Source organism: Brienomyrus brachyistius, chromosome 11 (assembly GCF_023856365.1).
Source record: "Brienomyrus brachyistius isolate T26 chromosome 11, BBRACH_0.4, whole genome shotgun sequence".
Taxonomy (NCBI): Eukaryota; Metazoa; Chordata; class Actinopteri; order Osteoglossiformes; family Mormyridae; genus Brienomyrus; species Brienomyrus brachyistius.
In genome coordinates, this window is record NC_064543.1 from 13,406,369 (window position 1) to 13,477,967 (window position 71,599).

Here is a 71,599-nt window from a genome sequence, read left to right on the forward strand (position 1 = left end):
AAAGCATCACATTTTCAAGATCCTGGTTGTTTCTGTTTGCATATTATGTATATTGTGTTTCAGAGTTGTGTGAAATGCAAAAGAAACAGGGACATTGCGGTTTGTCTCACTACTGCAGCCGCTTTATGTTGCTTAACATTATAATTCTATCAGCAAGTCCCACGATAAATTCCTTAAAAATGCAACCATTCAACAAAATGTTTTGCACTAAATTAAAACAGATAACATCAATATACGTTTCTGGTAATTAAGCTCACGATGCATCTCTAAAAAAGACATCAAAAACAGCGCCCCCTAACCGCTAAGGTATGGCACTGCATGTGGCACAACTGCAGAGGGAGAAGGTTTGCAGGGATGACCTTTGACCCGATTTGCTGCCAGATCCAATCAACCCTCCAGACCCCATACTGCTTGCATCGATCCCCTGTAGTCAGCTGGTCACATGAGAATAAACGTCACTCTGGCTAATGATGATGAGAAACAACAGAGGAGATGCTGCGTACTTCAAGGGTCACAGCAGGTGCTCGCTACGTAGGGGGCATGTGATTCCCAGGACCAGCCCAGTGTGACCCATCAGGCTTCTCAGGGTGAATCAGTAAGGGAGCCTCCGCCCAAAAGGCCCAGGACAGCGGGATGCCAGTTCAATGTGAACCATCCGCGTGACACACCCATACCACTGTATTTTCAATGGTGTTTAGCTGGGAGCCGTGTACAAAGTCAGTTATAATACTGAGACTCCGTCTGGATCCCGCGAGCTGCAGCCCAGCTGAGCCTAATTTCCTCTTTGGGTCTCCGCAGTAACCTGTGATATCGCCACATTATTTATTTACCTAACAGCCGCTCTGGCTCACAGCGTGCAGCTCTCAGCTTTCACAGGTGGACGTTTGCCGATGTGACTCGGCAATCTGAGCCCTGCCAACAGCCCCCCCCCCCCCCTCCCCCCCACAGGGGACTCGAACCCGCAAGTTCTTGGCCACAGGTTCTGCAATGTTAGGACCAGATACATAAACAAGGCTCGTTACTTTCTGTGCTGCCAATGCTGACTGGCAGTCAGCATCTGCATGTGAAAAGCGGAAGGGGACTCAGGCTTTCACATGGCTGATCTCACACATACATGCCTGCGCACTCTGGAAAGCTGTATTTTTGCCAGTGAATGGAGGTCAATGATCAGACGTAGGATGGAACTGGGCCAGCAGGCAACCGTCACTCAGCACGGGCGGGGAGTGGGGCAGCATGGCTTATCACTGTCATCACTGTCACATGACCCCTTCCAGGCAACTTCTGTTTTAGTCCCCCCCCCCCCCCAAAAAAAAAAAAACACAAACACACACGCAAAGAAAAATATCCATCGCTCGTTAGAATATTTTTATTATCACAAAAAAACCTCCCTGCCTTTCAGTTCTAAAAGATGCATTTGTTTGTTTCCCTGAGCGTTGACAGTTAAGCGGAAACTGCCGAAACAGATAATAGGAAAATGAAAATGGGGAGAGCAAAAACAGGAGCGCTCGCTACTGCTGAAAATTCATGTGCATTTGCAAGTTTCTGCGAGCGCACGATTGCATAACACCCTTTTTTCATACCGAGCTTTCCTTTCCCCGTCTCAGCGGGCTATTTCCCGTTTCCCGGATATGGAATAAAAAATAAAACATCACAAGAGCGCTGAAACACGGGACATTTCACGGAACACTTGTAACATCAAATCTTTCTCATTTTGAGTGATCTAAACTGCAAAGAGCACGTCAATCTACGCAGCAATACAGAAACAGCAAGATATTACCGAAATAGATGACATGGAAACATTACACAATACTTAAAGCTGATCTATTGAACTAATGATCTTGACAAACCGGTTATTAATATAGTTACTATTATTATGCACAAATTTAAAGTAGCCCTATTCAAAGACCGGACACATTTAGGAATTTCGAGAAACTCATCCCACCTTTCCAAAAATAGCTACATTAACCTACCCCAGTGTTGTCCAGGGTCTGTTTCCAACAGTAATGCAATTAACAATATTATTGTTACTTAAAATATAACACCACCGTACTTTAGACGTTATAGATCAAGTATCCTTGTCCCTCCGAGAAACCAGAAAACGAGAATATTTAATAGAAAGACATGTAAAAACATATATATAAGTACATTGAATAAGAACACTGCAAGAACATTTATGAACAATATTAACGCACGCGCATATACGTATACTCAAGCCATACTGCAAACGCCGTAATAAATGTCAAAGGACACAGCAGATTATATAACCAAACCATGACCGTTAAAACTATCACATAATATACTTTACGCAAGGGTCGCGTTACTCCTTAAAATACACTGTATTTCAGTTAGGCCTATAACAGGATACATTGGCATTTAGGCAGTTTTTTTTTCAGTAGTATCTCGTTCGTACTATAGACCCAATATAAGTCCTACTACACCAGACCGTCGTCTGGGATAAAATCAGTTAAAGCTTTTTTTGTCACACTGTCGTTGCTTATTTGCGTTTCTTATGTACCCTGACTGCACCGACGGATACATGGAGGGTTCGGCTCACCTGTTGCTATGAGCTTTTCGGTGGTTGTTGTATAGCCTAGAATAATAACATTACATTTATATTACTGTTAAACGTTCAATAAGTAATATATGCGCATGTTATTTCTTAAACAAGCCCTGAGAAGTTTCGTCAAAAAACCTGTTGCTTGGAGCGGTAGCCTACCTATAAAAAACACGATGCTGCAAACTACAAAGTTCACTCGCTCCCAGATAATACGAGGCAAATGTTCGTCGGCATATTTAAAGAGGTAAATGTAAACGCCGGTATGTGAACTGCAAACATCTTGAAGCCTCCGCGATACACCGTGGTTGAAAGCAGCAACAACGCGAATGGAAGTTTTTTTTTTTTTTTTTTGTTAAAAAAAAAAAAAAACTCCCGTATGGACGGTCAGTCTCATTATGCATACATTTTGACAGTATACTACCCTTATTATTCTATTCTATGAGATTGTAGTCTACTTTTCTGCGTAGGTGCCTTATAGATGCATTTTTTTAAACGTGACTTTAAGAATAAAACTATATTGATTCTTCTGTATGCCATATATAGGCTATTTTATATAGACCTATTGTGTGAGAGAGAGTTAAATATATTATAATTAAATGTGCTATGGGCCCTGCCAAAAAAGACATCAGTCAACGTCAGAAAAGTAATACGGGGAGTGAAGAATTTTTTTTGTATGTGCGGTGTGCTTTTGATATCAACATCAACCCACAACCCGTACCCCCATTCTTTTCAATTATCCTGTCCTAGTTGCGTAAAGGTGATGGAATATTCGGGTCTACTACGTTGGAAGCAATCATGACAAAGTTAAATAGGAAGATTAAGTATTTCACGGAATAAAGTATAACAGGTGTCATCGTGACAAGGGCACCCATAAAGCGGGGGCAGCCCGGGACTTTAATTAACCATTTCTGCATTGTTCTTAGTATATTGAATAACTCTCATAATGATGCAATCTATTGCGACACGTGACACGCCGTCCGTTGCGCAGGACTCCAAATTCAGCGCCGGGGCGTGAGGTACGGACCGCCCGCACGACCCTCGGCGCTGTGCGTCGCAGACTAGCATGGCCCATTAAATGTGAATTGGATACTTGCGCTCCGCAGATCGCACAGGGCTAGCTCAGAACTCTACCTGTGTTATCTGATTAAAAATACTTTTCTAAACATATAATAGTAGGCCTATAATATTGTTGCTGTTATGTGTAGGTAGTGTATGTAATATACATTGTATGCAATGTATATGTAATATATAATACCATATATTATGTATATACATGCTCTCGAAAGAATGCAGGTTTATGAAATAGATGGCGATGTTCCGAAAGTCCAGAACATTCACTTTGCTAAACATATTTTCTTTGTTTATTTGTTTCAATTGTTTCATTGCACATTTCACGTATTATTTTTTATATTTATCTGAATTTACACAATGTATGTATAAGCAGTAGTTTTATCTTTACTAATGGTCATGTTATCGCGACTACAGTAGGATATAGCAACAACAATAATAACATTTTTTTGCGGGGGTTGTGCTTTATTAAAATGAATACTCGCGTCTTATTCCGAAAAAATGTACTACGTTTAGCTACTGAATAAAAGCAATGTTCGTACTTTGTGTTAGACATTGTGATCCCGGTTTTAATTATTAATCTTTTACTTAATTAGTGTAACGTAGCCTTACAGAAAATATATCGTATAGCATCGATATAACACTCACAACAACAATGTCACACATTCCATTATAGTAAGCACTCACTTAATAAATATTTATAGCTTACTTATTGAAAAGTGGACTAAAAATGTTGTCTTTGCGCAATTATTCCTCCTACATGAGTATATATTACTATATATTTTAAGTCGATAAACGATTCTCTATCTCCGGTTTTAATTTATCGTAAAACAACTGTAAATATCACGAAATAGCTTTGTTGACACGTTTACTATTGTTACTGTCGACGCGTGAATTAAGGCTTTTGTATAATATTTAGGTGATCGACGCCGGAGTAGGGAGGTGTGACAGCTCGGGGAAGAAAAAAAAGTGTAATTTCAGTAGCGAACCGATTAGTATAGGAGGCATTTAAATCATTCCGAAAAGGCTGCCACTGGGAACTTCATCCACATCCATTTCTGTAAAGGTCAAAAGTGAGAGCAAATTCTCTCCATGTCAAGGTATGAACCTGTGTAAATTTCAGGAGACAGAAAAAATAGTGGTGCGTTTTGCAAAGACGTGATTGAAAGAAACTCGACGTTCTGTATCATATCCGTGTACAAATCGGTTTGCTGTAAATACGACGGCAAAGGGTTGCATTTCTCTCACTCATTTTAAATTGTTGTTTATCGTGTTCTAACGAGTACTGCACGTCTAATTCCCCCTATATGTGCATGCATGCACTAATACATTATAGTGCAGATAAAAACTAAATTTTTGCGACATGGGAGTTTCAATACAATAAACGTACATTAATTTCGTATTTTCATAATAATAATATAATACTTATAATTACTATCAATGCTATTGTGCCTTTTCTGTTGACACTGCAAATTTTAGCTTTTCATCGGGTTTGCTAAAGCGTTAACAGCCAGCGTAAAATATACCTCAACGAGAACTAATGCACGCCAAGGAACTTTAAGCTGGTCTCCGCACTTTGCCCGACATTTTTACCTAAGGAAGTGGGCGGCATGGGTAAAATGCACGTTTATTTTAAGACCCCTTCTAAAGAAGGTTCCCTGCTGATGCTTTGGGATATACTTTCTAGAGTCATATTTAGTTGTCCCGGTTTTTGTTATTCGTCGATGCCGATTCTCCCGCTGAACGCTGGAAACACAATGGCTGTGCCCGACGTAAACACACACACGCACACACACGAACCCGTTTTACCCCGTAGTATTCACGTGGACTCGAGTCTGACACACCACAGAAACGCCCACCCCCCACACCCTCCACCCCATTCAAACAGCAAGAGTCTCTCCACTGTCTCTAAATTAATTTCATTTTTAAATAACCGAGATTGCATGGCAGGGGGGCTTCCCCTCGCCCAAACCTTGGGAAAAAAACGGATCACTTTTTATGCTCTACCGAAGTGGTGACGAATCGGTGGCGCTATGGCTAGAGATTGCTCAAAAACAATGATACGACAACAAAACCGACCTTTATGCATTCCTGTAAACCTGTCTTTCAGCACGGTGAGTTCGTATATCTTCCCGAATTCCTCAAACAGGGGTTTAAGGTCTTTCTCCTCCAGGTTTCTCGGTATTTGCCCGATAAACAACTTGATGGCGTCATGGTCTTTCATGGGAATGGTGTTCTGTACTATGCTAAGTCCGTTCATCCTGCTGGCGCTGTTCGTGGTGCTGAATCCATTCTCTTGCTGCACTCCGTTCGCAGTGACTGTAGCCATCTTTCTTCAATGGACCGACTGCTTTCTCTCTCTCTCCCCCCCTCTCTCTCTCTCACTCTCTCTCTCTCTCGCTTGCACCCTCTCTCCCTCTCTCGTCCCTTCTCTCTCCCTCTATCTCAAACACACACTCCCCCTTCTATATCTTCCTTTCTCACTCGTCCCTTTACTCTTCTCTCTCGCTCCCCTCTCTCCGCGTCTCACTCCCTCCCGCACTATGCCCTATTGTTTTGATTGCGCCTTATTTATCTTCATATACTGTCATCCTTCTTCTCGTTCTCAATCTGTTTCTTTCTCCCCGTGTCAGCTGCCACTCTGCTTGTGACGTCAGTCCGTGGGTTCCTGACTAGACCCCCTGCCAATTTGCATAATAAACCCGTCTCAGCCAATGGGAGGGCAGGACGTGCGGAGGCCTACGGGGTGCAGCGTGCTTCCAAACGTTTATTCTAGAGAGAGACTGGGACGTTTAAGATCCGGCGAGAAAATCCGCTTGTGTACACATCCAGATTCAACCTAATTTAATACAAATATTGTCACTGAGCACACTAGCCTGTCTCTGAAACTTTTATTAGGAATAATTTTCTATAAAGCGGCCAAATGCGACGGCTTTATTAGCTCTGTACTAAAATCGCTGACGATTAATTAGCCCACTTCAGACACCACGCTACCATTTATATTTGTCACAATAATTTAAATTAACGTAATGTCATCGTTGGCGAAAAATGCACAGTATTGTATCATATATTGAAAAGTATTTACATATTTATCATTTTCGCGTAGTAATTTTTTCGTGCATCTTCCAGTATTAACACAGACCTAGGGCGACTAGTCATAGTCTCATTTCAAAATGATAGTCAGCTTTTAGTATTTTTAAATATTTTCAAGTATTTTTTTTTTTTTTTGATATATCACACGCAAGGACACTTTTAGAATATGTCTCTTGGTTCAGTCTGTTGGATCGAACGACTACATTATAAGAACCGGGACCCTGCCAACTTGTTGCTGACCGTGGTGCTGGTGACTGCGCCCGCAGGCATGCACGCGCCGAGAGGGAGCCTCCGAAGTCGTCAGTTTTAAATTCACAATTCACCTTGCCGACAGTGAAAGGTAATAACTTCGTTTTTTTTTTTACACGAAAAGTATGTGGAGGAAATACTATTATCTGACTGGAATTATTTACGTGGAAGGCAGGGCTATTTTTCATACAAATATCCGGTGTATACATTATGCTCATAAAGGTGCAAATACAAAAAAAAAGAAGGAAAAGAAACCGAAAATGTTAGCTTTGGCTTTCCAGTACAAAGTCACAGTAGTAAACAAATTACTTCACTATTCAGTATTGCACATTTATTCCACCATTTACTGTTCTGCATAGAATAATATATAATATAATATAATATAATATAATATAATATAATATAATATAATATAATATAATATAATATAATATAATATAATACAATATGGTGGCACAGGGGCAGGTGTAGTGTTGGCGGGCCTGCATTTGGATTGTGTGGCTCTGACATGTTTTCTCCGTGTTGATGCTGGATCTCTCTCGGTCCGCTGCTTTCTCGCTGCAATCTAAAGACAGGCTGTTTAGGTGAAGGGGGTGACGCTAAACTGTCAGCAGAAATAGTGTAATAGTGTTCGCGTATGTGTGTGTGTATCCTGAAATGGACTAACATTGTATGAGATCTGACAGATGCATGGCATAATTTGTATGTTAGTCTCTGAATCTCCAGCTTGTGCCATTTCTCATCTAGATGTATAAAATCAGTCTATCAGTCTGTCTGTCTGTCTGTGTCTGTCTGTCTGTCTGTCTGTCTGTGTTTGTCTGTCTGTCTGTCTTTCTCTGCACTGTATGGATTTACATGTTTGGCTCTTATTATTAATCTGTATTTGTTTGTTCTGCACATCATCTCAGGTTGCATGCCTGCTTTAGGGCATGAAGGTACAACAGGTTTCCCTGTGGTATCCCCGTCAGGAGACACAGCGAAGGAGCAGCCTGCAGGACAGCTAGCAGGTCACACGCCGGCCTTTTTTAAATGCACAGTGTCTGCTGCAAAGGGCACCGTCTGGCCGCGAGGCCCCACGTCAAGGAGCTGAGCACTGCCACTGCGTGCCTCACGGGCGGCATCCTCCCCTTTCCTGGCTCTGTGGCGGGCAGGGAGGCCGGCGACGTACTGAAGATGCCTCGCACAGTTACGGCTCTGCGCTGGGCTGGCTGAACTGTACCAGGGACACAGAGTTCTGGGGGACTGACTGAGCTCATGCACATTATTTCTGGAATTATTTATGGTTTAAATCCGCAACTTAAAAGAATGAAAACCTTTATCGTGAAATAAATGTACTCTTTATTTGCCATTTGCACAAGCATGAGTATGGGTACTTTGGAACCCTATGCAGTTATTGCATGCCCCACCTTGCAGTCCTTTGAGGCACATGCACATACAGTTGAGAGCGGAACTTGGAGGTGGAGCCCAGGGTCAGTCATTTATTCGGCATTTATTCCGTACCCCCAGGTACAGAACTTAGTCTGCAAGGCGCAGCACATAAACATCTACACACGGGCTATGGGTTTAATAAGAGATTGGTCACTGATGGCCATTTTCTATTTAAAACGACCAATCAGATTCTCATATTCATATCTATATGGGCAACCACAGAGGTATCAGATATTTAAAAACATTCCCAAAAGTGTGTAAAATGTTACATGGATGCAGAGTTAATTGTAGAATCTACCATCTGTATTCTATAACATACAACCACACAATAGTGAAACCACTATACTGTTCCATCCGTTGGCCCTAAAATTATATTAAGTGACAGGAATATTTAAATATTTTAGGTTGCTTGTTTTCCAAAGCATGTACTACTAATTACACTTAACAGGCTACTTAGTAAACAAACGTCTTATTGACGAGGGGTCCTTTTTTTAATTCCTTGCCGTTCCCTCGCACAGATCCCGCCCGGAGACGCAGCACAGAGCTGCCGCCTCCTCCATGTGCGGGGTCGTGAATAATTGAGAGGGAAAGAGACACGCGGTCGCAGGGACCTCCACGCGGCCTCCAAGCCAGCCTGTCTCATGCTCTGTTATCGTGACACCTTTTTATTATTATTTTTATCCCACTTGTCCCTCCCCTTACAGCCCCCTCCATAGTACCCAGGCAGTTTTATATGACTTTTTTTCCCTCCAATGTCATTTAAATATGAATTATACCCCATTATTGCGAACATGATTAATAATCTATTATGAATGGAACTCATTAAAGGAGGAATGGATATATAAATTTCTCTCTGCTTTATTATTCAACTTCTTGCTGCTTTACAAGGTCTGATATGTGTGTGCATGCTAAAGTGCTTGTTTATGCAGATTGTGATACACATTTACCTTCCTGAACAAACTAATGACGGCAATTACTCAAATGAAACAACAGGTATGGTGTGGGACACACGCCGGCCCGCGCTGATGTATGTGGCAGTGACAGAGCGAGCCTCGCGAAAGAGAAACGGGAGACTATCAAACCTCCCAGAATCCCACCTCTGGGAGGGGCAGGCTGGGGGATCGCAGATAATGCGTTGACAAGAATCGGGGAAATATTTTTGAGATCGGCTTGCAGATGCTATTCTTCTCTCCGCCCACGTCGAAGTGCGAGCGTGCTTTTTTAATGTCAGACTCATAATCTTCTTTTTTTAATGCAAGTCATTGTCATTCCCATGTAAGCAGTAAGGATTGTGTGCTTGTTATATATACATACATACATATGTATATATATATATATAGATATGGAGGTCACATGACCCAGGATCGAATCCCACTCTCCCAGGGTCTCTGTGTGGCTTCCAAGTGACATGTGACTCCGTTGTCATCGTTCTCACTCATACGTTGTTAGCCTCTAACTTTTCAGGTCTGGTCAAGGGGGTCATACAAGTGACTGGCTCATCATCAAAATACACGTTGAGTCCATCTCCGCCATTTAGACTGAAAATCGATGCAGATCACTGTGTGGTTTTTTGTACAGATTCACCTTACAGAAGTAAGTAGACCAAACTGTTCTGTAGTGGCAGGGAACCGCAGCAGAGCGATGTCTGTTTACGGCGGATATCTGTCACCCGAGCCAGCTCGTATCCGGGAGGAAAGCCGGCGGGTCCGGTCGAGCGTCGCTCCGAAAGCCGCCGATGAGTCAGCGAAGCTTCACAGAGGGCTGGTGGGTCTGGCTAACAAGCTGTTTCCTCACGCATATTAGCCTCAGCTGGACAGCTGTGGCAAAAGCAGCACGCGGAGGGAGGGATGCGACGCTGTTTACTGCCTGCCCTTGCCACCCCCGTTCGCGTGTGAGGAGCCCAATAGGATTCCTAACGATCCTCCGTGTCCCCAGTGAGTCACCGGAGGAAGTTGCGATTGCCAGGTTTGTTTCCAGACCCCGTCCTGAAGGTGTGGAAAAGGGGCTGTGTGCACCCCGGGAGATAAGGGGAGCAGTGGAAGCGGCGGAGGTTGTGTCTAATTAAAATTGTTGTATTCGGACCATCTCTGCAGCTGGGTCAGGAATGCGAAGCAGAAAAACAAAATGACAATCCCAGTCTCTCCTTCCAGTGATCACTGTGGTTGGACACCATACTGGACAACGCAGGGGCTTTTGTGTTCGTGAGCTTGGGGAGGCGTATACAAAAAACTGCTACAAGAGGCCCCTTTCAGCTAAATCCTCAAAGTGATTTGCTTCATCACTAGGTAGAGTTTCTAACCAAACTTACTTGTGATACTTTTTAGACCTCCCCTAAGTAAGGGAACATATCCAAGTGCTGTAAAAACAATCCCGGTCTCTGCTGCCAAATTTATTGGGGGGCATCTGCAAGTACTAAATTTTGTTTGCAAGCATCCCAGTCAGGGCCATCCATAAGGAGGGAAGAAAGGAGAAGACTCACACAGAGAGCCCACACAGTTGGGGGGGGAGGGGGGGGCATGAGTGTGTGAGCGTGGATAACAGTAGATTTGGATTGTGGCGGGGGCATTTAGTAGAATTTTCCAGAGAACCAGCCATATATCTGTGGCTCTGTTCCCAGTGCTACAGTTACAAGAACCAATGGTCTCAAAACTTCAACCTACTCAACTGTTACTTAATAGCATTGAGGACTTGTGACCAAAAGGTTGGAGTTTGGGCCCCAGGGGAAACCAACCCAGTCCTGCTGAATTAGCATCAGCCTTCATTCTGAGTAACATCCTTCAGGGGTCAGTGGCTAAAGTGCTCAGGTAACAAGGTCACACTGAGCCTCAGACACCGCTGTGGGGCAGCTCTGGTCTGCTTTCAAGGTCACGGATCGAACCACAGGCTGCAATTCTTCCAGACGAAGATGGAGAGTAGTAGTTAAGGCCGTGGTTGCTATGCACAGGATCACAGGCCGTCCGGGTCAACGTCACACCGGGGCCTCAAACCGTCACGCGTCACACGGTCCCCGGCAGCCCGGGCCGAACGACGATAAATAGCAGATGCTTCAGCTTTGCTGTTCTCACCTGTTGCTGCGAACGGCGATCGCCACGCCCGCATCACCCACCGGCTCACACCTGTTACAGTTTCCAGAACATTCCGAGTGTCGTCACCATGTGTTCGCCAGGCTCCCTGTCGAGACAGTGGTCCGTCTGAAGAGAACATGCTTTTGCTCCATCACGGTGACATTCACCCGGAGTGTGGGGACCTTTTAAGTTTAAGGGGAGGATTTGAGCATTTGTGTTACTGTCTGTAAATTTCTAGGTGCTACCAGTTTACCTCCCCCTCCCCCACTCACACAGACACAGACACAACCCTGCAGGCATCACGACTATGGTTTGGCCCACTGGGTTTCTTGAAGCTCCCCATCAACGTAATAAATTCTGGGCCATCTGTTTCTCCTCACCTCCTCTCCATTACCCAGCACCAAGGACCCTCTCTGCCCCTTAACCCGATTAACCTCGCTCTCTCTCTCTCTCTCTCTCTCTCTCTCTCTCTCACTTGCTCTCTCTTTCTCCTTCTCTCCATCTTCATGTCTGCAGTTCGTGTGGGCCCCATCCATTTGGCAAGAGAGAGAGGGAAAGAGAGAGAGAGAGATTCAGCGGGAGAGACGGAGGGGGGGGGAAACGAGGGACACCGAGGGACAAAAGGAGGACGAGGGGACGGGGAGGGGGGGGGCGAGAGGAGGCGGTAAGCACGCTCCGACAGCCACTCATTGTTTTGGGAAGACGTTATTAATGAGGAAGCGAGCGTGAAGGGCACTTAACACTTTGATAAAGAGGGAGACATTTGTGAGCCAGTTGTATCTCAACTGTACTCGATACTTCCGGCCCGTGCTTGCAGAGGAATACTAATTGCTATGCGCTGAATTAATCAAATACCAGAAGAACAACTGAAATGCAGGGAAGACAAAACTAATGGACGGGAGGTCCTCGGAGACAAAAAAGCCCCCCTAATAGATACATATTAACCTGATATCCGATACGAGGCAAAGCCAATATTTTGCTGTCTTTTCCCTGTAGAAATTCCCTCCCATCTCAGTTCATATTATCTATTTATTCCTTTTTTTTCCACCGAAAATATTACAGGAGAGAAAAGATGGGAGGCAGACGAAATTAAATCAGCATTATCTGACATAAAGACTTGAGCAAAATCTTGTTACACCCGTTACGTCTTTATATAGAGCGGCGTGTCGGAGAATCCAGGAAACATCCGGAGATTCGGCGGCGGAGTCCTCAGATTAGAGCCGTCCAGGCGCCGCGGAGGAGACGGTGGGGGAGACCATCTCCTCCCAACACCTGTTAAAGGGTCTTTCGCGTGCCGGTGGAACGGGAACCCGGATTGCATCGGCGGCCCATAGGCAAACCCAGGAATTCTTTGGGAAAAAGGATTATAAACATTCCTGAACCAGCTGTGGCGGCGTCTTGCCAGCCGGGCCCCCCCACGGGCTGCGTGGACGTGCCTCTATCTATAGCACGTCCCTGATGACAACCCCCCCACCCAGCTGGTGTGACGGGTTGGGCGGTGGGAGGGGTGTGTGTGTGTGTGCGTGTGTGTGTGTGTGTGTGTGTGTGTGTGTGTACTTCGCCAGGTGAAACCGCATGAGGGGCCAGCACCTGTCGAATATCCATTTCTCCTGTCCGAAATTAATATTTTAGCTCTTTACAAATTGGATTTCAGGAATGCAAGCAGGAAGCGAGCACACCAGCCCGGGGGGGGGCTGGGAAGGATGTATGGGGTGGGCGTACGTGTTCCTCTGCACACTCCTGTGACTTACACTGGGGTGTGAAATATGGTGGGCCATATTGGGGAGGGGGTGGGGTGGGAGGAGGAAGAGAGTTTTGAGGCTGCCTGTCTTAGATTATTTTCACTTACTGTAGTGGCTTCCGTTGGTAAACCATCAAGACGGTGTGTGTTTGTTTTGGGGGTAAATGACAGTGGGTCACAGTGTGAAACTGTCCCATTTTTGCGAATCGCTTCACAGGGTCTGCAATACATATGGCTTCCGTTTGGCCCGAGGATGCCGGTCACTTTTACTTTAATGGCCTCTGTTATTTAACCCTTCAAAGACAAAACTCAACAGTGAACCTGGGACTGAATAATGCAGCCGTCCGATGTCATCCGTCCACTGGGAAGGCTGGGGGGTGGAGTTGCTGTCGGCTGTGGGGTGGGAGACAGCTCGATGTGTGGGGGCCCCAAAAGCACAAAGCCAGACCAACGTCCATATTAATCAACAGTCAGGTGCATGGGATTCTGGGAAGGAAGCGAGAGACTACAGAATTCACTACCTTTGCCATTTGTAGGCATAAGGAAAGCAGTGTGGCTGTGGGGGTTGGACAAGAGATGTAGCCCAACGGCAGAAAGAAGTTTCTGGAAGGGGACTCAGGCCGGGAGTACGGCGTGGCAATGGTAATTTTGTCCTGCCGTGCGAGTCGCTTTGTCTCAGCGGGCGGTCATTTTCAGCATCTGTGCCCCCACCCCCGGCCCATCCACCCCCCTCTGCCTGTCTATGTGCCCCACCCAGCCTGCTGCTGGGGCTGGGGTGGGGGTTGGGGGGGGGCACGGAGCGTGACGTACTGTTGAGGCGGCCCTCACCCATTTGCCGCTGGTTGTCACGATGGTGCTGTTACTGCATATTAATCACCTGTTTGTGATGGGGGCGACCACTGCTGGGGAACTGCGTCACACGCCAATCATAGCAGCTAACGACAGTGAGGGGAGTGGCCAGTCAGGTGCGGGGGGGCGGGGAATGGAGGGGGAGTGCATCAACATAGGTCTTGGCGGAGAAGCGCGTCAGGCGGGATGCATGTGTGCCTGTGCGTGCATTGTGGGTGCGTTAGCTTTTTGGGAAGATAACAGCATCCATTGTGTGCCCCCCCCCCCCACTCAAAACACACACCTTATGATCTATTGTTCAAGCGCCTTCAACAGGGATCATCACTCGAATTCACATGTCGATACAAATAAATCCCTATTATGTTTCATCTCTTCGCTTCAGTTTGTTTCTTAGGATGCGGCTTGGAATTCTGGGAGGATTTTCAGTGAAGCAGAATGCTGCTGATTACCCAGGTCCATTCGGGATGATGCATTTGTGATATAAACGCAGAATTCATCTCTGTTTATGTGCCATTAAGATGTAAATACTCCCGGCTGGTGTTGACGATGCAACAGTGCCATCATCGATTTTTAACTCCCGGGGCATTGTGGGTGGGCGTGGCTCATGGGTGGGGGGATTAACCTCCCTGCAAAGGGACTCTGATACAGGGGCACCGCTGCTGCTGTTCCCTCCTCCCGCTCAAACTGCTGCATGCTTTCGTTTCGCCCCCCTATTAACCCCCAGATCACGGACCTGTTGCCTGGGAGTGCAGAAGCCATGTGTCTGTCGGTGAGTGAGGGGTTGTGAAGACCCCAGGAGCCTCTGCTACAAGCCGTGCCAGACGATTAGCATAGGGAGAGCAGCCCAGCGGCTACGGTGTGCATGTTATTGTTTGTGTTTTTCGGTGCTTTCGACTCACTCTATCCAGCTGAAATGTCCCAGTTGCACAAACATCTCCCTGACTGTGTGAGAGGCACCTGCTGTATCCCTAATGGTGCTGCGCCCGCCTGGCTCAGCTCTGTCACCCTCCGCCCTACAGGGGGGGGGTAGTGGGCGCAAACTGAGCCTGCTGTAATACGGTGAAATGCTCCGGCCTTTGGCGGGGAGCCTCGCCATGCAGACTCTCTACTCTCAGTGGCTTAAAGTGTCACAAAGTGCCATCCATCACCTCTGCCGCAGCAAGGTGCGAGGTTTTCCAGCGCCGGGCCTGGGCGCTGTCGCCACCTGCTGGCCACTCCCAGCTTGGCATCAATATTTTTTTTAAGGTTTTGATAGAGTGCCAGCTTGCTGTTCAGGAAGACAGGCTAGATTCATGCTGTCCTAAAAGCCTGGCAGTGAACAAAAAGCGTCAGTTCAGGTCAAGAGTGATGCATGGTCTGGCCAATCAGAGAGGTGGGACTCCCTCTCACCCCCACACCTACACGGAATCCTTTTTATATTGGTTTTTGGCATCTTTATCCAGATAGATTTCCTCCCAGGCCTGCCCTCGCTTTAATGCCGTGGTGTGGGAGGGCAGCCAGCTGCACAAACACGTCTGGCTGTCATTCCCGGGCTCCTGGTGCCATCTCTATGGCGGCAGCAAATATCTCACTGCCGCTGAAAGCCACCGTGAAGAAGGGTGGCCACTTCGGGCTGTATGCTGGAACGCGGACCTCTCCGTTAATGAGGTGACGGCTGGCTTCGAACCCCCAACCCAAGCCCATCTGACGGGGTCTGTCGTGTAAAAAATGAGGCCCCCTACCCCAGGATCGACTTGACTCGTTGCCCCCCTAAGACCCTCCTGCTCGAGGTGGCCAACATTCTGCCTGAACATCTGCATAAACAACTTAATGATGCACTTCTTATTAATTCACGGCGCAATACGTTCCGATCCGGGCTCCGCAGTAGCTCCCCCTGCAGGGCATCACCACTAAATTTGTCAGCCCGACAAAAAAATATATGATCTGCATATCTCTGCATTTGCCTTTTGTGGTCATTTGATATCTGCTAGAGAAAAATCTGTTAAACACAGTAACTGGTAAATACAGACGCCAGACTTTCCACATGCAAGGAGAACGGCTAAAAGGTTAACCCCCCCCCCCCCCGTCACCAGTATCCTAATCACCTGGCAAACTTCCTCACCTGCTGCTGGATGGCAACTGTGTGGGGGGGCGGGGTGGCTCATGGCGTCATTAGGCAACATTTCATACCCCCACCCTTAGAAAAATAAATAAGCGGGCATTCATCTCGCACGACGTTGAGTGATAATTACGCGCAGCAAAGGGGCAAATAAAAGAGAGGTCCCTCTCACCTCCATAACCACATGTCGGCACCCCCCCCCTCGCCCACCCCACCCCGGTGACCCGCCCCGACATCGCTTCCCTCCTCCGGCAGCCCTGCACTGTTGCTCATTTGTCCAGTTTACAACAGAAAAATTGAAATTTATTGATGCCATCAATTAATCACCTTGGCTCTAATTGCAATCCAATTAACCTCTCGTCCGCTCCGGCGGAGGGCAGGAGACAGCGATCTGGAGTCTCTTACTCATCCCTGCCGACGCCAGCCCAACGGGAGGGGAAATAAAGGGCCGTTATGAGCTTATGTCATGTGTGAAGCAAAAGATACATGCTCCATTTATGCCCCTCCCTCATTCACTCACCTGCACAGCTCTGGCCCCTCCCACTTTTCAGTTGACCTCCACCCCCTTAAGTCAAAGTGCTCCATCTGAACAATCTGAGGAGTCCGTGTTCCTTTCCCCTGAACTACGTACGCTGATGGCAGGATGGCAAAGAGGCACAGAGTGGTGTTTCATTAGTGAGATCACCGCTCCGCTCCGCTCCGCTCCGTGTGCCGGCCACATGTCGGGGGAGGGGGGGCCAAGCAGGCTGCCAGGTGTGCAGCCGCCCATCTTTTAGGGATCCTTCTTTTGTTTGCTCACTTCAGTGTTTTTTGTAGGAGCGCAGAGACAGGCAGCAGGCGGGGGGAGGCGGTAGGGAGCTTGGTGACAGGCGAGGTGATCATCTTTTGGGCTGAGGGGGTGGGTCTGACACGGAGCGCGGCGGCTCCTCCCCCACAGATCTCTGTTCCAAAGCACCATCAAAGCTGAGCAGAAATGTCAGGGCCGCGGACTTGGGGGAGGTCACTCATATCAGTGTGTGTGTGTGTGTATGTGGGGGGGGTGGGCTCTTGAATGTCACATCATCTCAGGTCATCGTGCGACACAGTTGCGGACAAGTATGGCTGAGAGAGTGTGGGAAAGAGAGAAGGAGGGCAAGTTGGAGAAAGAGTGATAGAGAGAGATAGAGAGAGCGCAAGATGAAAAAGAGGTGTTGGGGGGCGGGGGAGTAAGTGTCCCTAAAGCTGCTCGCCGTATCTGACTGGTTATCCCACCCCTACTCCTTCCATATTGGACCCAACAAGACAGCCTCCTTTATGGATCGACACAAGGTCTCCAACTGATAAGTGACCGGGGTGGAACCACAGGTGTACAAGACTAAATGTAACCATTGGGGGGGTCGTCCCCTGCCCAGGATTCAAAGATCATATTTACTGCTAATTAGGCTTAACCTTTCACACTGATCTGAACATTGCTAAAGCGTCTTTTTTTTGTGTGATATATGGCAGAAAAAGCTGCACCTTCTTGGCATACTTGCCCCCCCCCCCCCCCCCCCAGCGGGCGGAAACGCAATGCCAGGCGTTACGGGCGCTTACGTCAAAATTACACCAGGGCGACCAAGCGCGTGGGAAGGGGGAGCCGCTCGAGTTGTGATGTCTCCCCCCGGGCGCGTGCAGAACGGAGGATGCGTGAGAACGTGGAGGAGAGTGGCGGGGGGGGGGGGGGGGGCCTGAGAAGTGGGGCAGGGTGTGGGAAAGGAGAGGTGAGAGTGGGCCAAATCAAGTGGAAGTTTGCCACAAGTGGTCCAGTTTCATCTTCCCTGATGAGAAGGAAGCTATGGATGAGAGCTGAGAAGGAGGGAGGGGAGGAAAGGAGAGGAGGGAAGTCAGCGCTCCCAAAAGGAGAGCAGCCGGATCGCCGCGGGCGTGGCAACATCAGAAGGTAATAAGACTTGCTGGCAGAAGCCTCCAGGAGGCGCCCTGTTCATCGTGATGGCTTCTGTGAGTAACTATATTCTTCAGGGCAGGCGTCGAGGAACTGCGCCGTCCGCCTCGGAAAGAGCCACTGGGGGGTGGAGTGGTACCTTCTAGAAGCGCTCGTATGTACCAGGCCCGGCCTTCTGAGGAAAGGAGAAAAAAGTAAATGGGTGGGATCCGGCACGTCCCCCCTGCCGCTTCAAGCGAGACGCGGGCGACTTCTGCGGAACGCTTTGAAGAGGAGGAAAAAAACAAGACATAGGGTGAAGAAAGAGAGGGATTTGAATCATGACGCAATGGGAGCGAAGAGAAGGAGGGAGCGGGAGAGAGAGGTGATGAGTGCGAAATGCAGAGCCCGTGTGGGAGTGACAGAACGGACGGATTGGGGAGAAAGAGGAAGATTGCGCATGAAGGTGAATCGCGCCACGTTTGCTGGGATTGGAATTTGGAATTTGATGTTCCGTTCCTCTGTCGTTCCTTTGTTCCCCCACGTCCTTCCGGAGAGAACAGTCAGTTTCCAGAAGAGACGTATCATTTAAGCCATGGTGGTAAACATCACTTAGCGCCACTGGAATGACGTGCCTCGCAGATGGACCCGCGCATCAGAGCGTGCGACGTGGCCACAGAAGCGGCGCGGGAGGGGAATAAAGAATCCTGAGCGATAATTAAGACTTAGGGGGTTAATGGCGGAGCCGTTTGTGCGGATGGAATGAGTCGTTTCCTGGCATGCGGCAGCGGTGCCAGAATGAGGCCGGGGGGCTTGCGAGTCACGACACATTGCCCCCGCACAGCTGTCAGCTCCGCGGGCATGACCCCTCAAGCGGGTCATTACGCTACACTGATGCCATCCCCTGCCCTAGGGCACTGCATCTCCTTCCCAGTCTCTACCCCGTCTCCAAAGTGGGTGGGATTACAAGGGTCGCAGTTTCATCTTTAGGCCCCCTCTGCTTTTCCACTCCTTGATCTTTCTACCCATAAAAGCAAACAAAAAAACTGTATAGACAAACGCTAACATCAGCCCAATCTGCAAATGGGGAGGGATACATACTTCACCCCTTCAAAGAACAACCAGCCCGATGTTACCTAGCTTGGGCGGATGTTTTGTTAGCATGCATGACTTTGTGAGCACAACTTCCTTTGCATCCGGATCTGAAAGGTCTTGCAGCTAAGCTCCATAAAATCCCCCGTTAAACCCACGACCTTTCCTGATTGGAGTGCTGGCCACCGCAACTGCCACCTCGTCAATGTCCCCGCCCCCCCACGGTGAGCCGCGAGTGAAGACTAGTGAGCTGGATAAAGCACCACCATTAACGCTGCCCCCTTTAATTAGGCCTCTGGTGAAGGAATCGCACAGTCAAACCGCCTCTTAAAGGCCAAGACCCTGCCCGCCGTGGGCGTGGCCTGAAACGCACATACGCATGTGCGTCGTGCGTGCGTACACATACACGTGTTGACTTTAGGACCGTGCTCGCGGTCTTCTGCGTACCCCTGAGATTAGTCCCAGAATTATGAGAATTGCTAAATAATACCGGAGCTCCCCCTGGTGGAAGTTCCTGTGGGATTGGACATCCGCAGATAAGGGGGACAGACAGGGGAACATGGGCATATGACATGAATGTAAAAACACTGACTATGCTGCAGGCAAAAAGCAGTAGAAATGTCTGCATCTGCGCATATCTGTCCCTATTCCACAAGGACTCACCTAATGCAGGCCCACAGTAAGCCTGTCCTGAAGGTACCACAGAGCACATTTATGCATGTCTTTAGGAAACAAGTGAATCTAGGCTGATATTGTTGCCCTGAACTGCTCCAGTGCCATATCCAACTATATAATTGAATGCAGTAACTTTAAATAAAAGTGTCAGTTAAGCAACAAAATGTAAATGTAGCGTGTTCCTTTACAGCAACGAGAGCTCTATTACGGAACAGGACCACCTTGATCTTGACCTAATTCTGTGTTCCAGTTCGTTCCAAAGATGTGGAGCGAATGTCAGGATCCTGCGCCAGTTGACACAATGCTCTGAATGTCAAGACATCCGCATGTACATTTTTAAGGGGAGTGTTTGATGCTTCCCAGTGGATATGGCATGGTGCCTTTTCTACGGGCGGCGCAGAAGCTCAGGGGGCAGCCCAGCCTCATACCTCCACCACCGTGGGTTCAATTCCCACCTCTCTCTCTCTCTCTTTGTGCGTGGAGCTGAAAAACATGTGGATTGGTGACTGCGAATGGTCTGTAGGGGGGCAAGTGTGTGCCCTGCGATGGACTGGCATCTCACTGGGGCTGGTGCCCCCCTGTGCATGGTGGGATAGGCTCCAGGCTCACCCTCACCCTGCACTGGATAAGATAAAGGGTTGTCTTTATTATCATGCAGGGAACACGGATCTGCAAAGAGCAGACGCCAACTGTGCCCTTTTGTCTATCAGAAAAATCTGGAATGTTCTTTTTTTTTTAACGGTTAACAAAAACTGCAAAGGAAAATATCCAGTAAAAGCCAGACAAAGAAAATATCAATGCTCTGTTCCACCCAAGGGGAGGTCAGGGGTAGAGAAGAGCAGGAGAGCTGCTGTGATTTTATACGCACAACTAGCTCTGAGCACTATTGCCAAACAAAAACTGTGTGTGGTGTTGACCTTCCCCTAATCATACCCCAAACATGGTATTGCTCAATTAACGAGGAATTTTGAAGCAAACAATTTGACCTGACACTGCTATTATAGGCTCACATTGTTCTCCAATAACCTAAATGAATTTTTGTCAACAATGGTGCTGACTGGACAGCTGTACATACCCCCCCCCCCCCCGCCCCACCCCCACCATTCCTCGTTCTGCTACATTTCCGCTTGCTAAATCTCAGATTTTTATAGTAAATAATTTTCCTGACACACATCAGAAGTCTCATCACAAAGCTGTGAGTGTGAGGAAATTGGTCTTCAAATGTCTTGCTGGTGTTAGAGAATGTTGCCCCAGGGAGACACTGTCAGCGAGAGGTCGTATGACTCAGAAGACGGAGCCATTTCACAACATGCCACACAGTCTCTCGGATCAGTCTCTATAACAGGGCTGCAGGACAAAGTAGTGCAACAAAGTAGCACTTTTTTTGGTCATTTTTGATCATTAAAAGAGCGAAACAAATCAATCTGATTGTATTAACAAATTTTCCAATAATACTGGAATATAAACAAATTCAATATTAAAATAATAGAACAAAATAATTCCCAAACTCCTCGGCAAGGATGACAAGTCTAGTATTCCCGCAAAAGAGAGTCTGTCCTACACACAGGATTCCTGTGGTTTCATGTCTATTTTCTGAAACATTTTGATGCAAAAAAAAATCACCTCTGGCCAGAAAAGCGGGTTTCCGCTTTCATTAGTATGGGCTTTGCGATGGGAAGAAGCCGTGGAGAATTGCAAGTAGCGCGGCACACATCAGTGTCACCACACGGAAGCGATCACACATCCAACAGCCCAACCCCGTTAGCACCCAACTGTCTGCTGTCATTTCTCTACCGTTAAAAAAATGCCGGAATCCATGCTTCTGAAGACTTCAGTGCTTCCATTTCTGGCAGTGGAAGGCGCCTGCTCAAAGCATCCCACCAGCGCCACAGTCCGACACAAAATTTTTAATACAATTATCAGTCGTGAGAAGTATTTCAGAGGGAATCGCTCAAGCGAAGAGCTGTGCGTCTCACTGAAGTGCCCTCAGTGGCTAATGAACTGCACCCTGGATGTTATTTCAACTTCAGTTAAATGACTTGGAAGATGTTAAAGAATGTCATAGAGGATGTGTAGAGACAATGTTACTTCATTTCCCAGAAGGCCATGCTGGTCAGCTGACTACTAATTCTTCAGTCTAGAATTTCATGTTCGACTGTTTTAACTTATTGTTAATTACTCAGCATTTAAGGTGACTTTTGGTTATTATACATAAAAAAATTGAGCTAGCAAGTAGAGAGCTTAGGAGAAATGAACTTATTCTGCACTTTACTACAACGGTAACGTGTCACTGGGTCAAGGTAAGACTGGTTCTCAGAGCTGGTCCTTGGGTCTTCAGTGGCGTAAACCCTTTGCCCGCTAAGGGTAACTCAAAGGCTGATTGGAAATCAAAGAGGTTACTTGGGGAAGGAGTGAGGCTAGACATGAATAATTTGGGAGATGCCTCAATAGGAAGACTTGGGTCAGCCACATTGGCAGGGGGGTCCTTACCTTTGTCCCCTCATTTCCCCTCTTTTAAAAGGGACCTTCAAGACCATCCGAGCAACGCTAAAATTCACCACTAGGTGTCCACTCAGGCCGGCGTTACCCAGCCTGCTTATTATAGGGTTCATTCAGTCAGACTGCATTCAATGGGAAAACGTATCGAACTGACACTATATGAATGCAAAATCTACAGGCAGAATTCAATCACATAATGCAGCACTGCAGGAACATAGACATACACCAATAAATTTAGGGTCAGATATTCAGTTCACTCTCAATCCAGAACGGGAAGTTACATCTCACTCTATGTATACCTCAGTGGGTTAGAGGTAGTCTGTTATGGAGCCATAAAAATGTTACCATGTTTTGAAATCAAAAAACACTTAAGTAAAGAATGGGCGATAACCATCTTTTACACTGAAGTTTTCAAACCTACCACACAAAGCTGTTTATAATGAAATATGAGGGATTATATACATCAAGCAGATGAGCCTTAAACGGATAAGCTGGATTCTAATGAGCATCACGCATCAGCTGTCAAATAATGTAAAACTAGCAAATTGAAACAATTGCATTAATTATTTCGCTTTAGTACCACCATCAACATATCTTTAATATTAACATTTTAAGTCCTTTAAATAAATGATAGAATTTTATGTAAATCTCTGATATATGATATATTTAGTTTTAGATTTCATCTGAATTGTATAGTATAATATAATACAATATGTATCTTTTGTTTTGGGAAATGATCTGTCAAAACCAATAAAGCACCTTTGAGTCTGAGGAATAAATGAAAGACAGACAGACAGAGAGGGAGATGGAGAGGGGCAGAGGGCACAGGGTTGTCATTGCTGATTATTGTCAGAGAGCTTTAGGCCTGCTGGAGGTGACAGCCTCTTTCCTCTGCTGTCAGAGGAGCCGTGACATCTGCTGACATAAACAAAACCGAAAGCGATATCACATCAGCACCCGGGAAACCGCCCCGAATCCCCACACATTTTTTTTTTAAATGTATTTTATCTGCTTATCTTCCAAGTCCCACCTGAAGCGGGAACAGCGGTAACGGGAATGCGCTGATACCGGCGCACCGCTCCAGGGGCCGGGCTCCGCTGTGTCCTTAATCTGAGTTTACCCTGAATAGACTACGTCATCCTCCGGGCTGCAGGCGCGCGTTGGCCGCTGCGTTACTGACCGTGCGAACATGGGAAAGAGGGAGCTTGCCCAGTAAGGGGTAGAATACTGCTTTGAGGACATACCTAGTGAATCATCCAAGATGGAGACCATTCAGAATGTGTTCTCTTGACATTTTTTTCCAGATACTGGGAGAACATGCAAACGGCGCACATGCAGAGCCAGTATGGGAATCAGAATCCTGGAGGTGTGAAGCAACAATGTTACTGACTGAGTCACTGTGATATACCGTCCTTCATAGAATACATATAAGTCATAAACCCCGTCCATCATGCATTATTTATAATGTTATAACAGTAACGGCGGAAGTGCAGTGGCCTCACACCTCCAGGAGGGGGAGCCTGAACCTCACCCCCGGCATGTGTGCATGCAGTTCGCATGTTTTCCCCTTAGGCTTCCATTGGGTAACCAGTTGTCTCCCGCAGTCCGGACGCAAGTAGTTAAAAGCATCGGTGTCCCCAACTGCGTGGGTGTGTGTGATCCCCTGCCTCACGTTTCCCGAGACCCTGCACAATATTAAATATTTGGAAGGTTTTTATAGCCTTAAAAACTGATGCCATCACACAGTTTAATTTTTTTCAGGTTTTGTCTGCATTCGATATCCTACACAAAGAATGAAATAGCCCTAAAATTACACTAGGAATAGCTGAGATGTCGAAGATTCGCAGCAGGGAAATTACAGAGGAATAAAATAAAGGCATTTTAGGGTATAACAAATGTTCTACACGAATTCCAGTTAGTTTTGCGACTGCAGCTATTTAAATGTTTAAACAAGATGGTTGTTTTCTTCTATTGTTGGATTATAAGATAATGAGCGTTGTCCGATTAATACCAAATCACCGACGCTTATGTACACGGTTTAATGTGCCGGTGTGGTGGGCAGCTGCGTAATTACCTCACGCTAATAACTATCTACTAACTGCTCAAATGGCATCTGGCCTTTCTCTGGCTTCGAGAGAGACGCGATCTCATTTATAAAAATCAGGCAAGATTTAAGATCATTTATAAAAGCGCATCTAAGAAACTAACAAACCAAGTGCCATCGGTATCACTAACCTGGTTGTGTAAAAGGTTTAATCGCTTTAAATCGACTTTTCTGGAGGGCTTGTGATTTTGGGGAAAGGAGAGGATTTGATACCGGGACATTTCAACACAGGAGGAAATTTAGCTATTAGTTACAGGTTGGGCAGGGCCGAGCGACTTTGGGAATACACGATCGCAGGTTTGTCCGTCACCTTTTTCACCTGGAGCCTCACTGGAGGGAGAGCCGGAGAAACACAGAGGGAGAAAGAGGAAACTCAGCGTGGGCAGTGGTAACAGCAATGCTGGGTAAACGCTGGACACCATGCAAGGTGGCGACAAAGGAATCTTAACCCTAGTTTACCTGTCACGCATTAAGCTGCGAGTGATCGTGCCGCTTCTACTTCCGCACCAAGGTCTTTACACATTTTTATTTTGAAGGTTGTCACGTATCTCAAACATCGGTGTGGATGTGAAGTATAAATGGAAATCAGTATGGAATTGTAGCTATAACTGATAAAACAGCCATAAAAGTTGGCGGATTATCTACTCAGAAGATTACTCTAACAGGGAATATTAATTATTAATAATAACAGATAGTCATTCTGGCTATATAAGTTCGTTGTGTAGCGCTTATGTACATGATACCAGTGGCTTGGGATAATGTTACGGAAAACAAACTGGTGTACGTCTGAGAATTAATTTTTTACGTTATTACCGCAGGGTACATGGGACATTGCAACCCCCCAACCGAATCTTAAAGGATACAGGTGCAAACCAAACACATATTTTCAATTATTCAAATAACGAGTAAATCTATGATCTTGGGAATAACATGTGATTGAAATTGATTTCTAGTATCTAGAGAGAATAAACGTTTAGTTCTGAAGAGCAACGCCAGACAGAGAATACTCCCAAATGTATACGGATTATTTATTTAGGAAAATTCATTTTGTGCACTCCTGATGACACTACAGACGAATATCAAGTGATAGAATCATTCAATTTATCAGTTCTACCGGGACTGGGTACCGTTGTCTATAAAGTCATTAAATAATTTACATAACTACGTTTCGCATTATTATTTAAAAAGGGGAAGGAAGAGCTTAGATCTGAGTCCAACGAATAAATATGTAAAACAATAAAATTAAAAGTGAAGCCTGCGATATATCATTGGCTAAGAGGTTGAACGGTGTATGAATGAAAAAGCGAAATACACTCAATATAACAGTATTTTTGCAATCAGCGTGTACAAAGACAAAGTGAGAGGGGTAGCCTGTGCTTTTATAGTGGGAATGCGGAAGAAAAACACACTTGGGGTCAAAGCGTTAGAGCGCAGTTTAAACACTAGAGGGCGCAATTGATCTTAAAACGCTCCTCTACACATCACATAAAATTGATGCTAAGCACGAATTTTTACCGAATCTTTTAACAATAACTGACATAAAATGAAATCAAAATAGTTATTGCTAAAATGTGATTATAAAATCAATTATGTAATCTATCTCCGGTTTCCCCCCACAGTCCAAAAAACATGCTGAGGCATTGGAGTTACTAAATTTCCCCTAGGTGTGCATGTGTGAGTGAATGGTGTGTGAGTGTGCCCTGCGATGGGCTGGCCCCCCATCCTGGGTTGTTCCCTGCCTCGTGCCCATTGCTTCCGGGATAGGCTCCGGACCCCCCGCGACCCAGTAGGATAAGCGGTTTGGAAAATGGATGGATGGATGGATGTGTACTCCTTGGTAATCTTCCACACATGTTTACGGTGGTTTCCCTTTGGTAATCCAGAGTCTACATGCAACCCAGAAACACACAGAGAGGCAAATTGGTGTCTCCAAATTGCCTGTAGCTTCCGATTTTGAGAGTCTGTGTCCTGTAATGGCCTGGCATCCTGCCTGGAGTATTTCCCTGCCTCGTACCCTGTGCTTCCTGACATACACTCCAGGCTCTGCAGGACTCTTTTCATAATAAATAGCTATCATGCATCAGCAAATGTGTCTTCTAGGGAGGTACTTCTGAGAGGAATGTTGTGCGATATGTAACAAACATGACATATTTATGTTATGTTATATTTCTTTATAGTCAAAAAGCTTCAATGTGTGAAATGTATCCCTTGTATGTACTGGCATCCCATCTAAGGCCAATGGGAATATAGGCCTCCACAGAATGTATCATTGGGATCCCATGAAAAAGGTAACTTGCATAAAGATACAAGTTTAAATAAAAGCTCCTAGGAAATTGTCATAACTGTGCCTGTCTCCTCCCTGCCGTGGTCCTAACCAGCCACACCTGTTACTCGTTTACTTCTCCCATCTTGCCTCTTGTTCCAAACCCTCATCCGGAAACCACTGCCAGCTGCCTCTCTTTAGCCCCTTGTCTTTTGTACTTAAGAACTTGCGTGTCTCATCATCCCCAGTCCAGTCATTAACATTGAACCTTCCTTGTTCCCTTCATCCCATTTTTGATCCCTCGTCATGGCAGAATGACTGGACTCTCAAAGACCTTCCAAGGCTGTTACCACAGTCCTGGCATTCAGGCCTCCCTGCATCCCATAAACCAGATTCCTCATGTTCCTCCAGCAAGGTCACCAGAGCCATGGGATCCTCCTACGCCACCACCCCTACAAACCAAGGACTTCTTTGCTCTCCTAGACAAACACCTGGTGTGGAGGTGCAATCCTTGAGTCAGAACCCTGTTCTTGTGCATGGAGAGGGTGCTGCCCGGATTCAACCCAGAGGCGGATCCCCAGGAGGTGGAGACAGTCCAATGCCTGATGAAGACACCGTGGCAGATGGTCGAGTTCGACTACCTCTTCATCTGGCTCAGCTCGCCACATCTCCACAGCAAGATGTGGTTCAGTCGTCAGCCATCCTGCGGCAGGGTGAAACCTCGCACCGCTTGCTTTCTGCAGCTCTCCACTGCAACTCTCCCTGACCCATCAGCCATGCATGAAGCTGCTCTGCTCAGTGCCTCTCCGCAGCATGCAGAAGCTCCATCAACCAGCTCTATGCAGCTCGCCGTAGCTCCACCCGCAGGTTCCCCAGCTCTGACCGCTGACGCCAACCACAGGATGAAGAAACTGAGGAAGCTGGTTATGCCCATGGATGCCTCCTTGCCTGACCTGGTGCCACCAGAGCCCTGCCCTGGGGAAACTGCCCCTGCCCCCGAGTCTCCAGAGCTTGACCTGGACAGGGCTGGTGCTCGTACAGAGCCCCCAAAGTCTGACTCACAGGGGCCCGCTCTGCTCATCCTTGCCTCTGCTGCATCCCCAGGGTGCACTGCAGGCCCCCAGCCCAAAGAGGGCCGATCCACTGGAGTAGCCATCTCTCGGCCCTATATGGGTCACATTGCCCAGTCTCACAACTGATGGGCCATTCCTCCAGGTGTCCCGGCTTCACCCTGCTCGTCTCCTCCCACCTCACCTGGTGTCTTGTTGTTGCCCTGGTGGCCTCCTTGCAGCCTCTAGTATCCTCATCCTCTGCAGGGTGCTGCCAGTCCAAAGCCTGACTCCCCAGTCACTACCAAACCAGTGATCTGGAGAACTTGGAATGGGACCCTCTGAACCTCACCCTGAGTTCAGATCCATGGGTCCTCTCCTCAGCCCAAAGTCCGCATCAACCTAATTTTAAGTCCTGGTGTAGTCAGCGATGTTGGTTGAGGCCCAGAAGAGGTCTCACAGAGAAATGGGGGCACACTGTGTATGCCAGCCACCCCAATTCTCATTTGCCCAAAGTTGCCCATCCTGGCAACTTTCCTGTGGAGTCCCAGATGAGAGAAACCATGGCGCCCTCCTGCTCCTGTCCTGCTGTCCGCCTTCCTGCCCTGCAGTTCCCTCAGCATCCTGCAACCCTGTGGGCCCCTTGGCAGCCTCCAGCCTGTTGACTCTCCAAGGTCCTTAGGCTCTGCGGTCTGCATACACACCGCCTCGGTGGGAAGCAGGCCCAGGAGAACCCATGTCCCATGTTCTCCATCCAGTTCTCCAAGATCCAGGAGATTCCCCATACTCCTATGTTTCTGTCCCTGTCTCTGCTGCCCCTCTATTTGTCTGTCCTGTCTTGGTGTGTCTTGTTGGATGTCCTCTTCATGGTCCCTGTTCTTGCCTATGCCTGTTCTATGGCTCTAGTCATGACATGTATTTTGTCGTGTGTTCCTGATCCTGTGTCCCATCTTGTGTATTCTGGCCTTGTGTGTCTACCCTGGTATTTAGTTCCGTTGTCCCAGCCCTGGTGTGTGTTGTGTCCCGACCCTGTTGATGTCTTGGTCCCTAAGTGGTTGGATTGTGCACCTTTGAGGTGGGTGGGGGGGGTGCCATCATATCCCTGTCCGTCTCCTCCCTGTCATGACCCTAACAAGGTGCTCAACGATCATATTATGATCATATTACATAGTTGGGCAAGGGCTCAGGCACCCCCCAGCACCCTGTGGGGAACTCCAAAGTCCAGGGCCCATTGTTAATCGCTGTCCTTCCCTGCTCCAGTGTTCCCCTGTTATGTCCTGTGGATAAGCAGCATAGAAGATGGCAGATGGATGGATGACAGATAGCTGAAACTATTCTATTGGCATCTCATCTCCTGTAAATCACAATCTTAAAACTATTGTCAAATACTTTTGGGAAGCTATATTTCAGATAAAAGTAAATAGAATTAAACTTATTTTGTGGAAAGAGGTCAAGCAAATGAAAATGCTTCACATAGCCCATGCAAAATGCGCCAGTCCTAACCTGAGCTGTAGCCCAGGACCCTGAGTTGTAGGGGTCTCGGTTTTTTTCTGATTGTTACATTTTATGCTGGAGGTAGGGCCCAAAGAAAGACCCGCCCCTAAATCTGGCCCTGTCCAAAGCGATACAAACATCCTTGCACATCCCATTCTTGAGGTTTACAAAGCATTGACACACTGAGGTCATCCTTTAGCAACAAATGACCTGTTACCTATCTAAGAGATATTAAAGAGATTTCAACATTTTTGAATGCAACATTCTTCTAGAAGGGATTGTGATTGATATATATAACACATGACATTTTATGGCATGAATTATAGTAATGAACACAGTGGCATCGGACGTGAGGGAGGCATGAATACCCTGACAGCAGATTCAGAGGCCCAACACTTTACAGGGTCCCTTGAATAATAACAGGGTGGGGGGGCCTGAGTTGTCATCTGTTCTGTCTTTCAATACAAACACATTTTATAAATACCGCCCCCACCCCAGCTTAAAAATATTTAGCATGGGGGGTCTTGGTGTTTAAAAGTGGAAACCCTACTGGGGGTGGAGTAAGGTGACATTTCTTTCAGGGAGTTCAGAATTTCCAGCTACACTCCGGAGTCCTATACGGTCATTTTATTTTTAGGTTGCACTCACACTTTGTGTATGTGTGGAGTTTGTATGTTCTGCTTGTGTTGTGTACAGTTCCTCTCGCAGTCCAAAGACTGACATACTGGTATTTCTAAAAGGGGCAATTGTGCACACCTGTCTGTGTGTGGTACCCTGTCTAGGGAGTTCCCCAGTCTTCTGCCCTATCTTACATGGGATAGACTTCAGGTACCCCTCCCCCAAAAGCATGTACAGTATAAACTGAATGATTGAGGAACCGAATGTTAGGTAACTTACATAAAGATATCTGTTTAAATAAAAGAATATGCATAGCAAATAAGACGTAATGTCAATGTATATGGTTAATGAACAATCGCTACATGAGCTTTTTGTTCAGTCGTGGCATATTAGAATAATATAAATCCTCACCACTGTACTAGTGCAGTTAACAGACCTTAATCGTAATGACAATCTATTTAAAATAAATGTTAAACATCAGGGCTGTTCAGAGACGTTTTCAGGGGCAAGTGCCCAAAGATTACAAAAGGGGCACTGCGAACGTTCAATGCTCACACATGAACACATTAAATAGTGCGGGAAAACGGGCGGGTGATCAGACATCCCCAGCATCACCCATGTGCCTGTTAAGCTTTTCAAGTTTGAACACGACGCATTATAAATGAACGTGAAAACCAGTTATGTTCTGCTGGGACACACTTGTAACCGGGACTTTGATTCCATTAAATTCAGATCAACTTTCTCGGTTTCATAACTTGTCCAAGTCCATTAATTCCAAATACTATTAGTACACACCGAATACGGATTTTTAAAATATGAAATACGCATAATCTGCTCTCCTTTGCGTTATATGAGTCACATCCAAACGTCCACGAAAGCCCGTGAATGAGTCATGCATTCGTCTTGCGACAGGGTATTCGTGCTAACGTATCTGTACGTTAGAGAAACGTAACGGCTAGTGGAGATTTTTGTAATCCACCGAGTCGTTTATATTTATTTTAAAATAATGAACTGACACAATCCTTACATTGACGCTTACTATTGAGGCTTATTCAACACATTTCTGGTTATTTACATAAATACGCATGACTTAACCTAACATTACGTATACGAAGGTAACATATTGAATACACCCTTCTATCACATGCTAGTCCCATGCCATGTGCTACTGCCGAGATTTGTGATTGGTCGATAATGAGATCAAAGCGCCCTTTCCATCCTGCAATGTAATCTTCCGCCATTGAGGGTTTGTAATGTTATATTTCCTTAGATCATTATATAAAAACGTTTCAATCAATTAAAATATATGTGAGTTAAAAATGATATTTAGAAATTATATTTTTAAAATGTGACGCAGGCATGTTATATTGCGAACTATTTTTAGAGTCGGAGAGATACAGAAAACACAATAAGTAGTGCCGGCAAATGAAAGGGTTCACCTTGAGCCGGTGGCCTGGACCGTAGCGCGTCAGTTTGCGAAGTCGTTCATCGTGCGCTGGTGAGTTTCTGTTCAGTGGAAGGTGCCTCTGAGTACCCATGTAAAATCCTTGAAGTACGAGTTTTAACATTATTATTTTCCTTCATAGTTAGCTGTCATGCTGCCTTAGCTGCGGGGTAACGCGTGCACTTTGGGTAAACAGTATATTATTTAGAGTATTAGATGACGACTGCCTTGTACAGGTGGTTCAGATAGTCTGCTGCTTAGTAGGTAATATGACCGAAGGGGCTTCTCATGGAGAATACATCCCATAACGCATTTATTTTTTTTCAGGCGGTCAAGTTATCCTAACTGTTTAAGCTGGCAGCATTTCTGTATATAACTGTCATTAGTCTGTTCACCGTTTGCTCGTAGGTCGTTAAAATTTGCCTGGGCCGTTTAGGATACTACTTTCTATGATGTCGTGTAACCGGAATGTTGCGGACCATACGTTTTTGACTGGGTAATAAATCCGTGTACGTCAATAAGGAAGCAGCCTTCCGCCTTGGCGAAAAGCGACTAGCTAAAAATGCAGTGTGAGGAGTATGTACCACTGGCTGAGTTTCTGCAAGTTTAATGGCAGGCTGGTGTGTTTTTGGGGAGATGAGCCGCGGGTTTCTGTGCTGCTTTTCCCATTGGAAGGTGTTGCGGTTGGCTGGGCATCGCCATCCATTTGGCAGTGCCACCCCCCCTTCCCCTGGCCGCTCTCCGGTTCGGGGGGGGGACGTGACGCAGACATGCTAACGTGACCGGCGGCGCATCGTCCCCCGGGCAGCACTAAAGCTGCGTACCGCATTCTTGTCTTTTACCGTTACTTTAATGCCGGGATGATAAATACCTGATAGATTATTGTGTTTATTGGGATTTTCGTGTGAACGGTACTAGTGGGGGTACGAGACACCGTCCTGCAGTGTCTGCATTGCGCAGAGGTATAAATTATTAAATATGGCCATTGACCTTGCCTGCATGTCATTTGTCTCACTGCGCCTCTACGGTTCGCTTCACGCTCAGTAGGTAGTGCTGGGTTTTTGCCTGCCTTTAATGTGGCATCTTGGGTAGTTTTGCCACGACGCTCATGATTAAATCAGGCAAAAGGGCTTAATTTCCCTATGCTGCCTCCTGAAATTCACGTAACTCTTCTATTGCATGCGTGTTGCTGCTCATTTTAAGGGTATTCCACAAAATCAACATTGTTTCTGGGATGATGCTGAGTCTGTTTCTCGCAGCCTTTCCTGGTTTTTTTTTCTCTTCTCCTGCTCGCCATTGGTTGAAAAGCTTGTCCGTCACGTCATCATCTGACTGTGAGTATCCCTCCCCCTCCGGAATTCTGTGGAGTCATAACGGCACAGAGTACCACGTGTTCCGATGAAATAATTCAGACTTGTAGGCATATAAATCAAAGCCGCATAGAAATCAGAAATACGTAGAAAGTCGGAGAGGAGGGCCCTAACATTTTGGTCGGTGGATATTTAAAATCACATTTCTTTCTTAAAAGAAGTTTGTTTTGGCTATTTTTAATTGACTAGGCTAAATAAATCCAAGGTATTTCATGAAAACTAATCGGTGGAGCCTAGTGTCTGTCCAGTCAAGTAAATGTTTTAACAAACCTATATTTGTGATTATGATATTATCCAGGAGTTGCGATGTGGTTTTCTTGCTGGCTATAGTTCTTGTCATGTGGGTGCGGTACGCTTCGTTGAAGTGCCTGGTCGGAAAGGAAAAGCCAGTCTTCTGACTGGCAAAATGTGCATCATACTTCAGTGGGGGGGAAAAAAAATTAAAAAAATTCAGAGGCTTGAGTTTGGCCTCTGAAGTAGTCATTCAAGGATGTCTGTTTCTGGTATGCACACTTTTTCCTGACAGCAGAGAGGTGTTTAGGATTGCCCCTCAAGGTGACTCAATGGACCCACTTTACTCACTGTGTGTGGTGTACGTGCAGCCTCACCAGTCTTTAGTAGCCACCATTAATCATCAAATGTGGTTCCAGGGAAGCTGAGAATTGCGCATGTGTGTCTGTGTGTGCGCTAGATTATGTGTGACTGCATCTGTGGTGGCAGGAAATGATCTGACTATGCAGGTTCCCCTGATCCTGCCTATTCAATCTGTGCTTCATTTTGAGAGCTTAAATGCATCGTAGTCATTTCTGATGCTGGCTATTCCTATAGAAAATTCTGCTTTAAATAGACAGACAACGTTATTGAAAGGTTTTGAGTGCTTCAAGTACTGACATGTACTGGTTTTCCCCCCCTCTCCCCCAAGACCAGATTACATGTGTAACCAGAGTCTCTGGCCTGGGTCCCATGGCAGAGTCAGCATAGTGTACTTGAGACATGAGTCCTGTAGCATAATGAAGACTGTAGGGTTTACCCCTGGGCTCCTCCTGGCCACCCGTATGCCGTGGGTGACTGGTGCTCCTTTTCTGTCAGCCCCTATCACAGGACCGTCTAAGCCTTCATTAAGATCCTCATATTTTCATGGCGGCTGGAGCCAAAGCTTCGTGAGGTATGTAGTCAGGCGGTTCGAGAAATGTAGGCATCGGGTGAGCTGTTACCGATGGGGCTTTGGTCAGGGCGATGATTATGACTTCCGGTGTGAGCTTGTCCTGGTCCTGCCGGTACCAAGTAGCGGTCTTGTGTTTTGCTAAAGCTGTGATTGAGTAAAAGTGACTGAAGCGATTGGAGCTGCCCCCAGATACAATTCCTAGGATTAATTGCCCTTCCAGCACTAACTATAGCTGGGGACACTGGATGTATGTCAAGAGTGTGGTTGATATTTAAAGGGGAGGCATGTCACACTGGCTATGACCTTGAGAGCTTTCTGCAGGGATCCTTGGTGGATGTTTCATCCCTTTAAAACAAATGTATGGCAGTTGAAGTGGAATTACATGCCTGTCACTCTCTAATGAAACATTGTTATGCTCACAAACCCATTTATGTGGTTAGCTGGTTGCCTAACTGAAAAAGACCACCTGTTCATGCCAGAAATACAATGCAATGGCCTTCAGAATTTAAGGTTAGCCTGCTTGTTCAGGTCATGCTGTACAGTTGATTGTTTACATAGATATCTGCCTGTATGGCTTCAGTACTTCAGAGAGAACCCCTTGCAATAAACAGTTTCAAATAAAAACTCTCAGATAAATGTTTTGGGGCTAATTGTTTTACTCAGACAAAATACATAATTGGGTACAGTTGGGTATCTGTAGTTTTAAAAATGGAAATGTTTATGAATGATTAAAAGCTTGCATTAATTGTAATTGGGCTAAGCATAAAATGCAGTTAACCTAACTTTTTGTTGGGTCCTGACATGTAGTATACTGGCAGGAACATCAAAGCTAGGACAGTGTGATGCAAGTGTGGATTAAAGAGGAAGTGATGTATATAGCCCTCCCTGGCAGAAATCTCCCCCCCCCGCTTCCGCCTACCCAGCTTACCCCCCCGCCTCCAACCACATGCAGGAGAATGTGAGGCTTCTCACGTACCGTGCTGGGCTGTCCCCCGTTTCTCCAAAAAGACCTTTAGAGACTTAACTTGTGCCTGACTGGTCTTGGCTTTTTTGCTACAGTATGAGTCCAGAACAGAGCTTCAAGTTTATGGTAATTGAAAGCTGCCAGCACACAGACGCATTCTGAGTTACACATCAAGGCGGAGTTCCCACAAACCCTGGGGCAGCCCCATTTACATTTCTTTTGGGCATTAGTATGCTTAGGTGCCACCATTACCTTACTTTTTTTTCTTTTTATTGAAAAATTTCACTTTTGCTTGTTGCTAAATGAATATAGTAGGCTTGCACTTTTAGTGAATCTGCATTATTGTATCATGGACTATCAAGTTATTTGTTACCAGTCAGGGTCAAAAAATAAACACAAGCAGTGTGAATGGGGTTTAAACACATGGCATATTTTTCTCTGGTTGGTTTTAGAGTTCTTCTAATCCTGTGGTGAAATAATACCATCATCCGATGAAGGGGTTCCTTCCGCTCTTGGTCATCTAGCGGTATCATTGAATCTGATCCTTGCCTCAATACCCTCCATTCATGTCTGTGTCAGAGCCTGTTATAACAGTGAAGGGATCGTTTTCTTTGCTCTAAGGGTGTGTCTCGTACCTAAGGCTTTCTCATAGTCTTGCTTCCCTTTTACAACACAGGCATGACTATTGCACTACTATTTCACAATGAGTAAATTCAAGTTAGGTTTTATTTACATTCTGTTCTGATGTTGAGCCAAACTACATTAAAAGGTCATGGATGCTGATATGGACTGTGAACAGTTTCAATAAGGCATCTGATTCTGCAGCTGCTTCATTAAGAGCTACACATTGCTAGTCGTCTTTTACATAGTATATGCCATTTTGGCACTGTCGGAAATTATTCCGTTGTGGTTCTCAAAAGCAAATTTGTAGGTGACATTTTCATTATCTCTTGGTAGGCCTTACAGCTACATTAATAGCAAAATAACTTGGTGAGTTTTGATTTTAAATTGTAAAGTATAATACCAAATATAGAGGAAAAGAGGATGTTGGAAATTGCTGCATGCATTTAATGTCAGTTGTAACATTTTGTGCAATTCTAAAGTTGTAGTGAAATCTTTAATTCACCTAGTAGGGTAAGTTCAGTTGCTCTTCTAAGTAACAGGAAATTTGCACTACGGTTGAAATTCCTCCATGAAAACGGTCCCAGTTTCTGCTTTCCTGCATACAGGAACCGATTATTTTACAGTTTGGTTTAACCATCCTGAAGTGTTCTCTAAGGCCAGAAACCCCTCGCTGCATCACTGAGCACGTTGGCTTAATTTTCTTTCTAGTTTTCCAGGATCAGCTGAGTTTTTTTTTTCCTTCTATAGATACAGTAATTGTCTTGCAGCATGTTCAGCCCCAGGTGAAGGAGCTGGTATTTTGAGAGAAGAGGTTACTCTCTCCAAGAGCTTTGGGTGTCTTTGTCATGATCTGGTTCTGCACTGCAAAGGAAATGGGTGACTCCCTGGGGAATGGGTGTAGTGACGGTACAGAAATGTGTATACTTGTTAACACTACCATGTAAGAGTTATAGCACGAATGTTCTGTTTGACCTGTTATGAGGTAAGTCTGCTCCACAAGAGATTTGGCATACCGTAGATGAAGAATGTATCTAGCAATGTTGTCTGCTTTTGCGATAATCATTTAAATCTTTCCCCTCTATACATGTGTAGTTATACTTGTAAGCATGGTTTTATCACTTATTTGTAATCTGTTATATTTCTTCAATACATAGACTTGTCAAACATTTGAACAAAAGCATGCTGTATCAGGGATATTTTAAATAGATTGCAAAATTTCAGAATGTCTGGTGCTTAAATTGCAAAAGCGAATTGATAGGCCTATATGGTTTTAGACGGGGTGCTGTATGCAAGCTTGAATCTGTGGAGATTGTTATGCGCTTGCATGAGTTTGTTTTTCCTCAGTTGTGTCATCTGGTCACGATTCTGGTGGTCTGTCTATATGCTCTGAGTGGGCTACTGTGTCTTAATGATCTTCAGTGCAGGATTTAGATGCTGCATGTTGTGATCTTCTGGTTTGTGTTCACTCCTGTCTTTTGGAGCTTTACGTCTAGTCCAACTTGGAGGTTCTTTTCTCCTCCCCAGAACCTCCCCAACCAACAGCACTCCAATCATGCCGCAGTCAAAGCCCCAAGACATGGGTTCAGCCTTCATCCAGACACAGCAGCTGAACGCTGCCATGGCGGACACCTTCTTGGACCATCTGTGCCTGTTGGACATAGATTCGGAGCCCACGACAGCCCGCAACACTGGCATCATCTGCACCATCGGTCAGCTGGGCTTCCCTTTCCTCAGTTGTTTCCTGCTATTCCTACTGACCTGCATGTTCTCTCTTCCTGCTTTCTTTAGCACTAAGCTACGGCAAAGGCCCACTGTGTGCCATGCTGATTCATTGGCCTCTTGGGCATGAACCGGCCTTTCCTTTCCCCTCCTAGGTCCGGTCTCTCGCTCTGTTGAAATGCTGAAGGAGATGATCAAGTCTGGCATGAACATTGCTCGTCTGAACTTCTCTCATGGCTCTCACGAGGTGAGTTTGATGCCCACCCCTCCCTCCTTGGATCCTTATCTGCCGTGTTTCTGTCCCCTCATTGACATTTTGAAGGGTCGGCGTGTGTGAAAAACAATCTGCCCCCATGGCCTTTCCTGACCCGCTTCTGCAGTCTGTATTACAGCATGGGGGCTTGACCTTTTGAACTTTCCCCTTTGAGGCCTTATTACCCGATCTGCACAGGTGGGGGTGATAAACGATGCCATGGAGTGCTTCTTGATCAGCTGTTTGATATTTCATGCTTTTGACCATATGCTGTCATGTCACTCTCAGGCCCCTTTTAAAGCTGCATTACCTTAATCCCATTTCCCCCCCCCCCCCCCCCCAGTCAGACACCCGCAAAATCTTTCCTGAAATACAATGAGTTTTTCAGTTCTGTGGCAGGTAATTGTGATAAGCTGGATGGTATTGAAACACAGCATTAATTTTTTGTATTTTATGAATGTGGTGTGGTTTTATTGGAATGGAATTTTTTTTAATGCCATTTTATGGAAGGATGAAAATTCTGAATGGTTGTCATAATTGAATACGGTAAATAAAATAGTATGTTTGGATAAAATGGACTCCCAGCCAGTTTCAACCAGTAAATGCTCACAATTAATGGTCTTGATAGTTTTCCCAAATTTAAGATGGTTACCGTTTGGGGCAGAATGAGGAAATTGTGCTGTTTGTTACCTACCTTGATTACGGTAACACCTGCCGGCAGTGGGAATGGAGTATGGTCGTCCATACAGTGAGAGGAAACCTCATCTTAGTACTTTGTGTGGCTATAAATAGTGTTTCAGAGGGTAGGAATTTTCTAGCCTATATCTCTTATGCAGCATTCTTTTTTGCTCATGGGCATCAAGGAAAAAATGTAGCTTTTCCCAAGGAATCAAACTGACTGAACAGTTCTAGAGTAGTTATTTTGAGTGACATAATGGTAGCAGAATCTCCTATGAGACAAACCTTGGGGTAGCATTGCTGATCAGACTTTGTAAGTGACCCAGTGAAGCTATTGGCCAGCTTCCTGCGGCTTATCTTTAGCCTGTTTCACCCTTGTCTCGGCTTCTCCTTACACGTCACCGCCCTTCACCCTGTCCCGTTCACGAAAGGAACATCTGATTTATTTATAGGTATCTGTAATGATATCTCATTAGGTGAAACTAAACTGTTCTGAATCAGAAGCACAGTTCAGGAAGCCTTGGAGTTTCCTCAAACTAGTAAGTGCCAATAACTTCTCCCTCATATGGGAATTTTTGTGGCCTAAACATTTTTCTCCCGCACCATGGAAAGCAAACAATCAGACCTGTGTCAGTCCAAAGTATTCTGCCTGTGAACCTACTTATGGTTCCAGCATTCATTTAGTCTAACTTGGGTTGTGTTATGAATGGAGCAGGATTTGAACATTCAGTTGATCTTGGTAGTAGTTCTCTGCTTGTTCAGAGCTGTTTATGCATCCCTCTTTGCCTGCCTCTGCTGGGGCAATCCTTAACAGATGGTCCCCTGAAAGATTATAGGTTTGACTGTCATAGACCAAGGTGGTGTGATCCAGCTCTGATCTTCTCTGCCCAGCTTTCAGGAAGGCATGGGAGTTCAGTGACTCAAACAAGAAAGAATGAACCAAGGTTGCCTGTTAATTATGGGACAGAATGTTAACATCTCATTAGGCTCCCTGTGGGTTTCTGAGCCTTTTTGTCCATCCCCCGTCCCCCCCCCCCCCCCCCCCATTACTGTGTTTAGTTACTTGGCTAAGCTTTGTCATTTCTGGTGCCAAACATTAGCTAATCACCCAGTTCAGTACAGGTTGCTTTAACCCAAATGTTGTTTGACTGAATCCTCCTCCTTTTGCTCGGGCACCACATTAAGTCTTCCTTTGATCCTTTTCATAGTACCATGGTGATACCATCAAGAACATTCGTGAGGCTGAGGCAAGCTTTGAACCTGGCAGCATTCACTTCCGGCCCATCGGCATCGCCCTGGACACCAAGGGCCCCGAGATCAGGACAGGACTCATCAAGGGCGTGAGTTGACCCGTTGTCCCATGCAAATACTCAGTTGTCAGCATTGGTAACATGTATGATCTGCTCGCTGTTCTTGCAAGTTCTGTTGCTTGTTCCTGGATCTCATTTGACATCTCTGCTCTCTGTCCCCACTCAGAGCGGCACTGCTGAGGTGGAGTTAGTGAAAGGAAACAATATCAGGCTGACTCTAGATGACTCCTACATGGAGAACTGCGATGACAAAATCCTGTGGCTGGACTACAAGAACATCATCAAAGTGGTGGAAGTTGGAAGCAAGGTCTACATTGATGATGGGCTGATTTCACTCCAGGTTCAAGAGATTGGTGAGCCCTGCTCTTGTCAGATTACTGACCTCTGGCTGCTGCTCTAAGCGGTAGAGAAATAGAAGTGTAGCAACTCCCACTTCAATATAAGTGAATTGCTCACCAGATTGTCTTATGATGGTATCATGCATGAGTTAATATGAATCATGTGACTGTGTGGCGTGACGGATACCCTTGCCCACCCCATGCTAGGGGCTAACTACGTGGACTGTGTGATCGAGAACGGCGGCACCCTGGGCAGCAAAAAGGGCGTAAACCTTCCAGGCACAGCTGTGGACCTGCCCGCTGTGTCAGAGAAAGACATCAAGGACCTGCAGTTCGGTGTGGAGCAGGGTGTCGACATGGTGTTTGCTTCCTTCATCCGGAAGGCCGCCGATGTGAACGCCGTCCGTGAGGTGCTGGGCGAGAAGGGCAAGAACATCAAGATCATCAGCAAGCTGGAGAACCACGAAGGGGTCCGCAGGTACACCCGGGAAGGGGTCAGGGCGTCGCTGGATGAGATGCAGCTCTGAAGGAATATAGGAATATTATATGGCTTGGCAGACTCATTTGAAGTCCTCCCTGCTCCTTAGACATTTAATGCACATGTTGCATCTGAATTGGGCTTCACCTTTTGTCACCACAGGTTTGATGAGATCATGGAGGCCAGTGACGGCATCATGGTGGCCCGTGGTGACCTGGGCATTGAGATCCCAACAGAGAAGGTCTTCCTGGCCCAGAAGATGATGATCGGCCGCTGCAACAGAGCTGGAAAGCCCATCACTTGTGCCACTCAGGTGCGTGAAGCTTATTCTACTGTATCTCTCGCTCCTGAGAGTGAGGGAGCTGGATGGCCTTTCTAGCAGATCCAGGTCACATCAAGGTAAATGGAAACATAGCGGTGCACCTAAGATGTGGTCAGTGAGTCCTCTTGGTAACGCAGATGCTCGAGAGCATGATCAAGAAGCCTCGCCCTACCCGTGCCGAGGGCAGCGATGTGGCCAACGCCGTTTTGGATGGTGCAGACTGCATCATGCTCAGTGGAGAGACCGCCAAAGGTGACTACCCCCTGGAAGCAGTCCGCACCCAGCACATGGTGAGTGTCTTGTATCTTGGGCGGTGTTGGGTGTTTTGTTAGCTCAGGGTCAGTCAGTTGGCAGGATTTGGGTAAACTTTTTTTTTTGTTGTGTCAGTCTATTAGGTTGTTAAAATATAAAATACGGCAGCTTCATTCCATTTCTTGCTTTCAGTCAGAGGACACTTTCGGCCGGCCAAAATAGCTGCCTCACCCTCACCTCTGCTGTTTTTTTGTTTTTGTTTTTTATCTGGGCCTGACCTCCCAGACGCCTCTCAGACATGTGTTGTGAGTGCTTTGAGCCACGTGTGCTGAGCGTGGCCGGCGCAGTCTCTGAGGACCCTGCCCGTGGAACTAACACTCTGCCCTCATTGAAAACGGCTACCCCAACACCTCACCAGGATCCCTAGCTTGATGCTACGCTAACTCTGCCCGTCACTAACCTTGCTCTCTGCCATCCTGCTTAACAACTCTGCTCTCTTCTGACATGGCCACGTCTCTTCCTCACTGGTGCTTTTTAATGGGTGTTGTAACTCCTCTGTTGCACTCTTTTGCTTAATCAGCACTAGGTTTCATAACTAATAGGAATCTACGGTTGGATGTTCTTGTTTTTTGGATCATGTAGAGTGCTGCGGTGTCTAATGTAGCATCATCTTGCTTGTAACTAAAACGGCATCGTGCTGTTATTTTGAAGTAGATACGGAGTGGTTTTATTTAACCTGCTTAGTTTTGATGGATGATTTTAATTCTCTCACTAACTGCAATGAACTAAATCTGCTTTGCGTATTCTTCCTGTCTCTCTCGTTCTCTTCCTCGCTCTGCCCGTCTGCATCGTGGGCCGCCCCTTGCCTCCGTCTGCACGCCAGATCGCTCGCGAGGCGGAGGCCGCCATGTTCCACCGGCAGGTGTTCGAGGAGCTGCGCCGTGCCAATCCGCACTCCACCGACCCGGCCGAGGCTATCGCCATCGGTGCCGTTGAGGCTTCCTTTAAGATCTTGGCCTCGACGTTCATTGTTCTCACAGGTTCTGGAAGGTATGCGGTCAGAAGGTACCCTGGGGATGGGGATGCCCACTCGACTTGGCCTTCTCTGGTTAGCCCTCCCCAAGCCCTGGGATTTGGGCTCAAAGTTGGGAATCTGAGGGCTGGGAACAGGATCGTGCGTTAGAGATAGGGATAGGGCCCGTAGGGATAGGCAGGCAGTGCCATGGAGAGAGATGGCTTGGCTAATGGTTCCCTCCCCTTCATAGTACTCAATCTGGAGATTATCCAGAATCTGAATTGAAACCAACTGCACTCTGGAGGATTAATCCAGATTTGCATGCGAGTTAGTTTTGTAATCGCTGTCCAGAATCGATGTTTTGGAGGGGATGGACGCCACAGCTTGCATTAGCCACCTCCCTCCGTGCTGGCTGTGTGTGGTGTGACTGAGAGTAACCCACCCCCGGGGCTGCATGACTGCTCAGATCGCCCGCGAGGCGGAGGCAGCCATGTTCCACAGGCAGCTGTTCGAGGAGCTGCGCCGCTCCTCCCGCCTGACCCGCGACCCCTCCGAGGCCGTCGCCGTGGGCGCCGTCGAGTCCGCCTTCAAGTGCTGTGCCAGTGCCATCATTATACTCACAAAGAGTGGCAGGTAAGGGCGTGCTGGGGGCTGGGCTGGGGGCGGCTGGCAAGTGGCATCACCCCCAGCCGGCCCCTCCCCTAGCATCAGAGCTGGAGGATGGGTGCTTGGAGCAGCAGGTGAATGTGAGAATGGAAGAGGAGAGAACTGATTGGTCACAAGCTGATGTTCTCCAGAGGGGCTGTAATGTTGCCATGCCTTCGTTCCTGCGTTGAGTGAGCTTGGCTTTTAAAATGCCTTCACTTGAGAGAAAATACACCATAGCATGCACCTGAGATCTACACATCTGCACAACTTCTAGGCTGCTTGTGCACATGCTCCCTGGCCACTCTGCCGGTAGTAAGGTCAATATTTCCTCAACCCTCAACTTCAATAAAACAAGAGTGATTCTTCATAGTGGTCAGTTCCAAATATTAGAAGGAATTAGGCTGTTGACCGTTAAAATATATTGACTCGGACATAGTGTCTTAAGAGGTTTGTGGGCATAACTGTTACCTCCCTTCCACATGACTTTGCATATGTATTCACAGCTGTAAGTTCTTCACTTACAGTTCAATATGTAAATCAGAGCTGCATGATATCACATTGTGTTATGACGCATGCACACTAATCACTAGGGCTTTAGATGACGGGTATAACCATTTATCTGGTGCTATATGGGCGTTTATTTACTCCAGCAGATTGGTAGGTAGATTAGGATTATTCTTAATATTGAGGCATTTTGTGACTCTCAAAAGTAACCCTGGTGATTATTGAACATCTAATCGGAAGTATATCGTGATTTTTAAAAATTGAATTGTGTAAGTGAAAAGTAACGGCAAAGCATGCATGGGAATTGGCTTCATTTGCTTGCTGCTAAATACTCCAAAAGGAAGGCTATGACAGGAAGTGATTTCTCCTGCACACCGAAGTGAATTTGGTGCCTGCTCTGCAGCAGATCTTCAACATTCACTTCAGAAGTCGGATGGTCCCTGACCTTCTTAGTCTTGAACCATGGCATTTTCTGAGCTATATTTAACTCTTCCAGCTGTCTCCATGTTCAGTGTGTCATTGGTGTCGCCCTTGGTCATGGCCGTTCTCCTCGGGTTCCTGAAATCATTTCCCTGTATAATGAACCATCCCTTACCAGGGACTGAGATCTGAGGACATTTGAGGGTATCCTGATGGCTGGGATGCAAGGATTAAAACATTGTTCTGATCTTAGTGAATTTCTGAATGGTAGTTGAGCCCTTTCCTCTCCGTTCCTAGGTCCGCCCACCTCATTTCCAGATATAGACCCCGGGCCCCGATCATCGCTGTGACCCGCAGTGGCCAGACTGCCAGACAAGCCCACCTGTACCGTGGTATCTTCCCTGTGCTGTACAACAAGCCCGCCCATGATGTCTGGGCTGAGGATGTGGACCTGCGCGTTAACTTCGCCATGGAGATGGGTGAGCATGCCTGGAGTGGTCCTTGTGCTCCTGTAGGTGGTGGTGGTCTTGGGTGGAGTCAGTGACCTCATAACCCCCATGATGTACCTACTGTATTAACTGATTTAAGTGTAATACAATCATCGAAGTAGCGTGTGGTTGTTTGATCTCTCTGATCACATTCACGGTCCAGTCAGCAAAGTTACCTCTACGTTCATGCCAAGCTTGGGTCTTCGCCGGTGCCCTTTCTGACTGTCCCGCTTCTCACAGGCAAGGCCAGAGGCTTCTTCAAGACTGGCGATGTGGTCATCGTTCTGACCGGCTGGCGCCCTGGATCTGGCTACACCAACACCATGCGTGTCGTCCTCGTGCCCTAAACTCCTACCTGAAGGACAATCCCCATGCAACCCCCATGACCTCTCCTGCTATTGTATCATTTGTCTATGCTACCTTCACCCCAGACAGTTAGGTTGTCACTGCAGTGGAAGCCCAACCATCCGATTTCACACACACAAGCCCACCCAAATGCAGTTTTTGCTCTGAACAGCACTTCCTTACACTCCAGCTGTTCTCCCTTAGGAGTTCTCATAATGCAGCAATGTCTCCAGGACCCCTTCACTTCCTCCTAGAAGCAGAATTTACCCACAGAGATGTGCCTCGAAGGCTTCCGGGTGCCGGACGGCAGCCCGTCACAGCAGAAATCCCCAAAGGATGCTTTGCATCCAGATGTCTGACTAGCTTGCAGTTGGTCGCTTTTTTTATGAGCAAATGGCTCCATTTCACTAGCTCTGTGTCCGTCACTGTCCCCAACAGGCAGTCGTGTAGCTTTTCACTCAGTTGTAGTATTGCCATGTCCTCCACTTCTGCTGCTTTGCTGAGGTGTCTTAGTCATGCAGACAGTATTGGGATGGCGGGCAGCTAATCTAATATTTCAGTGTTATAACTCATAGGATTTCCCCCCCCATGAAATTTGATGTTGATGCTTAACCAGTTTGGGTGATTTCCAGCTTGCCTCATTTATGTTTAAAATGGATGAGGATTAAGATTCTAGGTTGGGGTGGGTGTCGAGTGTAAATGATCCCTGAAATGGTGAGAGGCATTACATCAACCTCTCTATTCCCCACCCCCCTACAGAGGTATGGAAGGTAAATGAACAGTGGGTGAGGAGTCTGTTCCTTTTGTGGTTCCATTTGTGTCTCTTGGTCTCCTATCAGAATCTTATTGTCAGTAACGAAGTGTCTGCCCTACTGTTGCTGCTTTGCTTCTTTAATTATAGGATGTAAAACTTCACATATTTTGTTTCTGGTGGTGATACAGCTGGTGTACCATTTCTCCTGCTTGATTGGACCATCAATAAAAGAGATGACCACTGATTGGTGTATGTTTTGAGTGCCCGGGGATAATGGGATTGACGTTTTATGCTTTAGTAAAGTGAAGCTTCTTATTTTGATTATATCAAAGGTTGATTTTGCAGTGAGCTCGTAGGAGTTTACTTGCACAACAATGAAAAATAGTTGTGAGCTAGCTAGATGTTAGTCTGAAGTCAGATCAACCAATCAGATGGCTTGGTCCTGACTCCTCTAGTTGCTTGGAGCTGCTTCTACTACAATCTGATGGTGATCTTTCTGAACCAGTTATTTTTCATTCTATCTTCAGGACATTTTTTTGTGTAAGTAAAACCCCCACAAGCTTAAAATCACTGTGGTGCCCAGGTTCCGGATTGGAGCCCTGACCTTCACTAGCTTCTCTGTCCGTCCGTCCATCCAAAAGCAGCTGCTGGTCTTGCAGAGCTAAGATGTATGACGCATGTAAGGCCAAGATGCTGTTATACATACATAATTCAGACATCAGACCAGGTACAATGGAAATTACACATGTTTATGAATGAGAGTCATGTCTTTTAAAAGGAGTCAAGAATGTGTTTGAGACTTAAGTTACTTGTGTTCAGGAGGTGGGTATAAACCACATTGTCTTGCTGTGAAGTCCCAAAGGGTGATCCACAGCTCGTCTGCCTTGTGGAGCTCAGTGCCGCCGCTGTGGGCAGCGCGTGGTCGGTGAGTACTACAGACTTTACAGCTGGGGCACTGGAGCAATAGCCTGGGCAACAGTACTGTGTAGACTGATCTTACTTGTTCAAGGCTAAGATCATTTATGCCAGCATGTGCTCTTGGCCATGGTCTGTCATGATAGTGAGTCTAGTTACAATAAACAATGTCAAGCTTTCTCAAGACCAAGTGTACTAGGGGCTTGAGGAAATCTATGACAAGAATCATGTCACGTGTAGCACTTCATACATACTGCATACTGAAGTTTAGGGACATCGTGCTTTAGACATTATACTACACTATACTTAATTTAGGCATTTTTCCTTTCTGCCCCAGTTACTTGTGAGTTTCACTGGAAAGAGAGGTTGAAAGATTTAGCTTTGGGGATTGGGAGTGTAGAATATGACGAGATTTGTACCTTCCTGAGTCTGAGCAGTGGTGCATTATGCTGTATATCTGGAGGACTGAAGAACACTATGGTTCATGCACTAGGCCAACTTTGAGGAGGTTTCTCCGCAATAGATTTCATGTAAGTAATTGACGGGTCTTCATCATAGCTGGTAATGGGATTTCTAGGTAACACATAATGGTTTAGTACAGGGGTTGGGCAACCTTTACCCAGTAAGGGCCATTGTTTGTGGCTTTTTGCTACAACTCCCTAATCAGAGGACTGATTGACGGAAGAGTCCTCACACTTGGGCTTGAACAGCAGAGCTAAAGGTTAAAGGTATTGTAAAGATTGACTACCCCTGGTTAGTGCCATTTGATATTGTGTTATAACTGCAGGTTGCCAGGTGAGACTGTGGGTTAATCATCAAGTAAGGTGGGTTGTTAAAGGACAGTACAGGGGGGAAGAAGTGTGTAACGGTTGTTTATCCAAGGTTAAACAGGCTCAATGAGCCTCATAATCCTATGTGATGCCAGGAATGCATGATGTCACATCCTGTTCGGCTGGATAGGAAATGACATCTTAGGGATATTAGATTGGGGCCTCGACACTTTATATGTAGAGAATGTTGAAATGCCAAGTGCAACAACAAAAACCGACTTTACAGACCATTTCCCCCTATAATTTATGCATTAATTTCCTGACCTCTGACACTCAACTACCAAACTTATCTTTTTTTTTTTACAGTAAAAAAAAAAAAGTCTTCCTTTCAAAATTTCTATGCCCCCGCCCGCATTTCATGCACTACTGGGAGCTTCATTTGTAGACTGGTTAATGGACAGAATTCCACCACGTGGAATTTTGGGGGTAGAATTACCACCTGTCCTGAATATTACAGGATCAACCCATACTGAAAAATAAAATTCCATGTACCATATTGATCCACAAGAATACGAGATTTGTCCTGTATTTCCATTATCATTGAGTATCCCTACTCTGCAAAATTCACCGCCCATTTTACCAGTCCGTGAAATTTTTATACGAGGTAATCCAGTCCATCCATCCATTTTCCAAATCGCTTATCCTACTGGGTCGCGGGGGGTCTGGAGCCTATCCCGGAAGCAATGGGCACGAGGCAGGGAACAACCCAGGATGGGGGGCCAGCCCATCGCAGGGCACACTCACACACCATTCACTCACACATGCACACCTATGGGCAATTTAGCAACTCCAATTAGCCTCAGCATGTTTTTGGACTGTGGGAGGAAACCCCACAATGACATGGGGAGAACATGCAAACTCCACACACATGTGACCCAGGCGGAGACTCGAACCTGGGTCCCAGAGGTGTAAGGCAACAGTGCTAACCACTGCACCACCATGCCGTCCCGTAATCCAGTCCTCGGACACCAAAAGAATGGGAACCCCTTTCTTCAGGTTACAACTATACAACCTGACCAGCACAACACACACAAATCTTCTGTTTGGACTGTTATTTATACGAGTAATTTGTGTATCACACTTTATATGCCTTTTCTTTAATTCCATGTATCACCAGCTAACCTCACTGAACTTTGACCTGCATGCTATTCCACTTGCACTGTATACTGTATATGAGAAGAGCGCTAGCTGGGGTTCAATACAATGTCTAAATATATCCAACCTAAACTTAGGCATCTCAGAATCAAAGATTTAGATTTATTTGCTAATAGCTGAATCTTCTGTCAGAAGACTTTTATTAGACTGGAGAAGTTCACCAAATGTACTCAGGAAGGACAAACAAATAGCTTAAAAGTCCATGTTGTCACATCACAACCAGCTGGCTTGCATTGATACTAGGAGAAGTTAGTTGTTTCTAGCTCTCCTCTTTCTCAGCCATTAAACGTTTAATCAGTCTGTACAACAGTCTACCTGACTTACCGAGACCTGTTTTAGGGGGGCTTTAGCCCCGCTGAAAAATTATTCAAATCCCGTCCCACATTTCTTAACATTGAAAGTGGCTACCCTGCTGGGGGCTGAGCACCGCCCCCCCCCGCCCCCACCGCCCCTGCCCAGGACTGAGCATATGCTGAATAAAAGGATAAAAGTCCATGAACCTGACTTGTGACAACGAGTTTTGAATTCTTTGGTGTGTAGGGTGCAGAGCGAAGATAATTGCCACACCTCCCTTTAATCAGTTATAGGGCTCTGTATCAGGAGCCCTGAGGCTAGTCGTCATACCTGGTTCCACCGTGCGTGGACAGATGTGCAGTTGCCCTGTCCTGGCATGACCTGCCTTTTCTGTATTCAGACAGGCTCTGGACCGCAGCCCAAACCAGCACGCTATTGTGTTACTGGATGCTTAAAGAAAAACAACACTGGCAGATTTTATTTCTACGTCAGTGGGCATGTTCCATAAAATGACAAGTACTCTGTGAAGTCAAACTGAAAATGGGCCTTTAATGAGCAGAGGTCCTGCAAGGGGAAGCTGGTTCAGGGCTCATATTGGAGGGACCTGAATAGACAAGTGGCGGAGAGGTCAGTGAGTGTCCTGGTCGTAAACCACACCCACTTGCCGCCTGGCCTCGTCCATGATATCAGCCAGAAGGTATGAGTCTGCCAGTGACATCCGGCTGCTCTCTCTGAGACCTGCAGAAGGAAAACCCTTTTATTTATCCTTCACATCTTATTTACTCAGCTCGAGTCATTTGTCTGTGACAACAGGCTAAATTAAATGACAGTTCTGATAGGCAATAGGGGCTTGCCGTAACACTGGGAGTAATGGCAGAAAATGAACAGGCTCCCAGCACCATTCAGAACTGCCAAGTCACTGATGCATACACGACAACAGACCATCGAAAGTATTTCTGCGTCATGTGTCAGATTCATCGTCCATCGGCTCATCTTCTGTACTACAAAAGCACGCTGCTGCCATCTAGTGGCCGTGCTGTAGAATTAACAGGCAAACACTGCTCGACGTCAAACGCGGCTGGGAGTCATGCGGCATGCACGACACCGCCTGAAGATCTGAAATGAATTAAATATTTGTGCAACAAACAGCATCCTTGTCTCCTGAATTACAGACAAGGGAAAACAGACTGATAAACAAAATTAACGTGAATGAATGTACTAAAGTGAAATAAGTGAGGGGAGTAATGCTGCATCTCAAGGTACACTAACAAAAGGGTGAAATGCAAGCAAAGCGTGCCCTTATAAAGATCACCTTTTTGGTGGGTATTTTCCATTTTGAGCAGGTCTCTGACTTCAATAATAAATAATATGAATGAACAGTAAGAGAGTGTATCAGTGGACAGATTCAGCCGTCGGTGCGTGACACACCTCTGAGCAAACACTGACGCACTTCCTCCGCCTCGTAGCGCATGCCGGTGCTGTTTATGAAGTTGAGGGGGACCGAGGGTTCCGGGAGCGGGTACTGGGTCTCCTTCCCATTCACAATCAGGGAGGTAGGGCTCCACATGTGGCTTGGGATCTGGTGGGGGGGGGGGGGGGTATTCTGGGGTTAGAACTTTCAGGGAGTCCTGAGGGACAGGGTGGGCGTGTCATTGCAGGGGTTCCCAAAGTTGGGGTCAAAGGACATCAACGGAGGTGGTGGGGGGGTGATAGCGAGATGATTTCCAGAGTAAGTTAATATATATTTAAAAATGTGAAAAAACTCCATTCTGAAACTAAAGGGACCCCCCCTCAGCCAGCGGATTCTAAGAAGGGGAATCACCCCCACCATCCCACCCACCACGGGGGGGGGGGGGGTTACGCATCTCTGGCACTTTTATATGCAAGGGTCATGGGCTGAAAAGTTTGGGAACCAGTGTATGTTCATGCCCAGCCCTCTGTACCAGAGACTTTGACCTGCATGCTGTTCTACCTACATATACAGGAAGAGCGCCATCTGCTGTCCGAGAAAATGACTAAATATATCCTACCTATAGTTGTGTATCTCAGGATCAAAGATTTATATTTAATTGTTTATAACTGGCTCTTTTGTCAGAAGATTAACGATGTAAAATTCACCCACCTTAATCACCCCTTTAGTGCCAATAATTGTGGCATCATTGGGAAGCTCCACAGCAATGCTGCAGATGATTACGGCCATCCTGTTGCCTGAGAACGTCAGGACAAGCACCATGGCTTCATCCACACCTGGGCAAAACACCATCACCTTGGACCATAAAACGCATGTGCAGAACTGTTCATCTGCAGACTCCAAGTAACAGACCAAAATGCATGTAAAAGATCCTTTGGATTTCCAGTCTCAGCTTCCTGTGTTCTAAGATTTACATGTATTATTCTGTCATAATAAACCCAATTTTAAAGCATGGTTTAAACACTGCTGTGCAGTAAAACCTGAAATAAAATAAAACTCAATGCAGCTTTTACAAGCAAAAATACAGACTTTCCTGAGTGGAACAGGGTATTAATGACAGAATCTTGCTTTTATTGTGCAATAAACTACTGTAGCCCTTTATTTTGTAAATCATTTGTGGATTTCACTCACAATCAAAGTGGTTTCTCCACTAAATCAAATATGTGTGAAGTGATTTAAAAGTGAATCCATACTCTGCATCTATAAGGAGTTTTTGCCCTGGCTTGAGGAAAATGGTCAATGTACCATAAACCTTGAGTCTCTGGCCCTTTCCGGCAGCCCTGTCCTGCAGCCCCGACGTTCCTGTGACCCTGCCCACCGAGGCCCCTGTTACCTGTGTCCAGGCAGACCCCGGTGGCTCGGATGGACTCAGGCTTCTCGCCTTGGTAGACCATGCAGGCAAACTGCAGGCCGTAGATCCCGATGTCCAGCAGCGCCCCACCACCCAGTTCCTTCTCCACTGCACGGGGCACGTGCTTCAGCGGAAAGCCGAAGTCAGCCTTCACCATCTTCACCTCTCCCACCGCACCTTGGGCCAACAGCCGGCTGATCTCCAGGGATGCGGGGAAAAAACGCGTCCACACGGCCTGCAGCGGTGAGAAGCAGTGACTGAAGAAATAGGAACTGATGTCATCAATCATAGACTGACTTAGCAGGTCATTCTCCTACTAGCATGTGTGAGCGGTTTCAGTACCTCCATCAGGAAGACCTGGTTCTTCCTGGCTGCAGTGACCAGCAGCTCCACCTCCCTGGAGTTCATGGCAAGTGGTTTCTCACACAGTACATTTTTCTTGGAGTTCATGAAGAGCTCACCCAGCTGTAGGTGGCAGGGGTGAATGGATCCAATGTACACCACATCTGGCCACGAGGAGAGGGAACGCCAGCAGAAAAAAAGACAACTCATCAGAATGAAATCTAAAAGATGATACACTAATGAAGGTTTACTATTTACCATTATGTCTAGCTAATATTTAGCTAGACCAACCACCGAAAGATGGAGGCACTCAACGCCCGTTATAAGACAAAAAAGGGGTCGATAACGAATTTCAATGAATATGTAGTATCGTAATTGCGCAGGTAGACGTACCGATCTCCGGGTCTTTTGCAAGTTCTTCGTAGTTCCCATAAACTCTCGAGATGCCGAATTTTTTGGCGAAGTCTTGGGCATCCGGCAGATTGCGGGCGGCCACAGCCACCACCTGGAGAAAACAGCGGATCACACACGAGCAACCATGTCATTCTAATGACATTTCCAAAAAAATGCTCTTTATTGAAGCACACAATGTGCTGTGTGAATTGAAGCGAACGAGTATTTTATAGTGCGCAAATAGTCGGCGCATTACAGTATAAACAGCCCTTGATTACTCGTTGTGCCTGCTGCACTGCCCGTATATCAGTGTCATACTTGGTTACACTTTAAACTGTTCGTGCGGGTGTCCATTATTTGCATGAAAATATCTGTATGTCAACTGTGAACCTTATTAAAACCTGCCGAGCAACGAAATAATATATCTGCATGAGTGAAAACGTACGCAAATTCGTTTCGATATACAACTATAAGTCCAGTCACTGTTCTAGAGTTCGTCTAAAGTTTTGCACCGGGGGACTTGAACAGTCAGACCCACAAGTTTGGCAGTAAAGCGCCGGGAACGTGCTGCACATACAGAAATAAGCGAGTGGATCTACCTGGTGGTCCTCAGCAGGCAGAGTCTTCAAGGCCACGACGAAATCGTGGCTGATCTTCCCAGCGCTACAGATGCCCCATTTGGTTGCCATGTTGGAGCCGGATGGGGGATTGTTTTAGTGAATGTGTTTACTGAATTTGCTCTGCCGCGGCGCCAGTGGGGGAATCGCGCGTCACGTGAGGTGGAGGCATCCCCGCCTGACCAACTTATGATCGGGAAGTTTCTGTATCGTGTTTTCCCCTAAGTGTTTAAACGGTCCACAATAGGGGAAGCATTAATCAGTTTCGTTTGTTTGCTTAGTGTTAAAAAAATTCCCTTATAGTTCTTTTTTTGTGAGTAATGTGTGTGTTTTTGAGGGGGGGGGGGGCGGCGGAGCTGGGCGCTAATTTAGTCCATATGGTACCTACGCCCTTCATAACGAGTCACGATCCAAATGAATACTGGACGCATAAGGAGATCAATCCTATACATTTCATACAGGTACATACTAAAATACCAGTCAGCACTAAAGTAACTGACAAAAATGTATCTGAAAGGAAACCAGCACATCTTAAAATACTTGACGTACAAAGAACAAGTCTTACATTACTTAGATGCTGAAACAGCACTCCTAGCAAATAATTCAGAACACAAGTCTGAGACTTTCCCTGACATACATAAAATATTTGCAGCCTGTTATCTACTTTGTGACAAAAATAATAGTTACCGGGACAAAATTAGCTTTGTCAGAGATATATTAGTTTGAATAAGAATTGACTTTTCTCTTCAGCTGAACACTCCAAAATACGACAATTTCCAATATATCAAAAATAAAAATGCATCTAGCAGTCCCTTGTCTGACCATCAGTTTGCTAGTAGTTTGAATAAAAAGATTTTTTTATTTATTCATTTTTATTTATTTATTGATTTACTGCTTTTCCCATACAGATATAGTGTACAGTACTGTCCAAGTCTTAAACAGCCACCGAAAATTGTATAGATGATCTTCACATTGATGTTAAAACTATTACGTCTGTGTCAGCCCTTAAATATTTCAAAACCTTTCCTAAAGTCAGCCCAGTATTTGCAGCAATACACCCCTGTACTGTATATTTTGACTTGATCCCTAGCACACCTCATATGATTAATCAATGTCTTGGTGACTTTTTAAAATTAGTTTCATTTATGAATGAAGTGAGCTGCTGGTGAAATTTAATAATACATGGAATAGCATGAGGTTTGGAAACTGAAGCGATGTTCATCTAGCCATCCAACAAGATATCTGTAACATTTACAGTAGGAGAACAGGAGACATTCCTGTTAGTCTTTATTGCTTTACTCATAATTTGCATTATGTTCTATTATTAAGTGTTGCTTTTCCGTCTGAGAAAATATGCACTTACTACCCAGACGAATAGCTTTTAACATTTCCTATGACTGACTAAGACTATTAGACAGTACTGTATATTAAATTGTTAGTGATAATATGCGTCTTTGATAAGATACGGTTGTACCCATTTTATTACTTTTGTCTTATTATTAGGTTTTGGAATCTATGAGATAAGAGAAGCTTGTGTCAGGAATGTCAATTGACCTTGAACAGCGTGTCATTGACAGCAAGCTAGAGTAATAGGTGTTGAAACAGCTTGACACCGTCAATGTCATTGGCTTATGTAGGTAATCAGTCTCTGCTAGGGAGAGGCGTCTGGCTGAGGAGGCGTCTGGGGCTGAAAGACGCTAAGTCCTAACAGCAAGCTCTTCAAACAGCCATCTTATCATGCTTGAGCTGAGTGAGAAAGAGCTTTTTATTGTGGGAGATTCTGTTTATGCTTTGGACATGAGATATTCCGTCCCCGGAGTATTGAAGCCAGAGAGGACCATGACTTTCTTTAAGGAAGCAATTGCTGTAACATGTAATCTCCTTTGTGATGCACGTTCTGGGAGTAGTAGACTAGGGGGGTAATGATTTATGACCATTCTGAAGACATGGTTTCTGGATAAAGAGCAGAAGGCAGACTTTGTTCTGGGGGGGGGGGGGGGGGGGGGCGCTATTGCAGTGTGGGCCCATCAGGTCACAGGCACACTGCAGTCTCATCTTCAGGTGTGTGGGGTATTGGGCTGTGCCTGGGAGTCAACATGTGCAGTGTACACCTGTAGTGCACTGGCAGAGACACAGCAAAACATCTCCCCGAACACTAAGGCTGGTTGGAGCCCTGGGTGGAGAAGTGAAGCCTATTTAGTCCTGACTGCACAGATAAGACTTTACCTTCCACTGAGAATATATCTGTCCATTTTAGTAACCGCTTATCCAGCTGAGAGATCTAGAACCCATCCTGGGATTTTGTCCTAAGGCAGTACACCATTGACCTCATGCCAGTCGATTATAATTTAAATGTTACGGCCCGATGATACCATAAAGTTAAGCATAAAACTTAAGTATAGACAGCTGAGTCATCAAACCCTGTTTGAGCATTTTATGCCACAGATGGGAAAATCTCCAGGGTGCTAGTGGCTTTTAAACCACCTGGGGCTATTCTGTGTGTGCAGAGCCGTTGGACGATCCTCTAAGACAGTGTTTCCCCGGCCTGTCCTCAGGGACCCACAGGCGATCTACATCTTTGCTCCCTCCCAGCTTCCTGCCAGACAGCCCACATTTTTGCTCTCTCCCAGCTCAAGCAAAAACGTGGACTATCTGTGGGTTCCCAAGGACCGGACTGGGAAACACTACATTAGATGAATGAGTTGCTCCAAGGTGCCCATAGTGTGACCATGCATGTGCCCTTTGCTGGACCAGCATCTCCAGGCCCCTGTCACCTTGACCATGATATGTGGTTGGAAGATACACTGAGTGAAGCACAGAACCTTCAAGGTGATGCAGAGATGAATGTGGACTGTGGCAGGGAGTTTGGAGAGAATAAAAACAAGGACCGGCTGTGAAACACTCTTCTAAGGTTCATCTGCTTTGAGAACCCTGGGGTTTGGAAGATGACGTGATCCAAGTAGCTTGAGGATGAAAACAATCCAGAACTGGTTTTTTTAAATGTTCACATTTCACCAAAAAAACCTTCTTGTTGGCATTGTCTTGCAGGCTGTGCTCCACCACGCATGAGCATTTACGCTCAGACTGGCCCCCGGTGGGACGCACGGATTCCACATTTCATCTGTGATGGCTTCCTGGGGCAGGACGATTCGCTGACTTTGACATTGATTCTCAGAGAAAGGTTGCATGTCATTACTTCCATGAAGGATTCAAGGTCTTTAAAAAAATAAAATTTTTAATCCCTTTACTCTTCCTGTGTTGATACTGTTGCATAATCATGTTTATTGTATTTTTAAAAATAAACCTTCATCCAGATCTCCAGTCCTACCTTGGTCCAATCAGAAACCGAGATGGCATATGAGAGGGATGGTTTGATCGTGCATCACCTGTTCTGCCCCATCTGCTAAATTGAAAATAATCCAATCACGGTTTGACAGTGGGGGTGGACAGTTCCGAGGGTCAGTCGCGGGGAGGGGCTAATACACTGAGTATATGATTTCCCACAGCCGCTGACATAGCACAGTCACAAAGCCTCCCCCTCACCCTCTGGCAGTGGGAGCACCCTCATTTATATTAAAGGGAGGAGACTCTTCCCCCCCACAGCTAATGTCACGTCCCAAGGAGGCGATCCATCACCGGCTGCAGCCATCCCCCAGCGCGGCATCACTAACGACAGTGCTCGTGCAAGGTGGAGCATGTCAGCCAAGCGGGACAAACCGTACAAAAATGGCTGTAGGGCACACAGAAATAAGGGACTGGCTGTTGTGCCCACAGTTTGCTTAGTCACCATTCTAGACCCTCCTTGACAAGCTTCAGGCCTTTATAGTTTGGGATTTGAGCAGGGCCGTGCATAAAATTTATTTCACACACGTTTTGTCATGTTTGGGAAATGAGTCAAGAGGCAATTCTGGAAATAGTTCAAACCCAACCAATCGACAATGTTCTTGGGTCTCTGTGGGCTTTTCTTCATTTTATTACCTTAATTGAAAGTTAATGTTGTGCAAGATTTCCTTTGTTCCTGTAATGTTGCTGTATGTGACAGTAACAGATGGCGTCTGAACGCATCTGATGTCAGGGGCTTCGCTAATGGCCGTCCTGAGAGGGTATTCGGCACAGCTGCAGCTTGCGCCTGATCCGGGATCAGAGTTTTAAATGCGTACCATAATCATTGTGTACAACCACAAGACAGCATTGGTTCAGTGGCGTACGCTGACACTAAATTTCCCATGCAGTTGTAAAATCAAGGTCCATAATTTAATTTTTGGCGACTTCACCGCCGAACAGAAAATGATGAAGGACAAACATAAATGACTGCAAACACAGATTGCAAATGTACTTCATTTGTATAAACCGTTATGCCATGCACTTCCAGTGGAAATCACTAGAGGGCACTATGGCATCACGCTGATGTGCTGCACTGCCAAAAGCGCAATTACTTTATTTGAAAGTTGAAAGGACATTTTTGTTGTATAGAAGTGTTACCTGTCACAGAGCACTGGATGCATCCACACGCAAAGGAAAGCAGGTTTGGTGATTATATAAAAGACATATTCAGCATCTTGAGATTAGCTGCCAAATGTGTTCGATGCATCTTGCTGAAACTTCCAATTACTGCATCATAAAAACCAAGTGGCCTCATCTCACAGCCACAAGCGGCTGTGTTTCCATCCACACAGATGTCAAACCATCTTCCTTTCCCAAACTCATGCTCCAGCAAGAGATCTGGCTCACATCCTCAACTGGTCCTACTTACCCAGTGACTTAGAGAAATCAATATCCATTTCACCTCTTAGGATTGTGCTCAGTTTCACCAAAGACTCATTCTTTGCTTTAATCCCCAAAACCAGCTAAGAGCTGACTCCAGCTTGCTGAGTTTCCCTCTCGATCTGGAGTGTCTGTGTTTTAGGATACAGACACTGCAACCGCCCACCCCAGCTGGTCAGTCTAATAAAAAATCATTTCTGACTCCTGAGTCCTCAGTGCAGTTAGGACCTGTTTCCTGTTTCCCTACCTTGCGCTTAATGGAAACTGTGTGTTGTTGTCATAACGACAAGGTACCAGCTGGGCAATTTGTATGCAAATGCTAGCAGGCCTGGCCTAGTCTCAACGCCAGGATGGTGGGAGCTGGGTCACCATGGGAATGCCCATCTCTGCCACCGTGGGACAGGTGCAAAACTTTTGACTGGCTTCCCCTATCTGTCAGGGGGCAGAGTTTGGCAGTGAGGAGGCTCCTTCCCGCACTCATACTATGCTAGGGCAGGGGGAAAGGGGCAAGGACGACCACCAGGGCCACTTCTGGGGAAATCAATCAACGGCGACCTCTGGGAGGTGCATGTGGCGCGTCTTCCACTGCCTCATGCCTGGGAGACGGCCAAAGCCCCAGCAGGATGCCCACGCTGCACCGGAGGTCAGGTGAGACTGCAGCATTCACAAGGGCTGCACTCTTATTAATGGAGTCTGTCAGGCAGGGAGACACAGACATTTTTACAGATTTCTACTCAAGAAATCCAGGTCATGTACAGGATGACACCCCACAACGGGGAGCCCCCTACAGGATACACCTGCAGTCAGGTGTGGATTATCTTCTCTGTGGGCCCGAGGCTGACGTCGTTTGGGGCCCCCTAAGTGAGCTATTTTTTGGAGCCAAACAAGAGACGAGAATGAATTTAAAATGGTATGTCGATAATCCACCAATTAGGATGCAGGGTGCTGCTGATAAAAACTGCTGGTCGGGGAAGACTGTCGCACCAGTGGATCGATCGGCCAGATACAATTTCTAACCCTTCTGTTTTCCCCAAGATGGCCCGGGGCCCCTATTTTGCCAGCCAGGGCCCCTGATTTTGCATTGGCCCTAGACTGGAGCCTAGGATAGCCTACGAATTTATCCACCTCTGCTTACATCCTGTGCATCCTTATGTAGACTCGAGGTCACTGACTGGATCTGCCAACTTGAATGAATATGTGTTTACTCATGTCATTATTATGTGTCATATGACAGCACAGTTGATGCATTAATCAATGACCTTAGATAGTGTGTCTGGGGATATCAAATGATCTTATGGCAGAGAATGGGGTCATGTCATTAGGGTAAAAGGCTGAGAACCAGAGTGGGGGGGGGGGGTAGATCCTGGAAGGGAAAAAATCTCGAGGATCATCGCCAGTGCACCAGGAGGAACAGGAGGAGCAGAATCCAGTGGGAGCGCTGGAGCTGCAGCTTGTGAAGGAGCCTCCGCGGGTGTTAGGCGCGCTATATGTGGAGCTGACATGCTGGGCTCACGGGAGCAGATAAAGGGGACGCAGCCAGGTGGCGGCTCTGCGGGATGGAGTGAGGAGAAGCCACATTCGTTACAAGACTCATTTAGTGTCTCCACTGCTGTACAGAAACTCTTGACCTGAATTGCAGTCTTTTGCCTAATGTTTTATTTTTTTGTGCATTGCTGCATATAGGGAAAATAGTGCTGAAGACATATCTACCAATTAGCATGTGGACCTAAGCCGTCGTGCCACTTCTTTGACTAGAAAAATCGCCGGCTGAAACCCAAGAACAGGCTGAACAGGCCGTGTTTGTTGCACTTTTAAGAATGGTACTTAACCTAAATTGCCATGGTGAAAAATTGCCTCACTGTATAATTGTATTATCTGAATTTCCAACACAGCTTACTGTATATCGGGCCAGAAAACTGAAGCAACCCACACGTTCTGCAGCCAGCGCTGAGGGCAGAGACTTGTGTGCCAGGCAAGAGGTCATGGACAGGTGGACTAGTGACAGTGGTTTATTGTATGTACAGAAAAAAGAGTATCTTTTTTGGTTCACCTTACCTGTGGCTTGTTGTGACCTTTCCTGTGAAAAATCTGGCCAGGCACTGGGTCTCGGAGGAATCATGCTAACTGTCTTGGTCTGCAGGGAAAGCGCCTCAGGAACTGCCCTGGGGAATGTCGATTGGGAATAAGCTTTGGGAATATGGGTCGAGAATAGGCGTTGGGAATGTGGATCGGGAATAGGCTTTAGGAATATGGATCCAGAATAGGCTTTGGGAATATGGTTCGGGAATAGGCTTTGGGAATGTGGATTGGGAATAGGCTTTGGGAATGTTGGTTGGGAATAGGCTTTGGGAATATGGTTCGGGAATAGGCTTTAGGAATATGGATCCAGAATAGGCTTTGGGAATATGGTTCGGGAAAAGGCTTTGGGAATGTGGATTGGGAATAGGCTTTGGGAATATGGTTCGGGAATAGGCTTTGGGAATATGGATCGGGAATAGGGTTTGGGAATGTGGGTTGGGAATAGGCTTTAGGAATATGGATCCGGAATAGGCTTTGGGAATATGGTTCGGGAATAGGCTTTGGGAATGTGGATTGGGAATAGGCTTTGGGAAGAGAGGCTCACAAAATGGATTCATTGATGGACTGACTACGACCATAGCTTACACCTTGCTTTTATAAAGCAGGCCATTCTTTTTGTTTGTATAATGTTGGGCTGGGGGGTTGGGCAGCCAATTGGGAGTTTTTTTTTCCATCCCTGCTTGGGAGTTTTTGGTTCATCTCCTCTGTTGTCACCTGGCTCTCTTTCTTTCCCTCTTCCCCTTTTCATGCACCATTTTATATAAATGATGTAATAATGGATTGCCACAAACTCTTGTCAAGTGCCTTGGGGTGACTGTTGTGAAAGGTGCTATATAACAACAGATTGAACCAAACTCAACTGAAGTGAATGGCCGCCAGGAATGTGGATTGAGAATGTGGATCATGAATGGGCATCGGGAATATGAGGAATGTTTGTTTGTCTGTGGTTGTCATCAGAAATGAAGCTGCACAGGGCTGGAATGTCAGGAATGTTAAATGATGCTCTCCCCAGCCCTGGCTTACCCCTCCCCAGCTAACCGTACTAACTCCAGCCTGTCTCTTCTCCTGCACCATTCCTCCAAGCCCGACCTCTGGCCTGCCTCCATTCTGGTGCCGAGCGTGGTTCACCCCAGCTGAAGGGGGGGGGGGCTCGGCATGTCACGGCTCGGCGAACACCTGACAGGGACAGTAGCAGGGAGCCTGGTGTGCCTGTTTACTGCCCTAAAACAAGCCCCAGATTACAGTGTTGGGCCCCCAACACTAGTGCATTCTCCAGTCCTCCTCTAACCGCGTGGTAGCAGCACATTTGCAACTAAACGCTAAGTGTAAATTCACCAACTTTAAAAACTTACAGTAGTGTTTTACAATACAGTGTTTCGCAACCCAGGCCCCAGTGACCCAATCCATCACATTTTTGCTCCCTCCCAGCTCCCAGCATACCAGTGCCAGGTGTTTGGTGTCCTCAAGTGCTGGAGTATTGTCGTTCTGGTGTGCAGGAAGCTGGGAGGGAGCAAAAATGTGCACTGTCTGGGGCTCCCTGAGCACTGGGTGCAGAAACTTTGCCCTAATAGACACAAATGGCACCAAAAGTAGTATTAATCAGAGTGGGGTGTCTTTTTCTCATCTTTCTTCAGATTGGTGGCAGTAGGACTCCAAGCGAACATCCACAAGGACTCACACAGTTACTTATTCACACTCACTCTTGCTCACAAACCATTGCATGTCATGCATTCGACTTTAAGAAAGTAGACACCGTCCACACCAACAAGCTCATATACTCCTACCTGTCCGCTGAGCGGGGGAAGGGACGTGGGGGGGGGGGGGGGTGTCACCATATGCTGATTTCGAAGGATGTGCTTTGGGACGGGACTCTGGGGTCGGAGTCCGCCAGCCAGTCAGGCCTCCTGAGCCTTTAAGTAAACAGACAGGCTGCCATTCACACCATGAAAGTGAATAAAAACTCAGAAAGACCAGAAAAACATTTTCTGTCATTTGGCAGCAACACCAGAGCCCTGGGACCTGGACTCTTTCATGCATGTTTCCAGAAAGATGACTTGTGTTTTTATGTGGGAATTATTAAAATAATGTGATCTGTCCCTAAATGCCGCCTGAGTAATTTAGCTGCCATACTCAAGCGTTCTGATTGGTCATGGCCGCTTAGTCACACCATCTTGCAAAGGCACCGCCGTCTCCCTGGATATCGTGGGTTCAGCCTGAGAGGTAGCGCCTGTAATGCGCTGGCGGACGTTACGGCAGTCAGTTAGCGGGACGTCATGAAAGCGGCCCATTAGCGACGCGAGTGTGCTAAAGCGCTTCATTTGGGTCTCTGTGCCGTATCAAAGGAGCTCCGAAGCTCTGGTGGATTTACGAGGGACACATCGGAGACAGACGCCGCATATCCTTCTGCGTTAGACAGCTACATAATGATTACATGTGCAAGTCTGATGCGAAAAAGAATCTAGGTCAAGTTATAAGTAAATTAACAAAATTAATGACTAACAGGGCAGGCAGAAGCATAGCATTTTTTATAGTAATTCAGAGAAAGTAGTTTTATTTTAAAAAGGAACAAGAGACGCACATTAATAATCTATTAATGACTTCCAGTGTTTGACTCATAAGCGCCATCAAATATTTTAAATTTAGTGGCTGTGGTGAAACTGAAATAAAAAATTCTGAGTAATGGCTTATCTTCGCCTCGGCCCCCTCGCTCTCCTTTTTCCACATGCCCCCAGTCCCTATCTCTCCTTCCCCCCAGCTCCCTGTTTCCCGGCACTGCGATAAACACACCTGCAATGGGGCCACATCAAAGTCTGTTTGCAGCATTCCGTCCTGCCAGTGGCCACAGTCCCTTATTCTTCCAGCAAAATTAATACATATGTATATTTTTACAACCTCGGCTACAGCTCCTATGTGACTGGCAGTAATTATGACTATGGCTGATTTCAAGACCTCAGTGTATGACAGGTAATGTCATGCACAGGTAGTGGGGCCAGTGTGTAGCTCGTCCTGTTAGGATACTGTGCTTAGAATTGGAAGGTTGTTGGTTCAAGTCCCAGAATCGGAGTGATTTCACCATAGGACCCTTGAGCAAGGCGCTTAACCCCAGTCACTCCAGGGACTGTCTGGCCCTGCTTTCTCAAAATGAATGTCACCTTGGAGATAACGAAATGCTAAATAAATAAAAAATAACGTCCGCGACTTTGCAGCTAGATAATAGTCTTGGTGGACCCACCCTCATCTCCTCGGCCCACCTCTTCTCCAGCTGCCACCACTTGTTACTCTACAAAACTCAGGTTAATCTAGTGTGGCACCACCATCAGCTGGGCTTGAAAGCCCCCCCCCCCCCCCTCCCCCCCGCCCCCAACTCACAGATTCAAATTCAATGTTGACAATGTAGAAAAAACCAAGTAGAAAATCATATGAACTAAAGGACACAAAACCTGGGTTGAAATTCATAAAGAAATTGTTCATCACTAATAAATATGTACTTAAGTACAATGTGTTAAATAGCTTATAATCAATAAACTTTAAGTAAGTATTCGGCTTACCTACATTCTCCAGTGAACAGTTTCACCTCTGTTACTGCCCATCACGCATCACACACACCTTCACACAGGAAACCCAAAAACTTACTCATGGACCTTGAGCTTTCGTTTAGCCAATGAAATCCAGTCTCTGTCTATTTGTCTTAATATGCCGCTGTGGGCACCCACCAGGTATGCCATAAATAATATACCCGAGAGGACAGTCTCCCTACAGCGTCACCTCACCTGTGACAAACTCCTCAAGGTTCTTGGTGAAAAGCATCCAGCTGAACCGTGAGGATTCAGTTTTTTGACACTGAAGCTGTTTCCTTTGCTCAGCAAAGCTGCTAGTCAAACAACTCATTTTCTCATTAATCTATAATTATGACACTTCCAATTACGAATTATTCTGCTCAGCAGATACCCTTTTTGCTCATAATTACAGGTATTTTAGTCTCACTACACTTAATTTGATTGCAGTTCCTCTTGAAAAAAAAACAGCTTTACTCCAGTAAAACTGTATATTAATATTATTAAGGTAGCAAACTGCAGCAGAAGTGGGATTAGGTTTCAGTGAAGACCTAATACGTTTGCCAAACTCTCTCACAAGGTCGTCCTGCAGCCCCCTGGATTGTGTGGCTAATGCTGAAGCTTTTATATGGAAGCAATAAGGAAAAAGTGGGTGAGATGATGGAGAGGCACACAGCTGCCTCATGGGTAATTGAAACGTCTTGGGCGACGCAGACTCTGTCAGAGTGATGAATCGAAAGCTCCAGCAGAGACCTTTATGCAGCCTTTTTAACATGCATGTCCAGTCTGCCCAGTTGGACGAAAAGCAGCCAGCTATGGATCTTCTTAGGTCTTCCACTCTGGAATCAAAGCGCAGGTCACTGACCAGGGCGATTTCGGCTCCCGAATCTCGACTAGACGGTCATCCCGCAGGGAGAAGCGAAAAAGTACTGGGATGTGAAATGAGCTTCCTTTCATGTTTGAAGGCTGTTGCATGTGTGGTGATGTGCTGTGCTAAGACGGTTTTGGGTGTGCAGTGCACTGCACTTTGGTGGGAGAAGGTGGGACTGGGATAAATGGAGAATGATGCCAATGTGTGGTGTAGGCATGGACTGTGGAATTGGGGAGGGGGGCCTTCTAGTAACTCTTAAGAATGCAGTGATGAGTAATCACTAAAAAAATTGCTGCAAATACAGTCGATACGCCTGCTTGAATCATGTCACATTGCATTTATGTTCGAGGTCCATAATAAATAATATACACTGATTGGGAGACACCTGAAAGTAGAAGTAGTACGATGTTAGTGGGTGTATTGCTTAGTGGGTGTATTGCTTAGTGAGTGCATTGCTTAGTGGGTGCATTGCTTAGTGGGTGCATTGCTTAGTATAAAAGTTGCAGGAGAATGGGCAGCGCTGCCAGCTGTATAACGTCCCACTGTCCATATCTGACTTGTGATATAGTATGCATACAGAGGGTATTAAGGAAAGGTTATATCTGAGCTTTTATAAAGCAAATATGATTTTATGCCCCTCCCTCCATCGCCCCCATTTGTTCAGATGTGTTCCAGGGTCCATGGATGTGGGAAAGTTGAGAGATTAAGGCTGAAAACTCATTGGAGGCATCATGCTGAATTTAATACCAGGTTTTGTATGACTATGAGGTTACTGGGGACAGCCGTCAGACTTGGTGCAACACTGCATTCTAACCAGTCTGTGTCAGGCACACAGTTGACAATCAAGGGTCTGAACTCCAAGCACCAAAGTGTCCATCATCCATGGCTGTGGGAAACAGTGGGTCAGATGGCATATTACTGAAGCAGGCGTGTAATGAAAGCAGAGTGCTTATCGTAAATGTACGGCTTGTGTTTTGTCCATCCGTCTTCTATAGCTTCTTTTCCAGTACAACCAGAATTCCATGATACAAGACACGGGAACAGTCTGGAAGCATGCCTGTACACGACAGGACACAGAACTAGAGACTTGAGCTGTCTTTGCCAGAGGTGGAAAGTTTAGGGTCAGAAAGTACAAATCCAGACCAAGATTTTAGTTCAACTAATCAGTTCAGTATTCTCTGAATATGACTCTTTATGCTTAACTGTTTGGTTGAAACAAAATTTTGGTCTGGACTTGTACTTTCTGAACCTGAACCTTATATCTCTAGTCTTAGCATTGTGAGAGGTAACCTAGAAAAAATCCAGACGACACAGGGAGAACATGCATACACAGTTGGGGTGAATTTTTCTTGTAAGTATAAAAAATGCTGATGTGACATATAGCTATTAAGTGATCTGTGACAGAGACTGCGTCAAAGTAAATTTACTGCTGTTTAGTAAACTTTGCATTTTTACGATACTGTTTTTTTGGTAAGAAAGTGTGTGTAGGTTTTTGACAAAAATACATGCCTGAAGTTTTTTACATTAACAAAAACAAACAATAAGTGGTCAGAGTAAATATCCCCCCAACATACCGCACCCCCAGGCTTATGGAGATCACTGGACCAGACTACCAGGCCCTTACATTTATACATTTCCTTCAAATCCTGTACTCAGTTAAGTCAAACAAATCTCATTGTACCAACTTCAACGAATCAATGAAAATTTTGCTTGTGGAACGCTTCCTGTGATGAATGTCTTCTGGGGTTCATTGGTGTTTTTTTTTTTTGTACTATGAAAATTACAGCCTTATATTTGATCTGATTGCTCATTCTGTTACTTAAAGACTGCGACTTCTGGGATGGTTGTTGAATAGAGGGACCTTTTTTCATCTCCTCTCTCTCTCTGTTTCTCTCCTGCTGCTTCTCCAAACAAGAGAACCTAGTTTCAGAACCAGAGAAGGACGACTGAACTTCAGGCAGCACTGCAAGATCAGCACTTTACTGTGATAAATGACTATGTGATGTTCGTTTGGCATGATGACGGCAAGTTGATGTGAGGAAATTGATGTAGCACCAGTGGACGATGGGAGACCTGTGGTTTCTATGGCCTGGAAAATGATGGAAGTGCTTACATCACACCTGGTTACCACCAAAAACAGCTACAGAGGCTGTGACGATGCGTGCAGGACCTCCTGTGAGTGACCGAACGAGGAAGTAAGCAGACGTGCTGGCTTTTAAATCTATTCCAGAAGGAGAACGCTAATAAAATGCTCTTAATTAAGTGGGTTAGGGATTATCTACAAACTACCCTCGCAAATGTTTGCTAGCTGCCTTCCTCAAAGTGACTAAATGGAGTAAACAGATGTAAGTAAAGGTGTTTGAGGCTAAAGGAGAAAGAGGAAGATACAGGTCCTTCTGTGTTCCAAGGACAGCCCATTTGCATGCCCTAATCTCTTGCTTCCAAAGTTTCCCAGAGCTTGTAATATATGGATGAATACGTGTTTTCAACTGGCAATCTAGCACTGTAGTTAAGTCACATAATTCACACACTGACCTACAGCACTGACCCAGAACTGCACAGTTACCCATCTTCATGACACACTGACCCATAGCGGTGACCCAAACACCAGCTCAACTGACACTGTAGCAGTGATACATAAGTCTGTACCCTTGTCACAATAACCTACAATACTGACACCCTATCTACCTTCTCCACAGCACTGATAACCCTACTTTATAGAAGAAACATAATAACATAGACCGCTACTAAAGCACTGAGATCACACACTCCGCAGCACTGACCCTCTGTTCGACAGTACTGACAGGGAGGCTTGTAGTCTTGCCACAACATTTCACAGCGCTAATACTCTGCCCTGCTGTCATCACACTCCACAGACGCAGTGATATCAGAAAACTGCAGCACGAGCTCAGTTAAATGAAGGCTTGGATTTTAGCACAGCTTACCCACTGGTACACCTCATTTCTTCAGTCTTCTTCCTACACTGGTCTTCACAATGGGTCACTGCTATTGAAAGGGTTTGTGAGCAGAGGGTCACTGCAGCTCGACAGATAAATGCCTGGCTTGGTCGGCGGATCTCTCAAGCTTCCCTCAACGGACACTAATCCGATGGAGTAAGGGAACAGGCCTGAGAGTGATACAAATCCAGGACCATCTTGCCGTTATCAAAAACCAGTCAGATTGCTGTAACTGGGTCTGGGTTCTGTTATCTATCATGGGCTGGAAGGAAGGACTTCCCACATATCTCAGAGGAGCTGAAAACTCCCTGAGGTAGAGTTTCCACAATAATCACAAGAGATACTGAGACACTGCAGAAGGATTTTGGCCGCAGGGTATTACGGGGGAAGCCCTATTGTGGACGTCTGGACGTTACTCTGTATCACAGCACAGTGGGCGTGGCCATGGAGCACCATGTGATTAGGCGGCCAGGACCACAGGCTGGAGACTGCTGCTGATTCATGCAACTCTGCAATGCTGTTTTATTAGCTTCATTTCATTTGATGTCTGCTCCACACATAACCTGCTCAGCTATACTCCCTGTGAGCCCTGAAATGCCACCACAAAACATTCTAATTTATGAAAAAGTCAATCTTGGGGAAAAAGAAGGGGAAAAAAGCTACTGTAATACTAAGCATTTAATCGAGCGTTTTAAAAAGGAAACTCTGTCAGGAGCAGATCCCTCAAGCCCCAATTTCACAGGGCAATAAAGGGGGATTAATTATTCCTGAGCCAGACCCGACAAGCACTAAAGGAGTTCATCCTCACAGCTGAAAAGGGGCATTAGGGAGACAGAGAAAGACCTGCATTAGGGAGACAGAGAAAGACCTGCATTAGGGAGACAGAAAAAGACCAGCATTAGGGAGACAGAGAAAGACCAGCATTAGGGAGACAGAGAAAGACCAGCATTAGGGAGACAGAGAAAGACCAGCATTAGGGAGACAGAGAAAGACCTGCATTAGGGAGCCAGAGAAAGACCAGCATTAGGGAGACAGAGAAAGACCAGCATTAGGGAGACAGAGAAAGACCAGCATTAGGGAGACAGAGAAAGACCAGCATTAGGGAGACAGAGAAAGACCTGCATTAGGGAGACAGAGAAAGACCAGCATTAGGGAGACAGAGAAAGACCTGCATTAGGGAGACAGAAAAAGACAGGCGGGATACAGCTGAGTGCGCAAAGAGCGAACACGGTCCCACAGATTGCTCCCTTCTGTTGTGGGGGTGCTTCGGCTCGAGTATAAAACTCAGTATCCGTTGTGTACCATTACTGCTTTGCAGCATTAACATTCCGCATTTCCTGGGCACCCACTGAAGTAATGGAGCGCATGAACTACGCTTCAACGTGCCTCTATCACATTCTTGGCATCGGTGAAGAATCACGCTACCCGTAATCAAACTTCACAGCGCATTAAGTGTCACAGTTTTTAAAGATTTTGAATAAGCTGAATTTATCTTTGTGATTTTTTTTTACTTTGGCTCCTGTGATTCATACAGCTACGACTTCCGCAACAGCGGTAAAACAATGGCGCAGGTTTCGAGTAAATGTTCAGTCATTAATGGTTGTATTGTTTGTTTTTGTGGCCCTAGAGTTTTTCCTCTTTTTTTGCATCTGCTATAATTATTTTATCTAAATAAAGATGTGGGGCTTGTTTGTTTTTTTGATCATTTGCATTGCTGTTGTTATTTCTGCCTTTTTGTTTGTTTGGAGGGAAGGGTGGCTGCCCCCCCCCCCCCCCCCACCCCCAGACAGAACTAATTAAGTGATATAAGAATAAGCTTACAGCAAAAACATACATGGCACATCACCCTCCATGTGTCCCAAAGGAAACCTGTATCGTTTTAAGCTGAATTTTATGTCTCTGGAGAAATGCTTGGTGTCTCATTTTTAACACAGTAGAGTTTTCTTAAGTCGCCCCAATCATTCCTCCCTAAATTCACATTTGAGAGATAACCATTAAAACGTTCTTTAACTGCCGGGGCCATTTACAAATAAGGCAGAATAGTTTTAGGTTGGAATATGTAATAATAACAGGTCATTTGCGGTGAGTAAGCAGTTGTTATATTTTAAAATATGTCTGTTGCATTTTCAAAGATAATTTTTCACAAAACTATTGTGGTATTTATGCGTCAAAACATGAAATTTATCTTTGTGTTGCTTTTAGTTGGAGATCCTCCACCCCACACACACACACGCACACACAAGCATACGTCAATCTTTACTGTTTACATCTGTTTATGTTTGTAGCCGTGTGCTACTGTGTAGTTCATTATTTTAATTTGCAATGCTGTAAGGCCTGCCTGCATGCATGCATGCATGCATGCGCATATGTGTGCGCTTGTTTGTGGCTTATGTTAGTGCTCCCTGTGCCTCTGTGGCCCTTCATGCCTGAGAGATCAAACAAGCAGGCTTGCCGCAGGCTCTGTGTTACTGAGGTACATTAAAAATCAGGCCACAGTTGAGGATCCTGGAATACAGATAAATGAGTTCACCCATGTGTGGAAATACGGAAAAACAAGGTCCAGCAGTGCTCAGCCATTATCCGTAAATGCCACAGAGGGCGATGCTGGTCTCCCGGCCCCCCACCCCACTCCTTTTGAGGAACGGCATCTCGCAAAACAATGCAACAGAGCCTGCGGATACTCGTTAGAGTTTATTTCATACTTTATTATATTATCCAGTGTGTGTGCTTATCAACAACCAAACTTGATCCGCTCACGGTACGTCTTACCGACGGACTTTCGGCCCATGTACTTGTGGGCCTCGATGGTTCCTACACACATCTCGCTTATTGCTATTTCCCAGAGTTTCCTGTTTAACACAGACAAAAATATATATATATTTATATATATACCCATTAAACTGAAAGTGAAGTGTCCAAAAAAAATAATACTGTTTCCCTTCTGAATAAAGTCTCTGCAATAGCCTCTGGACACCTGTTCAGATTATAAAATGGTAAATAAAATTTTTCAGAATGAAGTGTATACATTACATTCTGTCTGACTCCAGTATTCATTAAAAGATAGATTATTCAAGGTTAGTTATTAAAAAAATACAATAATCATAAACATAACAATGATAAAGACAACTGTACACATTTCGGTGATCATTCCTTTCTATTTCAACAGTGATAAAACCATCTAAAATAAATATCAAATAAAGCCTAGGAAAAAATGTCACCTTGAGTGATCGTCATCAATGGCTGACATATACACCCAAAATCTGTGTGTGGTGTATATACCTTCAGTGTCCGAGTAACAAACAAAGAACAACATTAGAGTCCAGCTTTTGGAAACATGGCATCATAGTAACACACCAGGGTGGAAAGTTCCGGTAAACACGGGGTGGGAAGAGTGATGGAGGCCACTTTCAGAAGTTGGTCTCCCTTAGAGAGACGCTTTCTGTCGAAGGTGGTGCGTGTCAATGCAGGCTGTCTTATCAGCAGTGACACACTGCAGTGAGGACTTTCTCAAAAAAACCCACACACTTCAAGCAAGACCTTCCTGTCACAGGTGACAAAGCGCCTTCGAAAGTCTGATGGGCATCAGTGATGCCAATCAATGAAGAGCCGCTTATCTCCGTTCACAAAGAGCTCCCTCGTTACCGAGGAGACGTGGACACCATGTAACTGTGACCTGATGAATGGCGTGTCAACAATGGCTGGGGACCCCAGGTTCAGGTGGACACAGCTAGCTTGACCTCCCCGTCCCTCGTCGTCCTGGCGGGGCCTCTGTGGTCTCTGTGTTTACACGGCCCTGATTTGTCAAACGAGGAGTGGTGACTGTCGCTAACTGTTTGTCACTGACAGTCCAGGTAAGAGGAAGTGACACGGCGACTTCCTGTCCTTCGCACACATGCGCAAGAAAAAAAAAATCCTACAAGGGTTTATCTTTGTTGGTGCTACATAGTTTTGAACTGGTCGTTGGGTATTTGGTATGGGGGGGGGGGGCACCGATAGATATATTAGATAGCCAGGCAGATGGCCAGATGGTTTTTTTTCACTTATTTGGTGGAGATGAGTCTGGGGCCCACATCTAAGTTTGAGATCTCTGCTGACGATGCTACTGTTGCTACCAGGCTAAATGCACTGTCATGGTGAAGCCCATTCACCCGGAGTATCCCTGAATAATGTCCAGTGCTACTACAGCAGGAGCTGGAAGACTGAATTGTCCAGGTAGACCATTACAAGGTTTGGCTTCCTGCTTATTCACAGAATCACATTAGCGAAAGTAAGTGGGCTGACTCACACCGCCTGCCAGTAAGGAAGGGCAGTGAGTCCATGGGTTGGGGGCGGGGGGGGGGGGGGGGGGGAATGGGGTTGCCGCTAGAGAAAAGCGACTCAATATGAGATATTCCAGTTGTCCACATTTCTCAGACGGAGCGCAGTGACATTAGCGGCCACTGGACGGAGACAAGAATTAACCGTCTTTGACGCGACACATCCCACCATGCGCCACCCATCTGCAAAGTACCAGTTCGGCAATAAATGGAGGTGTGGGCACCCCCCACTGCCAGGAACTGTTTACGTCTGGGGTCAGTATTTGCATGTATAATTTTGTTTCGGGCTAAAATAAACTGCATGTGATGACCTTTCCAGAAGAAGGCCTTTATATCTCCATGGTCTTTTCAACATCACAGGAGTATTGGTGTATGACAATGATTGATGTAAAATACAGAGAAGCCCCTTGGTATGACTGAGCTCCGCCTGAATACAACATAATGATGAAGCCCAAACCAGTACACATCTTGTTTAAACCCTATAAAGGCTTCAGCAATTAAGGACCAGCCCCCCCCCGCCTTCAAATCTCACTCACATAATAATCCAGGCATCCTTTTGATGTTCTTAATAACATTGCATTGTTCCCTCCGTCTGTATGTAATTACTAGATTTAGTTAGCTGTCAGTATGTAAGGAAGTAAAAAAAAAAATCCCATCTATGCAGCTGCATATTTATACATACTGGAGCGAATCAGATTAAGCACCAGTTGAACCCTTCCTAGATCTGACCTAATATCCTTATGGTTACAGGCCATAT

General features: G+C 46.0%; 3 protein-coding genes across 6 annotated transcripts in view; 1 reads left to right on the top strand and 2 right to left on the bottom strand.

The window, feature by feature from the left end:
* LOC125704114 (CUGBP Elav-like family member 4) overlaps nt 1-6,267 on the bottom strand; it is a 7,596-nt gene extending 1,329 nt beyond the window's left edge. The window contains exon 1 of the mRNA XM_048969443.1: nt 5,705-6,267. Within this exon, the coding sequence (XP_048825400.1) occupies nt 5,705-5,954 (250 nt within the window). The 5' untranslated portion in view covers nt 5,955-6,267. The remainder of the gene's footprint in view (nt 1-5,704) is intronic.
* Nucleotides 6,268-31,185: 24,918 nt separating this feature from the next.
* pkma (pyruvate kinase M1/2a) lies at nt 31,186-45,177 on the top strand. Of its 4 annotated transcripts, none has more exons than XM_049030922.1 (11): nt 31,186-31,340; nt 36,934-37,118; nt 37,284-37,375; nt 39,268-39,399; nt 39,536-39,722; nt 39,915-40,185; nt 40,348-40,498; nt 40,645-40,797; nt 42,241-42,407; nt 43,644-43,825; nt 44,075-45,177. In XM_049030922.1, the coding sequence occupies exons 2-11, from the start codon at nt 36,962-36,964 to the stop codon at nt 44,179-44,181; spliced, it is 1,599 nt and encodes a 532-aa protein (XP_048886879.1). In that variant the 5' UTR covers nt 31,186-31,340; nt 36,934-36,961; the 3' UTR covers nt 44,182-45,177. The 4 variants fall into 4 exon arrangements, with proteins under 4 accessions (XP_048886879.1, XP_048886880.1, XP_048886878.1 ...); XM_049030923.1 differs by lacking the exon at nt 31,186-31,340 and adding an exon at nt 31,374-31,394; XM_049030921.1 differs by lacking the exons at nt 31,186-31,340; nt 42,241-42,407 and adding exons at nt 33,652-33,821; nt 41,643-41,809.
* Nucleotides 45,178-48,656: 3,479 nt separating this feature from the next.
* On the bottom strand, nt 48,657-52,471 carry dhdh.2 (dihydrodiol dehydrogenase, tandem duplicate 2). The gene is made up of 7 exons (XM_048969598.1): nt 52,284-52,471; nt 51,685-51,796; nt 51,292-51,455; nt 50,932-51,184; nt 50,250-50,374; nt 49,556-49,706; nt 48,657-48,865 (listed from the first exon to the last, which is right to left on the bottom strand). The coding sequence occupies exons 1-7, from the start codon at nt 52,371-52,373 to the stop codon at nt 48,756-48,758; spliced, it is 1,005 nt and encodes a 334-aa protein (XP_048825555.1). The 5' UTR covers nt 52,374-52,471; the 3' UTR covers nt 48,657-48,755.
* Nucleotides 52,472-71,599: the final 19,128 nt, after the last annotated feature.

Bases quoted from the DNA above. Each gene is read 5' to 3' on its own strand.
- dhdh.2 (XM_048969598.1), bottom strand. From the start codon at position 52,373: ATGGCAACCAAATGGGGCATCTGTAGCGCTGGGAAGATCAGCCACGAT. The intron at 51,456-51,684 runs GTACGTCTACCT...CCTCGTGGCCAG, and splicing joins TGCAAAAGACCCGGAGATCG to ATGTGGTGTACATTGGATCC. The intron at 50,375-50,931 runs GTAACAGGGGCC...TGTTTTGCCCAG, and splicing joins CGGGGTCTGCCTGGACACAG to GTGTGGATGAAGCCATGGTG.
- pkma (XM_049030921.1), top strand. From the start codon at position 33,667: ATGAAGACTGTAGGGTTTACCCCTGGGCTCCTCCTGGCCACCCGTATG. The intron at 33,822-36,933 runs GTATGTAGTCAG...TCTCCTCCCCAG, and splicing joins TGGAGCCAAAGCTTCGTGAG to AACCTCCCCAACCAACAGCA. The intron at 41,810-43,643 runs GTATGCGGTCAG...CTCCGTTCCTAG, and splicing joins GTTCTCACAGGTTCTGGAAG to GTCCGCCCACCTCATTTCCA.